This window comes from Lytechinus pictus, chromosome 4, assembly GCF_037042905.1.
Source record: "Lytechinus pictus isolate F3 Inbred chromosome 4, Lp3.0, whole genome shotgun sequence".
NCBI classification, from domain to species: Eukaryota; Metazoa; Echinodermata; class Echinoidea; order Temnopleuroida; family Toxopneustidae; genus Lytechinus; species Lytechinus pictus.
Window position 1 is genome coordinate 2,018,525 of NC_087248.1, and position 72,089 is coordinate 2,090,613.

Consider the following 72,089-nt stretch of genomic DNA (forward strand, 5'->3'; position numbering starts at 1 on the left):
GTTAAAACAGTAACTCCAAGTTTATGCTATGCTATAAATGGTTTTCGCAAAGGTAGGAAGGTAGGTATTGTAATACAGATTAATATTATTGTTATCATTTCATATGTATATTTTGATTTTTTGCACCCACAAAATTCAGTGGAAATACAGTCAGTTGAAGGTTTTTTTCAACAGGGGAATTTTAAAAGAAACATCGAGGAAATTAACATTGGCACATCGAATCAGTAGCTTTAAACAAATTCAGAAAACATATCGATAGTAACACAGAGTTTTAACGTAAACATGGTAAAGGTGATTTTGAATGATTGCATAAAATGTCAATGATTGCCGTCTGCAATTTTTTTGGGGGGAGGGGTGGGGCAAAACCATAACAATTTTTGAAGAAACTCAAGCTCGGTCGCAAAGCTTGTCATGGGATGCGTTTGCATTTTCTATAGTGAAATTGAAGGATTTCGTGCACACTTTTGATCAATTTTAGAAAAACCCTCAGTAAAAATGTAATCCCACCCCCCCTCCTCTGCATACGGCTTAGTCTTATACAAACAGTTGCATCTTTTTCTTTGCTTATTTTTTGTTTCTATATTTCCTCCTTTTTTCGTAATGTTCTTTCGAATTGTCATATGATATATTGTATATAATTATTTCGATATGTTCAATAAAACATAAAATGTTATAAAAAGTTTTTTGTTACAAGGACCTTGAAAATAGTATATAGGTCTTTCTCACCTTCCATTCTGGAGCAAAGAGCAAAGGTCCTTCTAGCACTTACAGTTCCCTTCAGTGCATGAACATCCGTTGGTACAACAGCTGTTGGACGAAGACTTGCACGCAGAATCTGCAATAAAATGATGTCATATGAGATTTGATTTAAATCTTTTCACATAATCACAAATCAGATAACGTGAACAAAATATATCAGGCAAGGTTACAATAGATATTTCAAAAAGGAGTAACATCAATTGCTGTGAAGTTACCATGCTTGGTTACTGTTATTCTTTTCATTCATATTTATTTCATATTCTGAACATGCAATAATAATTTAATTTGCCGAGTGGCCAAAATTGTAACGATAAATATGTAGTCATAAAATAAAATAATTATTATAGTAAATGGATGAATATTATCAAAGTTATGAAATTTAAAGCTTATAGATAATATTTAATTAATTTTGAATTGTACTTTTTAATGAATTTGGAAAATTGTTTGGGCAGGGTATTCTTGGTTGAAAATGAATTCCTATTGAACATGTTGAAAAGAGTTATGTTGATAACACAACTGTATTCCCCGTTGATAGTCAGACTTTGTCAGCATCTTCAAAAATCTTCATTCTTGAAGGAGGCAGATCAACCCCCGAAGAAGAGGAAGAATCATTTTACAAGAATTCATTCTTATTCATTATCGATTATTTTCAGTCATAGAATAAATCAAAGGATAATGCAATACATAAAGCATCAAACAAAATAGTTATAGACTTGGTAGGACTGGCCATTATAGTATTACCAAAATACATCGTAAGAAGCTAATATGATTTTAAACTCACTTGAGCACTGATTTACGCAGCATGATCCGCCATTACAACATTCTCCAGTGGAACAGCACTGGCCAATGCAATTACATGCATTTCCCTCTGGATTCAAAAAAATAAAACAGAAAAAGATTCGTAAACATTGATACACAGTAGATGAACATTCATGAAGACTAGACTATACAAGCCTCTATACCGAAAAGAAGTTCAATTCAATGCTTTTGATAAGACCGCCCCCCCCCCCCAAAAAAAAAAAAAAAAAAAAAAAAAAAATAATAATAATAATAATAATGATAATAATAATTAATCTAAAAAATACTAAAGTAAAATTTTGAATAATTTTTGTTTAAAGATAGGTAAAACATAAAATAACATTGAAATAAAACCTTCAGGTAAATCGAAATTATTAGGAGATAAATAATAGATATATTCTAAGCATCTATATTCATTAAAAATGCGTTTTAATTCAATTCTTAGAGCAAAATAAAACCCAAAACAAAAACTTTATAAACTCAAGAATGCGATAATAATACGGGGTGATAAGTGTGGCGAATGCATCGACCGCCTGCAGACCTTTCCTTGATTTGTGATCATGAATATTCATGAGATGTAGTCTTACATTAAAAGACTCTATTGAAACGTCCTTTTCATAAACTTTCGGGTCGCTGTATTATTATTATAAGGCAAAAATACAAGCGTCTGAGTTTAAAGCAGGACTAGGGCAAGTATATTTTCTCGATGTTTTGTATCATACCCCCCCCCCCCTCTATCTCGAAAGATTCAACACATCATATAGGCAGAAAATGCAGTTGTACTTGTACTAGAAACATTACTCACTTAAGTGTACGGAGTCACTTTACGAAAGAACGATGTTTATGGGGGGGGGGGCATCATTACAAACGATTTCCATAGGGAAAAACCTTCCTACAGTACCCTTAAAACAATTCTAAAGAAAATAGACCGCAATTAAACATAGGGAAGCGTTAGCCACCACCCTCTCAAAACAAATGAATAAAATAGATAAATAACAAGAAGATGGAGAAGAAATAGATAAAAAATGTGCTGAGAATTGTAAGGAATTGTTGACAAAACTCACCTTGGCAGCATACACACTTGCTAGGCATGATTGAGAGTTTATTTGAAGTCGACGTTCACAAGATTAAAAGTCAGTCGTTCGTTTTCGATGCTTTCTTCGTGCTTTTCTGTTTGAAACAGGGAATTCGGAGGTTTTTATGCCTTTCTCACAAATAGAACCGTGTGCAAAACAAAATTTCCATAATCTAAAAGTGTGCGTGCAAGGGAAGACTAGGCTTTGGTGGGCGTGATCTTTTGCACACGTCCTTCTCGACTGTTGAAATTGCAAACGTGAAGCCAGTTTGTAGCTCATGTTGCACACGATCATTGGAAGGTCGTGTGAACTCAATTGGCATGGTGATTTACATATTCAATGAGATAAGCACCTTAATTATTCATTTCGCAGTGTGTTTTTCATAAGATGAATCCAAGGAATGCAAAAATGCTCCAATTAGCGTCTGGTATTTAATAGTATGTTGACCTATACATTGCAATAGAAACATGCTCATGCACTCTAAGTAGAAATAACAATTACATATGCTAAATTCTAATCACCTAGTCTATTCAATTTCTGCATCCTGACCCTGTTAAGCATTCTTACATAATATCTTGCTTTGAAATCTGCCTAACCGAATGGAAGAAGGGGAATGTAAATTGTACAAACTTGCCCATGAGGTAACGAACTGGACTCGATTTTGTGGTAAAGTCTTTTTACCTCACAAGGGATGGGGACAAAATATATAAATATATATACATATATATATATATATATATATATAGATATATATATATATATATACATACATACCCTCAGTTGATTTCGGAAGAAGAACCTACATTTACTCTTCAAAATAGTGTGGAAATGCCTTTGGTTTATACAGAAAATGCCTCTTGGTAAAACAATTATAATCATAATTTATCAATCATCAATCATTGATATTATAATTATATAATTTTTTTCATTGAAATACGATGTATCATCACTTTTACAATCATTACTATGATTATAACCATTACTATGATTATTAAGACAGAAATTATTACCCTTGCTATTATGCTTTATCATATCCGTTTGAATAATCATTTTAGATGTCGTGGTAAAATCAAAGGCCTCATAATTATTTCCACATTATTTTACTATGAATCAGGCTACATCCATGGTCTAATGTTACGTTATTATCTATTAGTAGACTGGGCTTGGAGCGTTAACTCACAGTAGACATTTATTTCAAAGGGTCAAATTCTCTCTATTTATTTGGGAGCTCACGGCACTAGAAAGAGTGCCGCGTGCAAGAACTAATGAATATTCATATCTTGCACTCGCCAAGTACTCGGGTACACAGGTAAGGGTTAGGTGCCGATCGGTGAATATAATTATACAGACGCTGTAATAGACTTAGGTATAAATGCCCTTTACACGACGAAACTGATCAATGGTATAGGCCTATATGAAAAAAAGCCACTGAAATACTTGTATTGCCTGTTTACTATTTTAAGGATGTACATTTTCAAATATTAGAAGCCGGGCCTCGCATTATGTAAAGAGAAGGGACGTGCATGCCCCTGTCTGCTTAGATGTTATGCTTTTCACACGGCACCAATGTTGTGGTTTTGCACTCAGGTTCTCAAGCATTGTCTTGATCAAAGGCGCACTTATCTGAAATGCTGAAAATCGTAATAATTCGTAATTGTTATTTCGGGCTCTTTATCTGTCATTTTAATTCTTCAGATTTATATTCAATTAATCAACTACTCTTTTAAGTCTTAAATTTCATTCAGTTTATGTCAGTGTTTGTCCATTCTTGAGAATTTAACTTTGTCATGTAGCCTAGTGATGGAACACATAATATATAATACTAAAACAAACAATTAATACATCTCATGTACAATAAAATGCAGTTGCTCTGGCATTTACATTTCAATTAATTTCATTGAATGATAAAGAAAAAATAAATTCAAGCAGGTAAGATTTTGCCTCCCACCCTCTTCTGGGGGGCGACCCTCTCCAAAAGGGCTGCCAAAATTCGAAATTCGAGTGGGGAGCGCCCCCCCCCCAAAAAAAAAAATACACGATCATTCCAATAATGATCTTTGTATATTGCACATTTTGAAGAAAGAGAAAGAAAAGAATGGAAATGTGCAGTACAACTGATCTTCAAAATGCCACAAATATAGTTTGCATTGATCCAAATAATAACAACCCATTTTTTTAACTACAATCATTCAAATAATGATCTTCGTAATTTCGTATATTGCATAATTTAAAGAAAAGAGAAAGAGAATAAAGGAAAGCACAGTATAAAAGTGTCACAAATTTACTAGCAAAATAATTTGAAAACAATCAGTGATCTCAATACCATTGGGCAACATGCAGGATGAGAACCCCTTTGGATCAATGAACAGTAAAGTTGCCAATGTATCAGCTATTGTTCGATTTCCAGTTATGGTTGAGTGAGAACTGACTACACACTGATCGATGGTATGCCATTGAAAATAACGTAAATGGTTGGCTTTTATGGTCTGGAGGAGTTGTTTTGTTTGTCATCCGTGTTGAATATTCATATCCTACTTCTCTCATAGGATAGTCTCTAAACGCAGTCGCTAATTGCTGTGAATCGAAAGACCAGGGGCCCGGCGTAACACAAACAACTTAGCAATGATCGCAGAACATTTTTTCTCCGGTTGATTCCATTGATTAAAATGTATACAATTAATCGTAAAAATCAAGCGTACGATCAATCGCTAACCTTTGTGGAGGTGCCGTAGTCTAATGGGGTGTTGCAAGAAACTTGCGATCAATTGCAAGTCTATTTTTGGTCCCTAAATCAATCATATATCTTGCAGTTAATTGCAAATTAGTGATTGATTGCTAATCTGCTCCTTGAAACAAGAAGTTTAATCTGATTTGCTACAGCTAACTTTGATCTATCAGTTGTAAAATTGGAACAGAATATTTGCAATTGATCACAAATATTTTCTTGCAACACCCCCTAAGGCTCCTGGCTATCAACACCCCCTATAGTCCAGGATAGGCCCCATAGACAAGGGGTCGAACCTTGTTTTTTTAGATATACAATGTTTTTTTATGGTTTCTTGTCAATTCGAGGGTGCTGATTCCGAATCTGAATGATGCCACTCTTGTATCCTTGAGCATTTTCCGCAAATTGGCAAAATCCAAAATGGCCGCCAAAATATGCAAATTGCCCATGAAAATCATAAACTTGCCAACACATTAGCTATAAAATGCATGTAGTTGTTGTGCAGAAGTGAAATACCAAGTGGAAAAGCGATATTTGACAAAATATTTATTTTATTGATATTCAAAATGGCCGCCATAACCCCTGTATACTTTATTATGTAGAATATGAATGGGGGAAATATTTTTTTCAAACGAGAGCACTATTATTGCATGTGATTGTGACCTGCGAGTGGACTACTGTCTGAAAACATGACTATTAACAAAACTATGTCATTTTGTATACTATCTAATGTGATAAATACTGTATTATGATATTCAAAATGGCTGTCATAGACTCCTTATACTGTGTACAATATATAAAAGGGGACAAATAATTTTCACAACCTTTGAATTTGTTTGACTTTAAAATGGCAATAACTGCGAAATATTGGTGTAACACTGTCTGACAACAAGGATTTCTAACGAAACATATCATTTCCCTTGCAATTTCGGTAATTATGTTGCATGTTGACATTCAAAATGGCTGCCATAGGCCCTATCTGTATTATGAACAAAGCGAATGAAGAAACTAATTTTCACAAGAGTAAAAACAATAAAATGAATGTAATTGTAACCTACGAGTGAAATATTGTCTAAAAACATGTTTTCTGGCGAAACATATCATTTCCTTTTTCATGCATGAGATAAATGATGTATTGTAAAATTCAAAACGGCCCCTATGGGCCCTTACAGTATTATCTACAATGTAAATGGGGATAAATACTTTTGAAAGAATTAGGATTATCCTGACTATGAAATCCATATAATTCTGTTGTATAAGGAAAATGTTGTTTGAAAACGTGATTTTTAAAATTAAATATAACATTTCCTCTCCCATGTAGGTGATAAATACTGTATTTTGACTTTCAAAACGGCCGCACAAGCCCCTACAAATTCTGTAACATGCGTATAGGGAAACTAATAATCACCAGAATGAGAACCAAAAACGCACGTAACTATTTGATGTATAGGTAAAATTTGGTCTTGAACATGATTTCTGACTAAATACATCACATAATGGTTGAGAAGGTAATAAAGGATTACTTTTAAATTCAAAATTGCTGCCATAGCCCAAAGTAGTATGTACATTGTAACTGGGGACAGATAATTTTGACAAAATTTTTACTATGAAAATGGCTTAATTTTGATGTAAGTGTTAAGTATTGTCTAAACCCAATGATTTCTAACGAAATATATCATAGCTTGTGTCATAAAGGTGATGAATGCTGCCTTTTAAAAATGAAAAATGGCCGCCATAGTCCCTTATCTTAATATGTAAAATTTGAATGGGGAAAGATAATTTCCACAAAGAAACATATTGCAGCCATTTTGAAATTTAAATATAGCATTTATCACCTAAATAACATAAGAAATTATCTATTTGGTTAGAAATCATATTTTCAGACGATATTTCACTCATACATGCAACACCATTTAGTCAAGCAAAGCCAAATTCTGTTAAAATTATATGTTCCCATTCACAAAGTACATAATAGGCCTACCGTTAGGGCCTGTAGCGGCCATTTTGACTTTCAAAATACATTATTTATCACCTACCTGGCAGAATGAATGATATATCTTGTTATAAATTATGTTTTCAGACAATATTTTACTCTTAAATAACAATTATATGCATGTTATGGTGCTGACTCCTGTGAAAATTGGTTTCCCATATCGATTGTACATAATACAGTCAATGTCTTTTGGCGGCCATTTTGAAAGTCAAAATACAATATTTAACACAAATATGAAACCCGAATAATATATTTCGTTGCAAATTATATTTGGAGACAGTATTCCACTAATTTACCACAAAAAATACGTTATAGTGCTCACCTTGTGATTGTTTTTGTCCTCTCTCACATCGTAGATCATAATTTTAGGGCCTTTGGCGGCCATATTAAATATCAAAATACAGGGTTTATCACATACATGGCATGTTAAATAATAAATTTCGTTTACAATAATGTTTTTAGTCAGTATTCCACTCGTTTATCTTAACAAAATGCATTTTAGTGCTCACTCTTGTGATTTTTTGTGTCACCATTCACATTGTACATAATAGTGTTAGGGCTTATGGAGGCCATTTTGAATATCAAAATACAGGGTTTATCACATACATGACATGTTAAATAATAAATTTCGTTTACAATAATGTTTTTAGTCAGTATTCCACTCGTTTATCTTAACAAAATGCATTTTAGTGATCACTCTTGTGATTTTTTTGTGTCACCATTCACATTGTACATAATAGTGTTAGGGCTTTTGGAGGCCATTTTGAATATCAAAATACAGGGTTTATCACATAACTGACATAACAAATGATATATATCGTTAGCAATCATGTTTTCAGACATTGCTTCACTCATAGATCATAATTACTTGCATTTCAGTGCTCAATTTTGTAAAAATTAATTTTCCCCATTCATATTGTACAGGGGTCTATGATGGCGGCCATTTTGATATCAAGAAAATAAATATTTTGACAAAAATCATTTTTTAAGATATTATTTCACTCCGGCAGCACAATTGCATGTACTTTATAGCCAATGTGTGGACAATTTTATGATTTTCATGGGTAATTTGAATATTTTGGCGGCCATATTGGATTTTGCCAATTTGCAGAAAATGCTCAAGGTTACACGAGTGGCATCATTCAGATTCGGAATCAGCACCCTCGAATTGACAAGAAACCATAAAAAAACATTGTATATATAAAAAAACAAGGTTCGACCCCTTCTATCCTAGACTACTAAGGCTCCTGGCTATACATGGAAAATCCGGGATTCGATCCCCGGCCACGACACTTATGCTCCTTTATCCTGCATTCAAAGAAGTGCTTTACGCATTATTTGTAACTAGGTGTGCACTTGTTACAAAAAAGTTACGGGGACCCAGGAACTATTTTCGCATAAAAATTTATGAAGGAATATTAAGACAAAACGTTGTAAAATGCTAGTATTTGCAGTTTATTTTCTTTTTTTTATCAAGCAATTCTACCTTCGTATAAATAACTAACAATAAAATCATTTAAAATGATAGACTGTTATTATGATTTGCAAGTGATTTAACAATCTCAAATCAATATTTAAGTGATTCTGAAAATATAATTTCTTAATCTACATTTGTCTTTCATTCATTCTATGGGGAGATGACAACATCATCAGCTTACTCGTTGCATAATTTTATGAGACGCGCTTAGAACGATTTATTTCTTTATTGGTCTCATGCCAATTCGTCCAATTACCAACTCGTCTACTATCATTTTTGGTCTACCACCACTTCGTCCACTATCCAGTGGTCAAATACCCAATTCGTCCACTCACCATTTCGTCCAATAACCACTCGATCCAATAGTCACGTCCATATACCATTTGGTGTAATTGGACTAAGTTTTAAAGGACAAGTCCACCCCAACAAAAAGTTGATTTGAATGTGAAGAGAAATGTTCAACAAGCATAACACTGACAATTTCATCAAAATCGGATGTAAAGTAAGAAAGTTTCGACATTTTAAAGTTTTGCTTAATTTCACAAAACAGTTATATGCACATCCTGGTGGGTATGGAAATGAGGAGACTGATGACGTCATCCACTCACTATTTTTTTGCATTTTATTATACAAAATAGGGAATATTCTATTTTTTCCTCATTGTCAAGTGAAACAACGATTTATTCCTCACTGAACAGGTGGAATGAGCATTGTTTAATATGATCCAGTCAAGTTTGTCCTTATTGTCAAATCTAAAAAAAGGAATCATTTTATAATTTAAAAAAAAATAGTGAGTGAGGGACATCATCGACTGTCTCATTGGAGTTGTGCATATCCCTGCATGTTTTGTGAAAAATAAGCAAAACTTTAAAATGTCATAACTTTCTTATTTTACATCTGATTTTGATGAAATTTTCAGCATTTTGTTTTTTTTATTTTTCTCTATTTATTTAAATTAACAATTTTCTGGGGTGGACTTGTCCTTTAATTTGGCGAAATGAAAATAAAATGGGTAGTAGACCAACTTGTTGTGATACGAAATGGTCATGATTAAACGAAGTGATTATTGGACCAAATGGTGAATGGACTAAATGGTTGTTAGACGAAATGCTGATGGATGGAATGGCATTAGACAATGAAGGTAGACCATGTGGTGAGTGGGCGAGTTAGCAGTGGACGAATTGGCAGTTTACTCTTAGAACTGATTCACCAAAATAATACCAAAGTTTGAAATGAGCAGCTGAGAGAGATAGAGCTTTATAGAGAGGGGGAGGGGGAGAGAGAGCATGGGAGAGAGCGGGGAGAGGGAGAAAGAAGTGCACGATTTATAGGTTTCGGATGGTCGGGCTGTTAAAAGATTACGTAACCTCGCTAACCGCAACATCAAACCGCCGTCTGTCGGCTCGCGTGCAGACAAAATATTTATCACCTCGATCACTCCCCTGAGGACTGTTTGTTTATAAATTGGACAAGTTGAGAGATTAATGTCAAGTCGGCTCTGAAAGATCACTGACACTATCACTTACTGGTGTTGAACGATACCCCGTCAATTAAAATATCAGTCTCAGTTACTTTCCCCCTGATTTAGGACCGCTCGGATGACAAGTAGCTTGCTCATGTGTTATGAAACAGAAAAATATCGAAAATATTGTATGAAATTGGCTTTTAACTGATAATTGAAGAGTTGACAAAAAAGTCCCAGCCTGTCAGACAATCTATGGGAAAACTACAAATTGTTTCACCAGAATATTGAAAGTACATGTATTTTTTTTTCCGAATCGCTAGGAGCTCTACCTTGATCTCGATCGCAATTACTGTTCACGGTAGTCCATGACGTCATAGTAAGCAATGATCGTGCGGATGAATATGCATTGATTCATCACCATGCACGCAAATTGATCAATATTTATAAGCGGTTGCTAGTCTTATTGACAAAGACATGTTATACGTTCTACGAAGAAACTCGCGCTTTTAACGTAAACAAAAATTAGGAATACTTGTGCAAAAGAAAAGAAATTTAGTCAAATTCAATTTATGGATAGCAATATACCCAATGCATCATAAAAATCAGTCAAATTATTTAAAATATTTTATTCAGTGCTGCTCTGTATTGTGTATGTATAGGCGCTCGTATAGTGAGACTATATTCGAAGACTATAATAACTGCATATATTATATAGGCCACCTTCTGACTGCAACGTGCATAAAATGACGTTCTAATTTCCATACCCTTTTACATATTTTCCTACTCACCGAATTTATTTTGGAGAAAGGCGGGTTATAATCATTTCAGAATTATTCTCACAAAAATTTCCTTTCGGGTACGTTTCATCAGTTTTTTGATAATTTTACGCGTTTTGGCCCCACGTATGCTTAAATACCCTCAATTCAATCTTTTCAACTAATACTGAACACAATCACCAATTACATCAGGTTTGTAATGAATTCCTTCATCGGTATCGCTTCTCGGCCTTTTGGCTAAGATCATGTGTAGTATCTGTTCTTTTCAGCTTAATATCTGAAACGCGACTCACCGAGTCGCTTGTATATTAAACTGATTTTTGAACTTAGGCCATGGAATAGGGGCTTGCTCCGTCCTGGCCACGGGTTGGCCCGGTATTGCAGTACCTCCGGGATCGGCCCACCCCTCAAGGGGTAATAATAAACCAAAGAAAGAATCTTTTCTCCTTCCTTATCATGCTGGACGTTTCTACAATTTTGAAGAGTCACAATTTGTTTTAATATCCTATTCATATATATATTTTTTTTTTTTCATATATATATAAAAAAAAAAAATATATATATATATATATATAAAACACCCTCTTTTTCTACCACGTTCAATTGAATTTGGTACTTAACGCTCGATTCAGGGAAATGAAATCTTCGAGTATGAAGCCATACTATTTTTTAATCAATATTAGCAAGATTAACGATTACCCTTACTAAAATAAAAAGTATATATTCTCATGAAATACACTTACTAGTCTAAAATACATTGAAAACTTTGGCCTTCCCACTTTCATATATATGTATCATGTGCATTGCTCTCTGAGAGGAGGAATATAATTCGAAACGATTATGTTTATTGTATATATATATATACAAATATATATTCATATATATATATATATATATTTCATATATATATAAATAAATATGCCAAAGCAGACTATTTATATTTATTATTACATAAATAAATGTATATATATATGTGTGTGTGTGGGTGAGTGTGTGTGTGTGTGTGTGTGGGTGTGTGGGTGGGTGTGTGTGTGTAATAATGATAATAATAATATATTGTATTTATATAGCGCTTAATGGAATTTCTAAGCGCCTTACAAAACGATTACGTAACATACATTAATATAATTGAACTTTTAACACACACAAAATATACATATTATATGCAAAGAGCTAAGTCAATGCTTGAAGTTTTTTTTTTATATCCCACCCCTCTAATTCTTACACCACTGATATACACAATACTATGTGCTCTTTACATCGCTTGGTTGACCTCTATGAAAGCGACCCTTGATCCTTGTTTACCTTTGAATATACACGCATATCTCCGAGCCGAACGAAGCAAGCAAGGTTGAACATCGGATTAATGTGAGTAGACCTGCATAACATATTCATCCTGCTTATATTTTTTCTTTTGCATTCTATATATTTATTACAAAGTCTGTTAATTGATTTAGTCAGTTGCGATTATATATTTTGTTAGTATGAACATGTACATATCTCCCACATAAACCATCGGGAATGCATAGTGGTCCGTGCATAAACAACAGTGGGCATATACATTTTTTGCCGAGTCATGTTTGGCGTTATAGCCGTGAGGAAGCTTATGGCACTCTCTTCAAGGTGCACGACCAAAAACGGTGTTCTTTCGCACTACAGAATTGAAATACTAAATACAAGTCTGTCCGTGAAACATAGGCTGTTGCTGTTTATTATTTGATAGTGTCCGGTCCACTCTATAATACTGTTTAAGAATTTCAGTCTTTAAAATTATTATGCTTACAATATTGCATATATGTAATGTTTATATATGTAATGTTTTATATTATAGGGCCTACCGAGTTCAGACATTTCCACAAAAATCATGATCGTTTTGTGAAGTCCTAATCCACTTCACATAAAACAACGAACAAAGAGCACCATTCCAATGTTAAGGATTCATAATGGCCGATATGTTCATTACCAACATGACCAAGCCAGGGATAATTTTATCAAGAATAAAGACACGGTTGTTGGTGGGTGAGGGTGGGGGTTGGGGTACTATAATTCACAGTATTTATTATAATAATTATTATTATGAATCGTATGATCATGTTGATAAGTAGAGAGAGTAGAAGATGGTGATGATCGTGATGATAGTAGTGATCGCATGATGATCATCTTTTTTTTTGTCTCGCAATTTTTTAAGTTTATTGTTATTCAATAATACCATTCCTTTCGGAAACTGTCAGAAACAGATAGATGAGCAAAGAAAAATCCAGGATAAAATAAAATGTTCATGTTTATATACATAATATAATTTTTTCAAGATGTATACCCTATCCGCAACAGGCGCATGGGGTGTGACCAGTTATAACCACCATTTTGAAAATCATTTCATTTTTGTTTGCATTCAGGTTCGTGATGTAAAATAAACGGATAAGATACATAAGAAATGATAATTGAAATTTCAAAGATGTTATAAAAAGGAAAGAACTATACTTATATTCTTTAAACGTTCAGCCAATTTTTATTATGACACCTTCATCATATTTCGCGCTAGCTGTGATTGCGATTTATATACTTAAGATGAATGAAATTATGAAACAGTGACTATCACGATAATTAGTAATAATGATATGAGTAATGATGTTTATAAATATATTAATGGTAATGGTATTTAATAATAATAATAGTAACAATAATAATGATCATAATAATGACAATAATATAAACAACAACAACAATAATAATAGTAATAATGTATTGTAATACTGATGATATAACTTGTAGTAATGATAATGATACGAAGCAGATCAAAGAAGTAGATTGATAAAATATAATGAATATATATATGATAATAATTGTAAATCATACTTTCACAATTTTCTTCTCCCTCAGATTATTCACTCTGAAAGTAAAGAAATATATTAAGATGACGGCTTTGGCAGGTCTTCCATCTGATTTCGGCTATGTGATCCTCACAGCTGTGGCTAGTGCTATCATGGTCGGCTACTTGGCAGAGAGAGTCTCATTTGCTCGTAAGGCACATAAAGTAGAGGTGAGATAAGTTAGCACCCCTGCACCTGATTTACCCTCTATCCCACAACCCCATGCACCCCTCCCCTCAATCCCGAATCACTACGAAATTTGCCTTATTGTCATATTTCTTATTTATCTTGAAATGCTATGAAATCTATTAATGTTCTATTTAGAGTTTTCGGTAATCTGGCCAAATCAGTGATTCCAGTTGATCACTGGATCACTTTTTTTTTTTGCTGTTGCTTGTCTGATTATTTTTTTTGAAAATATAATTTACTACCCCTTTTTTACTTACCGTATTTGTCTGAAAATTCCAAAGATTTCTGCACCCCTTTATAAATTTAACATTGTGTCATTATTATCATAATCATTCCTATTTTCTGTGTTTTCCTCTTCTAGTATCCCACGTTTTACAGCCCAGATAATCAGCTGTTTAACTGTTTCCAACGAGCTCATGCGAACACGTTAGTATACATACTAATAACATTCAGAGAAGAAATGGCTTCTCGAGTGTTGCTTTGTCGAACTTATTCCATACTATGAAATAAAACCATTGCTCATTGAATTTGTCTTCTCTTAATTCCGATAGCTTTCTGTAGAAGTATTCTTGTCATTTAAAAAATTAACATTTATACGAAGAACTGATTTTTATTTTTCAATTACATAATATATTGCCCAAAGATAGTGCCTAAATTAGTATACCAAACAGTCGTAATAGTTTATCAGTCAGATTATTTGTCTACATTTATACATTTTCTTTCCATACTCCTCAAGTTGTTTACAACTCCAAGGTATATTCATATTACCACTGTGCCCTACATTCATTTCTTTACGTTGTAATTGTTGATCTCTTATTTCTTTGTACCCCAATATACCCCAATGGCTGCATTATTTCACTGACTCCATCCCACCGCTGCCACCGCTGTGAGTTGTTCAAATTTTGAGAGAACGTCAATCATATGCCGAAAATACGTTGAAAAAGTCAGCCCATATCAATACGAGTCATTGACATAGTTTTAAACAAAATAATTATTATATTCATTTTGCAAATCAAATTATGTTCATGTTTATTAGTTGAACATGATTATTTAACAGTTTATTGTTTTTTACTGCACCGTTTCATATATGCTTCAAATTACTTAAAACTGTGTTTTGTCTGCATGCAGATTGGAGAATTATCCTCAATTCCTCATGTTGCTGTTTCTAGCTGGTATTGGATTTCCGGTAAGTTTACGTTTCCCCATCATACTATAAAGAAAAATGAAACATACACTATTATCATGATTATGTTTCACAGTTCACAGAGTGATGTTCACTGGTAATTTGTATCCAAGATTCGAAAAGGTCTTCTCCGGGCAGAAAATAATCATATCTAGATAAATGAGAGTAAACTTCACCAAGCAAAGTGTTGAAATCAAACGCAAATTATTTTATATTGTTCTTGCAGAGAGCTTCATCGATCCTTGGAGTCATCTATATCGTGGGTCGCATCAGCTATGCCCATGGATACTACACGGGAGGTTAGTACATAACAGGGGCGGCGCTATATATAGAGACATCCCCAATAATTTTCAAGCATGGGCGGAAATCCCAGGGGGACAGGGGAACGCGTCCCCCTACCAAAAATAGTAGGGGGGGCACAAAATCAAATGTTCCCCTACTATTTTTAGCCTGTTTGGAGAAAAATACATCATTCACAATCGAAATAATACATGTATTTTTGACTAAATGATCTTTCATATTGGGTGAAAACCTTTTTTTTGTCTTGTCAATTTCGTTTAGGTTAAAATGACCTTACATTTTGGGTGATAACCTATTTTTTTGCTTGTCAAAGTTTCCAGCCCCTGGTCCCCCTACCTTTGGGGAGAGATTTCTGCCCATGTTAGTAAAGAAAAGGGGAAAAAGAAAAAAAGAAAGAAAGAAGAAAATGAAATTAACCCTAAGAAGACTGGGGGCTGATTCAAGTCTTGCGCAACTTTTGAGACAAAAATTGCGACACCCGGGTTCACGGTTCCGAAATTACGCAACATTTTGTAAGTGCATGCAGACCCAAAATTGCTCAAAAACGTGAATTTGTGTACAAATCCAATGCAAATAGTGTTTTCAGCAAAAATTCATAAATGTATCATTATTTTTCCTTTTACTGATTAAAATCAATTAATTCCATCTTGTTTATGGTCAAAATAAAGTCATCAACAATTTCCATTGAAAAAACAATGAAAAACAGTAAGTCGAAAAACAGAGAAATACATAAGAAATTAAGAAAACAATCAAATACATAAGAAAAAAAATGTGATTTTGAAACTTTTTTAATGTACATTTGATCAGATTCATATAAAGTGTTTGTGTACCAAAAATTAGCATTTTAGGGGCATTATTTAGATAAATAGAGCAAACTTTTGATTTTACGCATAAATTAGCATAATTTATTAGCAATGAGATTTTTCGCAGTTTTGTAGATTATGCCATGGGTAACGCGATTGCCAATTTTCGTCGCGATCGCGCGATCGACGGCTGAGATCATAAGGGGGGGGGGCTGAATCAGCCCCCCCCCCCCAGTCTTCTTAGGCATCGAAATAGCCCAGTCTATTTAGGGTTAAAGCATCAAAATGAGAGATATTGGTTGTGTAACTGTATATTACACTTCATAGTGGTCATGTGGTATTGGGTTTAAGTTACTCCTCTCAAGTATATGAATTCACTTTTATTATCAAGTAATGATTGTATTTATTGATTAAAGAATGACATGATCTTAAAAAGGACAACAATGTACAAATAAAAAAAAACAAATTGACTCGAATCATTATAGAATTCCGTTTTGCACTATCTTTTATATATAGCTATGTTCGTTGTTATAATTATTGTATTGAATCCATACGTTAATATTAGGAAAAGTACATGGCCATCGCCCATCCATTCGTAAAAGCTTTATGTTACAAGTTATGAGCCAACTTAAAGTGAATAACATGTTTATTTTGAAAAGATTTCATTTCATTTCAAAGAAATTGTTTTGTTTTTTCATCAATCGAGCACGATAAAAAGTATTTTATTATTGGTTCACAACCAGCAATATGAGTTGTGGCAGTGTGAATTTTAGTCACAGCAATATTAAAATGAAATGCATAAAACTTGATATCATCCCACTCTTCGTTGATTAATTACATCAAATTCATTAAAGTAAAAAAAAAAAACTATTTAACATGTTAAAATTGTCTTTATCCCATCAGATCCAAGCAAGAGAATGAGAGGAGTTTATGGGTACATCGGTCTTCTTGGTCTGCTCGGTCTATCTGTCACAAACGCACTTCGACTTCTTGAGTTTATTTAAATCAACATTCTAAGCAAAGACTTAAAGCCTTGGTCACAACTAATCGCATTTACATTTTGTCACTAAAAGAAATGGCAATCGCTCATCACCATCCCGCCCCTCTCATTTCGCCAAAATTTCAGGTTTTTCCCCTTTTTTTAATCAAGATTGCGACCAAAATCACCAAAAAATAGTTAAGTCTTGTAACCTTTTTTTTTTTATTTGATGTAACGTTAACGTAATACTATTGGTTATTCTTTTGATATAAATTGCATATTAAGTCGTGGAGGGAACTAATCTATCATTGTTATTTTTTAGTTGTATCGATTTTGTCCATAAAAAATTGGTTGTTTTGCATTTATAACAGAGTGTTGCATTTTCGTAATCTCCCCATGAATGAAATCGCGAAATCTTTCAACCGGTTTTGTTTGTTCTTTCTAATAGAATTGCATATGGAATATATATGGTCATATCTAAGCCATATATAACTGCTTTTCTTCTATCTCGAGTCTATGAAGACTATAACAGAGTGTTATACGCAATTTATTATCTTCTTTCTTTTGCTATGACTAACTAAAAATAGGACTCATTAATGAGGTACGTAAGCTGACCAACCACAAAACCCGGCGAACTGAAATAATTTCATTGAGTCTTGAAAAATTCCATTGCTTCAAACTTTCTTTCTTTTTCTTGAAATGTAAATGTATTATATACGTTTGCCAAAGTAATACATTTTATCTGGGCATAACGACTGTGTTATTTGATTCCAATCAAACTAATATATTGTGTGGATTATTTCAGGTGATTTTATAATAAAAGTATTAACAATCGAAGAATCCCTCTTGGGTAAGTTTCTTCTCTATGTGTAAGATCTCTGGTTGTTTTTAATTTCGTGCAAAACCAAGACTGGCATATAAAAAAACTATGTGAATGCTTTTCGCTCATAAAATTATACTAATCACCACCATCATCGTCATCACAATATTCAATTTATACGAGGTGTTACTAAAGGAACCAAAGTTCAACGGTCAGCTACATCAAGAATACATGATTTATTCTTGTTAAATTTTACTCTGAGTAACTCATCAACTTGTCATCTTACTTGTGTCACAGTTGTCACGGGTCACAGACTTACACGTACAACATATGGTTCTTTGAAGGCGAAGGCCGGTACAAAACTTACTTTCCATATTTTTGGTGACAACTGTGACGCAAGGTGTCGAATTTAAATTGATGAGTAAATCACAAGATTAAATCATATATTCTGGATAAAGCTGACCTTTGATATTTGGTTACCCTTTTTAGAAACACCCTGTATAACGAACATAATTACCTTCTAATTAGCATGATTATTGAGATTCAACAGCTTACTGGTGGATTTCTCTCTGAATAGCAAACTGTGGAAGTAGAAGGATACAAGAACCTATATTGCTAATCAGTTATGACAAGGAATGTTGTATTAGCTTGTGCACATGTCATTTAGAGACGTACTTTATTCGGTAGTATTGTTCAATTGGGATTAATCTCAAAATCATATGAGCTTTGAGGTTTGCATGGTGGTAAGACTGTATGGTGAGGTTTGCGGTAACACCATATTTCAGTCCTGAAAAGGACTGTTGGTTTGTCTTTCTGAAAAAAGCTCTTAAGAACTGTTATTCTCGGCGTTTCGAGCAAGCAACCAATAAGTATCCACTAATTAGCAATCAACCAATCAGTAATTACCTCAGATAGTATAACTACTCATCATTTTGGCTCAAGTCTTTACGAAGAGCAAAGCTTTTCTGTGCTCGAAACGTCGAGCACAATACTTCTTTTAAGAGCTTTTACAGAAAGATAAACCAACAGTCCTTTTCCGGACTTAATGGTGTTATCGCAAACATCACCATCCAATTTCAAAATTACTTTTGAAACAAGGACAACCTGAACACGAAAGGGTTCTTAATTGCTATGTTGAATCAGGTAAATGATGGTCAGTGACAGTGTGGCATGTACATTTTGTTCAAATGGTTTTCAAAATAACCAATATCAGAATTGTTGCTCCAAATTTTAAATTCATCATGAAACTTTGTGATACAGGACCTTGAATTGATGAGGTAATCAAAAGTTCTTTCTTTTGTTTGCAACTACACTTACAAAAAAAAAACAGATTTGATGAAAAGAGCAGGTGGATGCAACTCTTATTTCACTAATATTTGATACCGCTTTCAAATATGGAATGCCATTTTGCACATTTCATATGCACCCATGCACTTGACTATTAATCTACCATTTTAACTATCTTGTTTTTAAAATATATCTTGCAAATTTACAATTAATGGGGATGCTGATTTGGTTAGCTTGATTTCTAGGTTATGAAAAAGAGCACATTCATTGTTATGACACTTCACAAAATTGCCATAATTAATTTGATCCCTTGATTGTGTAATTTTGCATGACAATTATTCAAACCAATACTAAATTTTACAAATGGAATAAGAACAACAAAGAACAATTTCATGAGAGATATATCTATTTATTTTCTTTCAAATATAATCATGTCTACATCTGTATCAAATAGAATTCTGATCAACATATACACATACTATACGACCTGAAAGATCACACAAATAGTTCTATCACAACATTCAATCGAAAATAAAGACATGCTACGAGTGAAATCATAGTACTATTGGTCGTATTTTTTAGTAGTTAATGAGCATTTTTTGTGTAAGTTCAAATTAGATGGGATTTTCAATATCCCTGAAAATTTTGGCCACGCAAAAGTGAACCTCATCACCACAAACACAAGTAATAACTAGTAAGCATAATCATGATAATCGAAACATGGAAAGTTCGCTATGGCCATCATTGGTGATGTGGAAATTTGGCAGCACATTCAGCATTTATTCCAGAATATAGATTAGAAGTGGATATGACATGATTAATGATTATCTTGGCAATAAATTCAGTTTCTTAAACTGAGGTCACATAAGACGTGTGAAATGTTACTGAAAAAATACCATTATATGGTAAATTTGCTTTGTAGCTTCTTCAAAGAGTATTGGTTATGCTATGCACTGCATCAACTTATTTGGCATCGATTTCATCCAAAAAAACTATATTAAGAAATAAAACGTTTTTGCAGGTCACTAAGCTTCCTTACATTTACAGGTAAAAAATAGTGAGGGACAGTGTAGTACATACTACCCAGACAAGGGGTGGCACAAGATTACTTGGTTAAGGGGGAGGGGCAACACGACCTAAGGATGTAGTAATTTTTCTCAATTAGGGGTAATAGAGCAATTAGCCTTACACAATCCAGAGTTCTAGACCTCTATTTTTATTTTCTCTTTTCCCCCTTTCTCTCCTATATTTTCTTTTGTTTTTCACTACTTTAAATATCAACGGACAGTTGCCCCTCTGCCCCCTGTAGCACTGCCCCATTTAACCCAGAAGAACCTTGAGCAAACAAATACTGTATATCAAAACAAAAACTAATCATTGCATCAGTTTGCTAATGCCACTTGTTCAAAATATTATTTGATTAGCCCAGAATACTGAGGCAAATGGCCTATCTACATACATTTCATTATAAATAGTTCTCTTTACTCTTTGCACGCTAAATTAATTTTGGGGGAATAATAATGACAATTGTTTCCATGCTATTTTATTTGTATCAATATTTCCATTTTGAACCATTGATACTGATGATTATTATATATATGTTGTCCAAGAATGTTTGCCATTTATTAGCGTGTCTAATATGAAGTTAGGGGAGAAAACTAATTATCATGATTGTTGAATTCAATTGTACGAATGTTCAAAATTGCAACATCAGCGTGCAAAGGGTTAAAGTTCCACTGCAAAATCACAATGTAATCCAAAATTATACACAATCGGGGAATTCCTGAGCTTTTCAAACAACAATTATTGAGGTCTATCACACACATTCTTGAAATCATCTGCAAGAAGATTGTTGAGATAGATTTGATGACATTTTTGTTTAAAATGAAAAAGTAGGTTTGAGATCATGGTAAATCTCACAAGGAGACCAATCTAGGCCCTTTAATAGTTGTGAAGTACCATCATCAAACATATATGCCTATGTCCTCGAGATATATTATTATGCCATTATTTGGAGTAATTGTTGTGATGCTTTGTCAACTGATTTGACCTAAATCATTTAGGCAAACAGTCACAGTAAAAAAACTACAAAATTGAATCCAATTGGACTTACAGTACATGCTGATTAAAAGTTTAATAGGACAGTGTACACTCCACATAGGTGAAGACACTGGCGAATCCAGGGGGGGGGGGCATAGCCGGCCCGTGCCCCCCTTTTGAGAGGCTCAATTAAAATTTGTAATGTAAAAATGCTGTTAAAACAGAAGTGTGCCCCCCCCCCCCTTTCGAAAGTGAAAACCTTTTTTTTTAATTGCTTGTCAAATTTTTCCTTGGCCGGGAAAATGTGCCCCCCTTTCAAAAAATCCTTGATCCACCCCTGGGTGAAGATCTATGACTGTGATGGCATTCCATGGTTTAGATTGAATTGATTAATTGCAACATAACTCTTTGTAAGACAGGGTCCAGAATAATTCATTCATTCAAGTAGGTCAGCAAGAATTTATCAAAAGGCCTGAAGATCACCCAGCTCCCATAGTTGAGTTTAATTAGCTTGATTACAACTCTGTATTTGAAACTTTATAATGTATCTTAATGATGGTCTAAAATTTATCTTCCAGGACCTGAATACAGACTTAGCCTAAAAGAAAATGACATCCCTGATACGATGAGAGCTATTGCCATTATCAAGGTGATTCTTAAGTTTCAAAACACTGGAAATATAGGCCTACCATCACTGAAGTGACTTATATTCCTTCTAATTGTTATCATGTGTTCCTATAAGCAATACATTTATATTTCATGTCCGAGGAAAATACAATGCACAAAATAATCTAAAGATAATGAAACACTGTGCAGCATGCAGTTAAAAACTTTTTAGCAAAGAAAATCTTTCAAAACTATGGTTCATAATGAAGTAAATATGATGGTTGTTTAAAATAGTTCTTCATATCCTGATAAAGAAAGCTTAAAATCTGTAAAGGTAGCTTGAATTACTCGTGATTTAATAACTGTATAAATTCAGGTGGTACAGTGTTCAAATATATAATGAACCTCTCACACATGATTTCTTATGCTGAAAATCAGGCTGACAAAAATATCTAGCAGGCATATTTACATTTTTCAAGATGTTTTTAAATTCTGAATTCATGAACAATCATGGGGGAGGGTTCCATTGCTGCCCTGCCCTTGTACCAATCAGTATGTTGCAATGAGGTTCACTGTATAATGAAAGTAAAGTATCTAACAGATTACTTTCAGCATACGAAGGGCAGATCTGACGGTCAAGACTATCATTCCGATGGAACCGATGTAGCCATAAGAACCACGATACCTCTTCTTAGGATCTGAAAAGAGCAAATCAAGCAATAAGAAAATGGTAATTCTTGATAATAATCTTTTAAAGTTTGTTTGTGGATATGTAAGCCTCTGGTGGCATATTATCATATTTTGCAGATACTTTTAGGCTTGTGGAAATTAATTGGCAATAAGACAGCCATTATCATTATTTTCAAAATAGAAACTCAGTATTACAAAGTACAACTAATTCTGCATGATCTTCTCTACGGCAAATTATATCCTCAGTCAAATGTTTTCACAATCAATCCTGACCGCTTTGAAGAGGAAGTTCACTGATTTAAAGGCAAAAGGTCTAGTGGGGCCCCAAGACCTTTAACTTGGCCACACTCATCTCTTTTTTGAACCATCAAACTCACATTATAGCAACAATCTTGCTACCCCATTTTTGAGAGAAAGTAAAGAGCTGGGACTATGAATATTTCCTTGTTATATCAGAATTATTGAATATTTTTTAATAGTTTCATACAAGTTTCCACTGACATGACTGAATCCTTAATTCTTTCCCATGCATTTGATTTGATGTTTGGTTTCACATAGACCTACCTCCTGAGTAGTAGCCAAAGGCATAGCTAAACCTGCTCAAGACCCATAGACCACCGAGACCAGCAGCTGCTCTCTGTCAAAATGAAACATGTTTTAATTTCTTTATTGTACTGAAACAGCTTAAAAGTTCCTTATCGTATGACGTAGTTTAGGCCTACAGTCTAACATTGTCAATATGGAAGGTTCCTACATTTGCAATTCCAATTCAATTTCAATTTCAATTCAATCCAATCTTATTTGACCAACGCATTAAAAATACATACAAATTGATACACATTCATAAAAATACAGTATTTACATAGGTACAATGTTGCTTGACAGGAAACAGACGCTTATAAACCGCTGAGCTTACAATATATCGTTAAAAAATATTATTTAAGTATCTAAGTAATACAATACAAAACAAATGACAAACAAGGGGGAGGGGGGCAAGATTGAGATGAATGAAACAAATTAAAGAAAATAAACTCATTACATATGATGAAAATCCATATTTTATTGTCCGAAATAGACATGAAATGAAATACTCCGAAAATTTGCTTTGCCCAATTGATCGTGGGCCCGGCAGCTGCTGTGCTGCGCCAGATCTACGAGGCTTTATCCCTTTAATCGTTGAACGCCAAACAGGGTAGCAGCAACTCCCATCTTTTAACGTCTTTTGGTCTGAGGCGGCCAGGGTTTGAACCCCGACCTCTTGGTTGTGAGACGGACGCTTTACCAACTGAGCCAACACACCGGTTTTTTTTTTTTTTTTTTTAAATGATGAAAATCCATATTTTATCGTCCGAAATAGACATACATTAGCAAGAATAATTTCTCTTAATCTTTTCTTCAAAACATTAAGTGATTGAACCTCCTTTAGTGTAAATGGGAGGGAATTTAATGACTGAAATAAAAGGACTTGGTCTAACTTGGTCTAACTTGAATAATTAATTAATTCATATATCTGCAATTGTACTTATTCTATTATATTTGAAATAACGTATACGGCATTTTGTATGTGTATGCAATCCCACGGTATCGTAAGTCTATTCATTCTGTGTATGTGCATATGTATTTGTAATTTTGTAAGCCCGATGTGAAAGGAATGCACTTAAACTTAAATTTCAAGCACTCTGTGAAAATGATAAGATACTTTAAGATTAACAAGTTTACAAATCCATTGATCAAAATACTTCATGATAATGATAATAATATCAAAAATAATAAGAAGAATTTGGTCTTATATAGCACTTTACATGAAATTCATATCAAAGCGCTTTACAGTGTAGAACATATGAAATATACTTTTACATCTTTTACCATATAACAATATCTAATTAGTTATCACATGTGAACATGGTGAAGGTATGCCTAAAAATTACTGTAAAATTAGAACAAAATCTAAATGGCAAAACCCTCTTGGGTTCATTTCAAAACAAAACAAAATAATCAAAACTTACTGGATGTTCAAGCCCAGAGAAAAACAGCAGCATCAAGAATTGAGGATAATTTTCCAATCTACAAAAAATGACACAAAAATAGTTCTAGCAAGCATTTATTCATTAATACACTTATATAAAAAAGCAACCAAAAAATCATATTTAAGTAAAGATTTTGAAAGTAAGGTTAAAATACCAAAATATGAAAAATGGAAAAATCAAAAAGAGCTTACATTGGTAATACTAGAAAGTGGCATAATTATCAGCTTGTTGATTTTGGTTGCTCATCAGGAAGAGAATTTATAACATCACGCTTTTTTCAAAGTCTTGAATTGTAAAAAAAATGGTCAAAACATTATGTATTAAGTTTATTTCCACATGGTTTATCAATTTTCAGAATCTCTTACTTGGAGTATTTCAAAACCAGTGACGGATCCAAGTAGGGGCCCATCCGGCCCATGCCTCCCCCCACCACCTTGAGAGGCATAACTATTTTTTGAGGAATATGTTGTGCATACAGACCTGAGGGCCTTTTTTGCTTGTCAAATTTTTCTTGACATAAATCACAAAAAAATGCTCCCAGGGCTTTTGAGAATCCTGGATCTGCCCATTTAAAACATACCAATCTCAGAACTGATCTACTTACGTATTTTGATGAGCTCGCTGGACGCAGTTAAATTCAGGAACAGAATCACTGTACATAGTGGGATACTGCAAAAAAAAAATATAGGCTATATAGCATGTCACAGTCCAAATTATCAAGAAATGAGAAAAGTATAACATGAGAAATAATGTGATATCTAATGGCCTTCTCAATAGGATTTCAATACTAAAAATAATTTTAGATATTTGAAAATATAAATAAATTTTTTAATTTTTAAAAATTTAATTTTGTAAAAAGACACCATACGTCAAAACTCAAAACTAATCCCCTCAATATTTCTTTTTTTGTAAGCTTGGTTTTGTTTTGTTTTTCAATACTAAAAAGGGTCACAATTCAGTATCGCGTATAAATGCATGCTCTTATCAATGCCGATGTCAATTCATGAGGTTGCAGGAAACTGATTTAGCGTTTAAATAAAGATTTAAAAAAAAGTTACATCCCTTAACATGCTTAATCTTGCTAAGCTTGAATCAACAATATTCTCTATGGAAAGAGTTTCACCCCTAACAAAAAAAGTAATGATTTCTGCTACGAGTTAAGCCTTTCACAACCCTCATCATCAGTGCCCAAACTCACCTCAACACCATACTTCTTGCGAGCCCTTCCAACTTGGATAGCCAGAAATGAAATCATGAAGGTACTAGCGGTTCCTACTAGCACCACATAACCATAATCCTTTGAGAGGGTTGAAAGCAAAGTCATGATGACAAAGGCTCAGGTCTATAATAAACAGAAATAATGATAATGATAAAAATGATCATTATAATAATGATAATGATAATGATGATGGTGATGAAAACAGAAACATAACAGCAACAATAATAACAATGACATCGAACATAATAACACAACTTTATAAGAGTGCACTCAATGGGAGTTACAACTAGGCCTAAATCCTTATCGGTGGTTATTGATCAGTCCTATTCTGGATTGAATTCAAATCCCCAAAACAAAAAAAACAAATTATCATGAACTAAATCTGATTTACGACAGACAAGGATGTCTGGCTCTGAATTTGAATAAAAGATGAAAGTGATATGAAAGGCTGTTTGTCTTCAGACCTATATCATTTTTTAATTCATCCAACATCCAGTTTCAAGAAAGAACTAGATGAAACTGAGACACCTGTCTACTCCTGAAATACAAGCTATGCCCTGTTGCATAGTAGAAGTTATCATCCAATAGTAACTTGCATAGAATCCTCGATTTTGAGTGGCTGTTGATCACTGTTACCATGGTAGTTACCATTGGATGGGAAAGTTACCATAGTAACTTTTAGCTTTATGCAACAGGAGCTAGGACATGATCTACCCATCCTAATAGTAGGCAAGGGACATAATTTCTATCTATAACAGAGACTAAGCCTGAATTCAGAAGCATCCACAGTATAACAAATATTAAAGCCAAAATGCCTTTTCATGCAGTACACACAAATAAGTAGGCCCCTGTAGGCTACACCTAAGGGACTGTCAGTGCATGGACTCATGATGATCATGGAGCTAACCATATTTATCAGTGTCAATTTTGCTCCTGAACTTGTCCTCATGCAAGGAAAATTTGAGCGATACAAAGCAAAATTATGATTACATGTAGTACCGTATAGCTTACAAATTTCAGTTTACACCAGAAAATGCAATGAGTGTTTTGTACCGCATTTCTCTCTCGTATAAGCATGATTTTCAAATAAATTGTCATTGCACCTTCGGTGGCCGAGTGCAATGGGCGTGGCTACAGGACACCCCTCGCTCCTAAATTACACATCGGATAGGGGTAATAAAATCTGAACGACTGCTATTATCTTGAACCCATAAACTAGACTTTGCTTTGGTCTAATTAGCTGTCTATGATACATCAACGGATCGACAGAAAATGATTTACAACTAGGTTCATTCTTTAAACGAGGAAAACAACAAAAATATTATTTATAAAGTTTTAAAGACATACCTTTTCTCGATTGTGTCAGCTGAATGCACTGGCTGGTCTGTACAGATATTCGGCTTGCCCGGTTTCAATAGATTATATCCGGTCGATATTTCCATTGACAATGCGTGTAAAGTACGATGTAATGACTAATGTTGTTTTCCGACCGGAGAGCGAGTATCCGAAGAAGTAGGTGAGTACCGGTACCGGTACTATATCTAGAGCTAGCTCTAGCTATGGTAATAAATAACTTATGACGCAACTGAGTTCAAAATGGCTGAAGTTGTGGAGCTTGTTCGTGAAATGACTGCTGAAGAAATGGGGCAATTTCGAGTTGAAATGGAGGATATGTTGCACGATAACGAAGAGCAGGAAATGGACATTGAAACCAGTGGGTATGATCGAACATCGGTTATGATTGATGGTCACGATACAACTTCAAGAGACACTGAGGAAGGCGATGGAGAATGTGACGATCGCGACCGGGTTGGCGCCGGTGGAGATTTCGCCGGTGATGGGTACATTCAGCATACAATATCCGCGGATCAAATCCAAATGCAGATCATGCCTGGCTATGCATTCATGCCTCGCGCTGAAAATATCGAAGGTGCTACTCTAACGCTTGAAACCAAAAACCCCCAAACTAAAAAGAAGGAAATAAAAAAGTTCCATTGTCACTTTGACTGTTGCGAAAAAAAATATAGTTCGGCAGACAATCTTCTTTCGCATCAGAAGTCTCACCCAGGCGACTACAGTGAGGTTTGTCATGATGGAGATTGTGAGAAGGGAATGGCAGAAACCAGCCTCACTAAACAGAACAAGAAGGAAAAGAGATTTGTTTGCGAATATCCGCAGTGTACTCGTTCATACAGTACTGCTGGTAATCTCAAGACCCACATCAAAACTCATACAGGGGACTATCATTTTGTATGTGAAGAGAAAGGATGTGGGAAAGCATTCCTCACATCTTACAGCAAGAAAATCCATGTTCGAGTTCATACGAAAGAGAAGCCATATTCATGTGACAAGCAAGGTTGTGAAAAGTCTTTCAACACTTTGTACAGGTGAGCTGAGCCTGAGAAAGAAGTCAAAATCGGGTCTAGACTCTAGATCCTATCCACTCTAGGCGACACCCCAATACTTACCCGTGCTAATAAACTGGGACTCCACTCACGCGCATTTGGGCCGCCCTAGCTTAGAACTAAGCTTTGTTTTACTAAAAAATAAATCTTGTAATGATTCAATAAATGTTACTTAATAAATTAGTACTGTTAAATCGGTACTCACCGGTTCTTTTCTTGAATTTTCTGGCAATTTCCCACGCTTCTGGCTTCAATTCTGCGGCTGTTCCTGTCGCGGTAGACAGCTACATATGCAACTTTATTTATAAATAGAGCGCCCCTTACGATAGTTGTTAAGAACGCGGCCAAATTGTTAGGTTTTTTGCACTGTGTCCAAGGCGTTTTTATTTTGTTTGATTTTTATTTTTTTATAAATATTTTGTTAAATAGCGATTTTTACGTCAAATATTAAATTCATATCACAAAATATTTTTAATTGTAGAAATATATATAATATCATGCAATTATTTATTCTATATATATTTTATAATAAAATTTATAATTGTTGCGGTCTTTAAAAAAGGATAGTCGATCGATCAGGTGATGACTACTCGTATCACGTGATCTGAAAATCAGCTTCGTACCGCTTTGATCGCACTCGACGGGACCGGACTGACTGCCAAGAAAAGATCGAAAAAGGACTCAAATGTAAGTTTCCCTTTATTTTATAACATTTAAAATATGAGTAGGATTATAGTTAATGGGTAATTTTTTAATAAATGCTAAACAAATGAGGACAAAGCTTGCATTTTTCGAGTAATAATCACTAATATCATAAAAATACTTGGGTGCAGGACATCTAACCTGTTTTTAACGCATTGTCGCCTATGAGGTCCATACATGTTAATGTTTGGACCTCATTGGTACTAGGAGTGATCCTATCCTGCAGAAAAATTTACCTTTGCCGTTTCTTGAAATTTTAGTTTGTTGATTTATTGTTTTAACTTTGCATTTCTTTTGTCTGTTATTTCAACATAATTTTAATTAATAGAAAATTTATTAGAAGCCAATCAAAACCCGATCTGTACAGGGACTCAATGGCCATATGTTATAATTAAGTTAACTCGGATAAACCAGGGAAGTCGGAGTTGCGTGACACCCAAAGTAAGTCACTGTTTTTTCATTTTAAGTTTATTTTTCCCGTTTTGGTGCATTTCAGGCCAAAATGGAACAGTAATCTTTATTTTAATGAAATAAAGACAAAATCGATGAGCCCCCTCGGGGGGATTTTGCATTGTTAATCCCCTAATGGCGGCTGCACGATCGCGAGCCGTCTGTACGAGGAGAAATAAAAAACATATTAAAAATGTTTTAAAACTCCTCGAAACAGACGGCTGCCAGCTGTCTAGATCTACCTCTGCAATAATGAATTAAAGAACTTAAGGAGTAATTGAGAACAAAAGTAAAAATGTTTAATTTTATTATTGTATTCATATTTATATCCCCATAATTATTATTCTGCAGTGGGATAATTTTAGATTATATTTAGCATGTTCTTTATGGAACCCCCAAAAAAATATCCTTTACACCCCCCTTAGATTTTAAGTTATATTCATTTACATGTACAGTACATGTATACAGTGTATTGTGTGCTTCTCCTTTTCAGTATTAAAACAGGATCCATACTTTGGGGGTTATTTGATGAAACCTCTTAATGTACAGTACCTCTGCAGAAATGGAGGAAGTTACCGTACATGTAGAACTCTTCAGAAGAATGGCCAGACATGATTCTGTTTTTTAATACACACGTGTCATGCAGTTAAAGACTATGGCCTGTATTCTGAAGTCAGGTTTAACTTAGACCATGGTCTAACTCTGTGCTAAAATTATGGGTAGCCAAAAATTCAAAAAATCTGTTTCTATCAATATTTCTTATGTTAAATATTTTGCTTTCATAATGAAGAAAAATACATCAAAATGCTATCATTCCCAGACAATTATGAGCAATGTAGTTGTCATATGAGTTAATACATTTAATGTGTACTACAGTACGTCCCCCAAAAAAACTATACACTTTTGGAATGGCTGCCAAATAAAATACATAGCATTTTGGGGAAAAACACTTACATGTACATATATGGAAGCCAATAAGGTCAACTTTCAAATGACACCAAAAAGTTGGAAAACTATTCATGCTTGAGCGAGCACTGCCCACTGAAACAAAGGGTATGAAAATTAGCCTTCTTATTAATGTCAGTTTTTGAGGGGCAAATCCTTTGGAACTTGCAAAGTTAAGGGCATTGTGATAAATTAATGATCAACCGCGACCAGTTTTGGTTGTTTAAGCAAATTTCATAAATTATTAAATCGAACTTCAATGCATGAGTGAACACAAATTACACTTTCTGTGCAGCATTTCAACTTTATCATGTGGATCTCAGCAATGTGTTCATGGGAATCTGGAGAATAGGGGGTGAGATAGGACTTAAGTGGGAGAAGTAGGTTGATGGAATAAGGGTCAACAGAACATTTAGCCCCTCCCTCTCTCCCGCCCTCCCCTCCTGTTGAGAGACTGATTGCTATTGTCATGTACGCATGAAGTCCAGAGCAGAATGTTGATTTAATGATAAATTCTGAATTGGGGCATAAACTTTTTCCTATCAATCATTCAATCAACAATTTATAAGTAAATCAACTCATTCAATGCGCAATGTGATCAATCAAACATTCAGTTTTTTCAATAAATTATTTCATAAAGTAAATCATTAAATTTCTTCTGACCATCAGCCACCGGTCACTTGACATGCAGTTAAGTTTTTAATATGCTACAATCCAGGAAGTGAGAGAGAGAGAGAAAGGGGGCCTGGGAAATGGAGGTGGAGGGGGGAGGGTACATATTGACTTTTAATTTGTAAAAAGAAGAGGAATGCTCTTTTAACCAAGTCTTACCATATCTCGCCCTCTTGCTTGTAACAGGTACCATCACATTACTCTGACTTATTACGAACACACTGCTGAGGTCCACAAAATGAATATGCTACACTAAAATTACAATTCCTGTTCACTCATGCATTAAATTTCAATTTTAATAGTTACTCATGAAATAAGCCTATTAAAGAAACCCTTAGCTTTGCAAGTTACAAAGGACTAACTACTCAAAAAATTGTAAGGCAAATTCCTGCCCAGTCTAGCCAAGCTTAGGGTGCGTTTATGCGCCACTTTTTTACCCTAGAATCATGATTCAAATCATGATTCTGCAGAATCACGATTGCGTTTAGTCAAAAGTGAAAATAAACGTCTTTCAAATCACAAACATGAAACACAGGAAAAGGGGCGTTTGGAAAGATGTTTCTGTAGAATCACGAACGAACAAGGTCGTATAAACGCAATCGTGATTTGAATCATGATTCTATGATGTCACTGTGTCAGGCTACTAGCTTACGGTTTGACTCTTGCCAAGCTCAAGGCGCTCTATATGCTCAGTGTATATGTACAGAATTATGTGCTATACATGCGTTTCTTGTAATGTTCAAGTTCTGTGTTGGTCATCACATCGTCCACTACTTTTCATTTTTGGTCATGTCTTCAACTTCAAGTTCTATTACTGGACAAGGATCTCAGTTGTTAAGTTAACAGTGTCAATATAAAATTGGATCTACGCTGAAATTCACTTCCGAATACCATTTTTGATAAACCGAAAAGATGGATAGAAGCATGGACCTTAATGATAGAACTTTAGAAGTAAACAAAATGAGGTATAATAGGCTGAATTCTGGAAGTAAAAGATTTTTCGAGAGCCGAAACATGTGCGAAAACTTTCTCTATTAAACTGCGCACTAGTGATGCGCACTGGATTGGCCCGAATCTGAGGAGAAACGGCATTGGAATGAAGGTCGTCTAAACGCTGATTCTGTGATATTGTGAATGTGATTCATGTTTGTGTTTTGAATCATGATTCAAATCATGATTCTGGCTTGAGGTCGCATAAATGCAGCCTAGTCTCTCAGGAGGAGAGATGGAGGGGGGTGCTAAATGTTCTGTTGACCTTTATCCCATCAATGTACTTCACCTACTTAAGTCCTATCTTACCCCCCTATTCTCCTGACTCTCAACACATTCCTGAGCTCCACAAGATAAAGTCAAAATGCTGCACTAAAAATTGCAATTTATGATCACTCATGCATTAAATTTCAATTTAATAACGCATGAAATTTTCTCAAACAACAAACTGATCACAACTCATCATTAATTCATCACAAAACCCTCAACTTTGCAAGTACCAAACAAAAAAAAACTGAAAGAAATTGGAAGGCTAATTCTGGCCCAGCCTAATTTTCATACCCTTTGTTTTAGTGGGCAGTGCTCGCTCAAGCATGAGTAGTATTCCAACTTTTTAGTGTCATTTGAAAGTTGACTTTATTGGCTTTCCATAAGTCTTTCCTTCGGCCCCCAAAGTGTTATATTTTTTTATTTGGCAGCCATTTCAAAAGTGTATAGTTTTTTGGGGACGCACTGTATAGGGATTATTTGTGCCCCAATTGGCTCTCCATAGTTAAACCACAACTTTAAACCAGGGTTTGATTTAAACCCCCAAGTTCAGAATACGGGCCTTAAAGTTCAAGTTCACCCCAGAAAAATATTGCTTTTGAATAAATAGAGAAAACTCAAACTAGCATATTACTCCCAGTGAAAATTTCAACAAAATCGGATGTTCATTGTAAAATAAGAAAGTTATGACATTTGAAAGTTTCACTTATTTTTCACAAAAAAGTGATATGCACAACTCAGTAAAATGCAAATGAGACAGTCGATGATGTCCCTTACTCACTATTTCTTTTCTATTAATTGTTTGCATTACCGGTATACAATATTTATTTTTTTAGATTTTACAATAATGACCAATCTGACTGAACCATATAGTATTAATTATTACCAATTCCACATATTCACTTGACAATGTCATATGAGGAGAAAAATAAGAGTATTTCATATTTTATATATAATAAAATACAAAAGAAATAGTGAGTGAATTGTGTCATCAGTCTCCTTCTTTGCATACAGACAAGGATGTGCATACTAATTTACTATACTGTTTTGTGAAATAATGCAAAATTTCTAAATGTCATAACTTTCTTATTTTACATCTGATTTTGATGAAATTTTCAGTGCTATGCTTGTTGGATTTTTCTCTTTTTATAATCTAATTACCTTTTTTGTTGGGGTGGACTTGTCCTTCAATACATCCATTCTCCCTAGAATTTCTGGGTTAAGATCCTCCAGTCTGAGTCAGCTACATGTACATGTATATTTCTGCAAGTCACCATTAGCAAGCCATCTCAAGGTTGTATCTAGGTGCAGTGCATACATATTACATGTACAGCTGTACTAAGGGGGGGGGGGGGGGGTGACGGGGTCATTTTTATTATTTGGCTACTGTACCAGTCAATTTGACTATTTTTGCCATAATGTTCTGAATATTATTCAGTTTTGTTTTCTTTGAATAAAAAATACCCAAAACAAAAACAAAAACATTTAGATATACCCTGTGATACATGTAGTGTTCCCTACAGTTTTGCAGGGGTGTGAGAGTTCAGATTTTTATCTGATTTCAGATTTTTTTTGTTTTGATTTTCAGCTTAATTTCAGCTTATTTTTGGCCTTCCTCTGTACAAAAAGTATGGAAGCTCTTTCTATTTCAGACTTTTTCAACACTCTTCAGCTTTTTTCAGATCTTTTTATTTGTGACCACTCACACCCCTGGTTTTGGCAGTGCAAAGTGCATACATGTACATGTAGTGAATTGCTAATGATAAAACTTAAAGATACCAGGTACTGGATTGTTTACCATTACCATATATCTCATGTAGGCCTAATATACAATGTACATGAATGTTTGAAACCAATTTTAGTAAAAACGTAATGGTATTTCAATTCTTGGAAACTTGTCTGGGTTGCTGAGGTACATGTACATGTACAATGTAAGAATCCTGACTATTGATAATACCAGCAACAAGACCCTTATTTGTACATACATGTATCTGTGCATGTTTTATGCGACATAATTTGCATTGACGTCACAATGAGTAACCAATAAATGTACTGTACATGTATGTAATTGATCAGCTATGCATTACTAATGTCTTTGGCCCGTATTCTGAACTTGGGTTTAACTTAAACTCAGGTTTAAAGTTGTGGTTTAAGTATGGATAGCCAATTGTTACATAAATCACTAACGGTAGAGATCATATTTCAGCTTACGTGTATTTGGCTCTCAAATCATTTATAATATGTCTAGGAAGTATAAATATTATCTTCACCACCGTTGAATCAGGAAAGAGCAGAGTAAACATAAGAAACATGCAACTTAATAAAAAAATTTGACACTTTTGGCTTCCCATAATTTTAGCACAGAGTTAGACCCATAGAGATATATACTAATAACGCTAGAGGGCGTACTTCGTCAAATCGCTGTGATTACGCGGAGACCGGCCGCCATTACTCGATAGGTCTTCGCAGCCTGCCATGCGCGTACAGTACCTATGGGCCATGTACTGTGATAGCACAGAAACGGAACAAAATGGTGACATATGAGCGCGAAAGCAAATGGAAAAGTTAAATAGTATTAAATGTACAGAATTACAGTTTAAATTAACAAAAAATCTAACGAAACTGAGAACAAAAATGCCTATATAGGAATATCAATAGTGCATAATAGGCCTATACAGGCCAATGATAGACATCCCCAATTGTTTTTGTTTTGGTCATAACATTTCGATACACTAATGTGACTGTTATTTTCTAATGATTTGGAAGGGATGAGTATTAAAAATAACATGTAGGCCTGGGCATATTGTTCTAGGGAGTCCTGATTAACAAATTTAACATGGTGTTCAAGTTTCATGACCTCAGAAATTTAGTCAAGAAAGCCTAACTTGGCCTACAGGCCATATAACAGTGTCTAATGCATTTGAGACACTGGCGGATCGAAGGGGGAGGGGGCAGAGCCAGCTTGTACCCCCCCCCCCAATTTTGAGAGGCACAGTTAAAATTTGTAATGTTAAATGCCGTTAAAACACAAGTGTACCCCCCCCCTTGAATTATCCACCCCCGGCTCCCCCTTTTGGAAAATCCTTGATCTGCGCCTGATCTGAGACACAATATTGATATAAAACACAATTGCATTTTTTCAAGTAGTTTCATAATAACCATGATGCTGATAATTTATTTCTTCATTTTTTAGAATATTTGTTATAATTTATTTTCCATACATACATGTATATAGATCTACCCATAGAAATCATATGGGCATAACTCCTTTTCCCCATGGATTTATGTCGATGTAACCGTCATCACAATAACTCGTGAGTCATAAAATTACTTTTTATTGATAGTATTTGAAAATGATTTACGCATTGGTCCAGTTAATTGATGAATCTATAAGTTATATGATTTAGATTTCCAATGTTGGCAACCATCAGATCATTTTAATTACTTTCTTACGTGCAAATCAATGTAGAAAAGTTTGTTGACAGCAAAATTTGCATATCAAAAACGCGCATGCAGTTGTACAATTTTGTAATGTACAGGAGGCCTAATGGGGGAAATTATGTTTACAGTATTGCCTTGCAAATAACATGATAAACAAATTACAATGCGTGTTTAACGCAACATAAAAGAGTTTCTCTTTGATTTTCTGGAAATCTAGACTTGACCCCCCCCCCCCCGGCTGAAATAATATACTGATGGCTGAAATACTCTGTTACTCTGTTGACATATCGCTGGTGTTTAATCCTTTGATTTGACACTTATGTGAACAAATCAAGGATCGAATAATAATTAAGGTATGGAAGAAGGAGGAGAGGAGAAGAAACAGAGCGGGAGTGAGTTATAATTATAATTTGTACTATACTACAAAGAATATTATTACTACAACTGAGTGTATAAAACCAATTGATAACAAATATCTTGAGATACATCTATTGCAATCCTAATAAAACTTAAAATAAAAAAGTTTTGCAAAATTGTGAGTACAAAAACCAAACATATCAAGCAATAATAGGCCTATTGTAAAACTGACAAATACTTGGAATAAGATAATACAATTATTGTTGGCTGTTGAGTGATCCTAATTTTAACCTCAAGTGATACCTGTCAGGGAGGGGTCCAGTCGAGCCCCCTGTACTTGTATACTTTTATTTTGATTGTGAATTTTCTTCCGGGTGCGTATGTCCCTTTAATTACACCCCACCCCCTAAAAAGCGAATAAAATAAACCGATTCTAACTTAAATAGAAGGGTATTAAAAGCAAAAAATTTTGAACAATTTCATTTTCGGTGCGATATAGGCCTGCAGATTTAGGGAATTTATCATGTTCCTATGAGAAAAAAAAATTAACAAGTGCACTGAAAACCCAATATAGTTTTACCATTGATGGTGTAACGGGAGGCTCACCATGATGTAAAATTAATAAGATGCCCTTTAAATACTCTATACTTGCTAATAAAATAGTAATCAAAGATCAAAACGCTTATACAAATTATTGTACATTTAAAACAAACTAGTATATACTTCATACAAATTAATGCAAGTTTCATGCAGTTGGTCATTTGATGCTCAATTTACAGGCCAACTGGTTTTTTTACGAGATAAGAATATTCATCTGTAAAATTGTAGAGCCTATCCGATATATATTACTTTGTATTATGTTTGAATGAAAAAAAAATGAATTGAGGTGAAGTGAAACGAATGGAGTTGAAATAAATTAAATTTACAAAATTATATCCATCATAAAAAAATTGGTCATGAGAACACGGAATCATGTGGACGAAGGAATGTGCCAAAAAAGCCCAAAGGCTGATGTATCATTAAAGCCAAAGATAGGGAAGTCCGGAGAAGATGGGCTAATTCACTGTCTTTTGAAATGATTGTCAAAATTTACTTTTAATGTTGTATGTTTAATTTTTTTCTACTTAGATATGTCATATTATCAATACTTACTGTTATTATCTATAGGCCTAGCAGGCATCAGTGGCAGGTAATCGTAAATACACTGTATAGAGAATTTCATCCCGAGAATCCAGATAAAAAGACAAATTAATAGCAGAATTCCCATGTAATCACACTAATAGTTTATTGAGATACAATTTGTCTTTCATATTTTTAATTGTAATGAGGTTGGATTCCTTTCTTCAAGATAAAAGCCGGAGACAGCATCCCTTTTCTCAGCGTTACAACGTACGAGCTATGTGTACATCCGGGTACTTTTGCGAATCTAGACCTATCGAGCAATGGCCGACCATGCTCCGCGCAATCACAGACGTTAAGTACGCGCGCCTATGGCGACTCCGCACTCTAATGTAATTAGTATACATCTCTATGGTTAGACCATGGTTTAATACAGTTAAACCTGACTTCAGAATACGGGCCTTTATAGTCTGCATTTTGCAATGGGTTTTATCCAAGAACTTGCGTGTGTTACGTACATGTATGGGACATTTCAAAGGCTGTTATGACCTGAAAAATAGTGTTAAATGACTTTAGATTGAATACTCTTATGATGGTACATGTACATGTAGATATCTAGAAGAATACCGTAATCGTGCAAAAAATTGTGACATATGACCTTGACTTTAATTTTTTTTTTCAAGTTGAGAATTCTCTGAAAGCATTTGATTTGACAACTTGTATTAAACTTGTGTGATAACAAGTCATAACACTTAGGTATATCAAAGGCAAGTTTCATGTCTTAAAGGCAAAACCCTTATACAGACTCTAATTAAACAAAGAACTCAACGCATTATGTATGGGACATTTTGTCCCCATACACTTTTCCCCATAATTTAAAAAATTCAAATAATTTCAAATATGGAAATAAGTAAATAACTGAGAGGTTTTTTTTCTTTTAAAATGTTCTAGTGCATATTTGATATAACTGAAAAGGAAATTAGCCATTTCAATAAAAAAAAATCTAGATTTTCATGTTTTCATGAATTGCTAAGGTACGGGGTACATGTATTGTGTTGAGTTTTTTCAAATTTTTCAATTTTCACAATTTTTTTTTTTTTTGCTTTAATCATTTTCAGTATTCAATATTTATCACAAATCAGTCTTTAGAAACTAAAGAAAAGGTAAATAAATCACTTTTTGGAGTGCATCTTAAAATTTGTTTCTCCATTCACTTTGTACACCAATTTGATATGCATTTCCCCATTGACATCGTGTACAAATGTCCCATACGTAACATCTGATGCCATGAACGTAACATTTTTTTAATTACCTGGTAAATCTTTATTAAAAAGTAAGATAAATTTTTGAAACATTTTGTGGAATAACATTTTCATACCGGTACTCAATAAATTACTGGTAGAACTTCCTACAGATGCAACAATACAAGTATTGTATTCTGAGAAATAAAGCTTCCTCAAAATGTTACATGTATATATGGTACATTTCATCCTTTGACACTTGAGACCTCATTTGCATATTGCATTAGGTGACACAACTATTTTCCCCTCAAAACTTTTGAGGGGAAAAAAGTCAAAAGTAATAAGCTGTTCAGGGGTCCATGTCCGTAAAAAGGATGTCTTTTTCAAGATAGGGCATGTTACGTACGTAACGTAATAAGGGTGTAAGAAACACTAAAATAATGAAAAAAGGGTATCTATTTCGCAAGGAAAGCTATGTGTTTAGGGTCAAATTTGTGAGGGTAAAAAGACTAAAATATTATATAAAGGATGAACTTTTTGCCCAACAGTCAACGCTACGTGTTTATAGTCTGATTTGGGTGAGGTGTGGGAGGTACCAAGCCCAATGATGTAGGTAAAGGTAAAACCGACGTCTGTGACATTGAAATATCGCTGTACTTGTTTTATAGGGGTTCAATTCAGGGAATACTTGCCAAGGGTATCGTTTTGTTTCCAATACTTGTTAAGGGTAGGGTTTCACATGCCAATACTTGAATAAGGGGTGCATTTTCAGAATGTGGAAAATGGTCGCGCATGGTATCCACTCGTCAATGGAAGTGCCCCACCCCCCCCCCCCCAGGACCATGTCCCACTTATGATTAAATCTCACAAGTTATGCTTTGATTTTCTATGAGTTTTTATAATTGTCCCATACAATGTAGGTTAACACCCAATTTACCAATTACGCAAATTACCGGTAGGTGCCCCACATATTTTCATAGTTTTCTTAATGACATTTTTAAATTCAACATTTGGGCTTTCTTATTTCCACCAAACATAACTTCTTAAAAAAATAGAGATGAAATTTTGTCTCCTCGGGTGACCTTTTCTTGGAAAATGCCTTAGATTTAGACCAGCATACTGTACATATATACATGTATGTACAGTATGTACCATCAACAGACACAAGTAACATTTCAGCGGGCCTTTTGGCCCTACATGTATGATGTTAAGTGTATTAACTTCAATAAATGTAACTACAAGTACAGTCATATGTAGGCCTACATGCTCATAATACAGGACTTAAACTTGGTATTCCCAGATTACATGTACATTGTGGCTTTATACTGTGAATTATAAAAAGGAAACTAAAAATTGCTCTTTAGTCTTTATTCTTAATATTGGAATCAGTTTCATGTTTTACTTTCCTTTTTGGCACATGATCATTATCCTTGTTTATCTTGTATTTTCTCCTTTCTTTTTTTCTTTTTTAATGGTTACGGACTGTAAACCCGGGGGGGGGGGCAGTCAAATGTATTGCTGTACACACGCGTGACCAAATTTCAAAAAAAAAACCAAACAGGTTTTTCTCCGTGTGCAAAACAACCCCCTAAACAAGTTGTCGCCAGAATTATGACCCCTGGGGAAAAAACATACCCTAAACATGTTTGGCTAGTCTTTAAAATAAAGCTTTGGGAAAAAAAGATACCCTTTACGTTTGACCCCGCGATTGACCAGTCTTTCAAAACCACCCTTTTTCTTGAAAATCAGTGTTTTTTTATACCCTTAACGAGTGCACGCGCAGCCCACTTCCAAAACTGAAAAAACACCCCTTTAAACGCATTTTTTTGGTCATGCGTGTGTACAACAATATATTTGACTGCCCCCCCCCCCCCCCCCGGGAGTAAACCTTCCATTGTCTGCAGCATGTACAGTATGTGTACGTGTACAGTGTAGACTGGATACACATTATAAAATACACTGTACATGTTCATCTCAAAGATGAACGTTGCTTCCATGTGAAGGTTTTTTTTTTTAATCTAGATTGATTTTCTATAGTCCCTTCTGGAAAGTTTGAACAAGTAATTACCGGTAACTGAAAACCCTCAACTTACACTGTATGTTTAGTTTTGGTAAATTGGATCCCAAAGGGTTTGACCCTAATACTCCAGGGGGGGGGGGCATAATGGCCCCCCTGTCAAATTTTTGTCGGTACTCCCTAACGCCTCAATATATCGAAATGAAATTTCATGACACACACACACCCACATATACGCATTTGAAAATGCTTGACGAAAAACAAAGAAATACTATTATTGAAAAACAATAAAATACACAAGTAATAATTACCACAAACTATCTTTTTCTTTCAGGAATTGATGAGGGAGTCATGAAAGACGTATACACTATACCAAAAATTGCCATTCCAGAGGCTTTATTCAGTGAGAAATACCAAAATCTCTGATTTCTCACAGAAATTAGCATATATTAATTAGTATTATATTTTTAATAAAAGAACTTTCTTAAATTTAACTATACAACTTTGTAGATTACATAATTCTTGACCCTTCTGCAAAATTTTGAGGCAATCGAGCAACCCATGGCTGAGATCTCGGGGGGGGGGGGGCTATAATGGCTCCTCCCTGGTAATTACAAGCTTTGAAATATTCTTTGAGTATTAGGGTTAATAACCGACCAATGCTATGAGAATACAACCTTTAAATAATGCACTTTCCCGTTTTCTCTTCATATTGTTACAATTATTTGCAAACTTTAATTTGTATTTACTGATGTTTAAATGAAATTTTTGTCTCTTTGTCTGTATATGTAATATCATTTTGTTTTGTTTTTAATGAATTGGAACTTAATAATTCTTTGTTAATTTATTACAGGCTGAAAGCTCACCAGAGGATCCATACAGGAACCACATTTAACTGTGATGAGGAAGGATGTAGCAAGGTATTCACTACACTCAGTGATCTTAGAAAACATGTACGAACACACACGGGAGAACGCCCTTATAAGTGAGTATACATACATGTACAATTTACAATTCGTTAGCTTCCCGCAAGAAGGGACTTAGGGTAATTTTATAATATGATTTGTATTTCTTTGTTCAACTATTGAAAGATTTCATCGGAGGCTATCCAGTGATGCAAAAATTATTTTGACATTTCAAGTAAAACTCAAAATATCAGCAAATAATTAAAAGGGGCATGAAATAATCCCTTCTTGTGAGAAGCCAACGGATTATTTTATAGAACATACTGTTCATGTCATGTATACATACATGTGTATCAGTTTCAGAGATTTTTTATAGAGGGAACGTGTTTTCTTGGCATGATATTTTAATGTGATGAAAGCACGTGTACGGAGGAAAGAATTTAAAGACCTAAAATAAAGACCTAACATAGAGACGAGTAACATAGAGACGAGTAGTGCTCAGATGCATTAAGCTTTTCCATGCATTGCAAATTTTCAGGGTCATTTTAAGTAAGTTGAACTTTAATAGTACATGTATGTTTACAAACAAACAGAAGAATTGAAGAAACATTATTTTAAAGAGGAGGAAGGAAGTGTACACAACTCAGTACAAACTACAATTGCATGAATTGCATTAATGCACAGTGCATGCAGTGCATTTTGGGAGCAAGTGTACAGTGTAAACATTACTCCTAGCAGAATCCATGTAGTCCCATAAAGTATGATTATTATAGTCTGTACACTGTATATTGTCGGAAGCACTGTAAAAAAGTAAAACTCATCAATTTTTTTGTCACAAGGAAGTATAAAGCCCAAGGTTTTATGATTGATTCTTTTAAAGATTTAAGGAAATGATAAGAGAAATTGACAGTGTACTGACATTTGACTTGAATCAAATAAAACTGATTTAATTGTACATACTGTACAACTGTAATATCGCATGGAGTTGAGTTACAACTTTATGTAGCCTTTAATTGAAGTGAGCAGGTGATTTCTTTTTGTTGGAAGTCCATTAGATTGAAAGCCATCGCAGTGATCACAGTATCCCTGTTTTTTAATGAATGAAAAGACAGGTGGATTGTCTAAACCCTTGGACTGTTAGTAACCTACTTGCATTCCCCTTTACTCATCCTTGTAAAGTAAATTAATATGTTCATCATGTCGAACCAGATGTCCGGCTCAAGATGAGCAAGTTTTGTTATTAAATTATTACTGCATTGACGTCATTTTCACACGTACATCACATGCATGTTCATTGTTGGAACTGGGTTGGGTCTTATGAAAGAAGTGCGCAGTTGGTCTGAGTTTTCTAATTTCTTTTTATTTTGTTTGTTTAAGAACACATTGGAATATTGGAATGTCACAGGTACATTTTACAATATTGTACAAAAAAAGTGTTTTTGTTATAATGTGAATGAACTTTTTTTAATTCACAGGGATTCTTTCACAACATGTGATTGGTGAAAGTTTTCTCATCTTGAAGCTAAATGTTTATAATTGTTGGTTTTTTAAAGTCTGAAAATGATAATTTTCTCTGTTACAGGAGTACTTTTTTTTGCTTTCCTTCTCGTTCATGTGCATTGATTTTTTAATAATTTTTTTGGTATTTTTTTACTGGGTTTGTTTCAAATGGATGTACACTGCACAATTCAACCCCACTCTACATTTAATGTCATGAATGTATATTGTACCGTGTAGCAGATTTTCACTTCTTAAGCCAAAATTAGCATCACTGAAACTACATGTACCCTGAACAACAAAAGTTCTACATTATGAACTATTCAAGAAAAGTTGTACTACATGTAACTGTATTAAGTTGTACTTGCACTGATGTTATAGCTGGTCATTATAAGTACTTGGTGTGTACTGGAAACTTGTGTACTTTAATTTTATTTTCACATTCTCTCAATTCATCTCCGCACAGGTGTGACTTTGTAAGCTGTGGAAAGGCATTCGTTGCCAGTCATCATCTTAAGACACACATACGAACCCATACAGGTAACTTTGCCAGAGTAGCATGTTCATGTAGTCCTCTCTTCTCCTCTCTCTCTCTCTCTCTCTATTGCTCTCTCTTGCATTAAATTGATAACAATGTTTGTGTAATGAAGTGGAATGTTTCCCAGTCAAGGTCCAAATTGTAAGTTTGATGATGTCATCGATGTCCAGGTGTATTGAACAGAAAGCCATGCATTCAGGGCAAAGAAACATCATTTTGTGGTCCGGCCTAATTAATTTTTGATGCAGAGCAAAAATTGAAGTAAAATCATATGAGATAGATGCATGGAAAGATTTCTGGAAAATCTCAATAAAAATCTGCACAAACTATGCCCATTTTAATATCACCATTATCTTGTTTCACGTCCAAAATGCGAGGACGATAATCTCTTTTCAATTGCTTCCTGAATTGACACGGTCACTTTGAACTTGGGGGTAGACTTAACTCAAAACCCACTTGTTGATATAAATGTGCATGTACCAGTTAGTGTCTGTTTGTGTATACACTGTACAACTGTTGATCTGCAAGTTCTGAGGGTTTTTTGCCTGCATTAATGATAATAATAATTATCCTTCTAGCACTAATCACTTTATGGAAACTCTCTGCTCTACACCAGCTTAGGCAGTGCAGGTGTTGCACGCTTCTGTGTTTCCAGGAATAGATTCCTGCCGGGTCCCCATTAACCTCAATTGCCGCAACAATGATATTTCTTGCTGAATAATTCTCTTGTTTCTCCAGGTGAGAAACCATTCATCTGCCCACAGTTCGGCTGCAAGCGTGCCTTCACCACACAGTACAGTCTCAAGAGCCATCAGAAGGGACATGAGAAGCAGGATGCTGCTAGTGGCTCCACGATGGAGGCCGATGGAGATCATCAGGATGAAGGGGAGGAGGAGGAGGGGGAGGCATTGGGAGGAGGTGATAGCCCTGGGGGTGATGGTGGAGATGGTGATGATGGAGATGTAGCTGAGAGCGGTAACGATGAGCAGTCCTTGGAAGAGCAAGTCGTTCAGGTAAATTGGTGACTTGATTGTGCAGTGCTGAATTCGTGGATCCATATTTCTACATGTATTCATGTTGCAGAGCCAGGATGTGAGTCAAAATCTTGCTCACCATGTTTATTTGGCAGTGTTTAGTCCACTTCCAGTGTTGGATTGCAGGAAAATGTCGACGGAAGCAGCAATGTGACATCTGTGGCCTGTTGCATAAAACTTTTGCCAGAAAAACTTTGGCAAATAAACAGAAACTGAGACACAATCAAACTTATACCATTGACAATAACACAGTGAAAAACTCTGACAACAAAAAATTGGCCAGAGTTGTTCTTATATGCAAGAGTCTCCTGAGCATATAATTTTACATGTGCAATAAGGAGATGATAGGAATTCATTTGGAGAGTTATAAAAAATCCCATACCTCACAAATTTTGAACAGCAGTTATTACAGAATATAGATCTGTAGGAAATTGGACTGTGCTATGATAACAATATACTATATAATCCTTCATAGCTTTGAGTATGAGCCTTGGTGTTTTATTCAGGAGTTTATCATATCATTCTCATTAATTTTGACTACAGGCTAGCAATGAGGTGGCTGCTCAGATACTTAACACATTGAGTGGAGTTCTTGGTATGGGTATATCTTCCTCCACTGAAGTCATCCAAGCTTCCTCTAGCGAAACACCAAAGGTAGGTTGGCTTATATGAACAATTTGACCGTAAATGTTTGCTGCTTCCAACAAGAATAACAGTATATAATACTTTATTGAGCACATCATAACCAAAGTAGTATTTTACAATGCATAAAGAAGATGATGTGATGAAAGAACATATGACCGGTATAATGAAATTAGTCAAGTACATGGCTACATGTATGTGGGTGCATTATATTAATAAGAAGAACTCCCTTTCCTACCCCACCCTCTGGTTATGGTCCATAAACATGTGTTGCCATGGTAATAGCATTTGTTTCTCAGATCACACTGTCACAGTAGGGCGGGGAAATAAATTACCATTTGTGTGTCTCTCTCTTACCCCTCATATTCTGCCTGTCAGTGTTTCTCATTTCTTACAACTCCACCTGTCTTATCCTCATTCTGCTGTCCCCTTCTCCCCCCCCCCCCCCCACTAATCCTGACACATGTTCATGTACTTGTCTGGACACCATTACACACTCGCTCTCAAAATTACATGTTTATTTTCAATATTTTACTTATCACTCCACTTTAACTTTGATAATTTATAAACTTGAAATACTTGCAGATTCAAGACATCACTTTAGAGAATGGTCAGCCGATTGTTTTACAGGCTCCCCCTATGGCTGCGCTCCCACCTTCCATACAGATACCCCAAGCTGAAACTCAGATGCAGGTCAAGCAGGAGGTCTCTAAAGCAGGTAAACAATCATCTAGACTGTATAATGCTGAGGGTCAAATGTCAAAGGTCATGGGGATCAAAGACTTGGGGGGGGGGGCTGATTGTGCATTTTTTGCAAATACATAAATTTTGTAATGTTAAAAGCTCTCAGTGCAATGTTTCATAACTTTGTTTTGAGTCTCTTACAGGCCTGAATTTTAGCTAACCAATAGAATGTAACAAATATTGAATCCTTAATCTAAAAGGACTATTATGTTCCATGGAATGTAATCATCCATGGTGGTTATTATCCATAAAAATAGAAAACAATTGGTAATATTTGACCTGTATCATCCACAGCTTCCACTGCCCAGACTGTGACAGTCCAAAATGTTCCTACTGGGGATGGAAACCAGAACCTTGTCATCACCATCAACCAGGGCGGCTCATCTTCATCAGCTCCTACCCAGCTGGTTATCACACCCGATGTCCTGCAGACTCTGGTGCCTAAACCACAAACCACTCAACCAGCGGCAGTTCAACAACCTGTGCAGCAATCTATGCAGCTGACTGCTAAAGTAAGAGGGGTGTTTCTAAATTGGGCCAGGGTAACTGGGCACATTGGAAAGCTCTGTAAACTCAAATGCCGTCTGAAAGTTCAGGTTGATTTGTCCAGGCAGTAAGCCTGTATGAATTCTTTAAATATGTATTTTGTATTAAATCTAAGCCTAACCTTAATTCTAATCATAACTATATATCTGTATTCCAACCCTCATGATTAGACAACTGATCAATTGAATATGGCAGGGGTTGAACTGTCAAATGTGTTGATTGAGTTAGCTGGCGCCCTTCTAAAGGCATGTTGGCAATAGTCGCAGGTTTGTCTTTTGAATTATTTTCTTGTCTGATTTCATATCAGTCTTCCTGATATGGGCAATCTAGCTAATTAGAAGTCAAAGATGATGAATGTATAACAGGTCAAGGTTTTGTTTCTTTTTTAAAGTTAAACCAAGGTATCAAAGTTCTATGAGCCAGGTCCATAATACAGACCTGCCAACCAGTACCATTTAGCCGTATTTAGTACGTTTTTGCAACCAAAATACGGCAGTACGTTTTTTTTTTTTTTTTACAAAATCGTAATTTATTGAGAAAAATCATCTCTATATGTCTCTATTTCATAAAACGTACACAAATATGGTTATTAGATCAATGTAATTTCAGGTAACTTGTTTTTTTTTCAATCATTTTGTAAAAACCAGGGTGAGATATACACAAGTTTCAATGGTTTTTTTTTTCATCTGCAAGAGCAGTGCGCATTTTAGCTTGCATGCAGCTTGAGCGCCGTGATGGGCGAGTGCGCCAAGCATTTTATTATGAAATACACTTTTTTTTGGAAAAATACAAAATATTTATCTCACACGGTAAAAATACTGATTTTTTTGTCAAAATACTGATTTGGGGGGATAAGAATACTGAAAATGCAAAATACAACTTGGCAGCTCTGATAATACTAGATTTGGAACTGGGGATGATTGGCCACCCACAAAACAGAGTGGATAAAGAAACCTGAACTGCTGTCAGGTTCAACACAAATTTGAATTTGGAATGAAGAAGAGTAGGAGAAATTGGAAATGTTTTTGGTATATTTTTTTCTGTGATAACAATCATGTTTTGAAGCATGTAACTGATAGGTAATTACCGTTATGTTCTATTTTGGTTTTTTTTAAATATTTTTTTAAACAGTTACAACAACCTGCTTCCGCATCCAGTGCTACCACCAATCCACCTAGCTCAGTAATTCAACCTCAGATGCACCCTCAAGTTCACTTCATCACAGGAGGTATCGCCACCGACGAACGGACTTTGACAGTAGCGCCGCCTCAGCCTCAAGCCCCACCCCAGGTCATTCCTGCACGTCAGCATCCAGCCCAGCCCACTGCTTTACCAGTCTCAATCACTCCCCAGGGTGGCATTCAGATCTTAGGTGGATTACCCCCTGCAGGTGGTACCTTGGTGCAGACACCTGGTGCCACAGGGCTTTCCAACACCTATCTCATCCCTCAGTACTTTACAACCGGCAATCTAGTCGGTGCACAGATGGTACCACTAGAAATGGCTCAGGGTATGGGCATACCCCTTCAAAGTGTTATAATGCAACCACCCCAGCCCCAGCTAGGTACCTTACAAACACAGCTAAATGGTACAGCCATGTCTACGGTTCCAGCAGGACAGCATATTGTATACCAAGCACCAACAGTGGCCAATGCTGCGCCGACCTCAACTGTTAATACAGTCAAGTCGATTCCTGCAACGCTTGCTGAGACCCCTAACTTGATACATGGTCCACCAAGCACAAGCAGCCAGCTTTCAGACGATGTCTTCTCTGCTCCATCTGCCGACGCTGTTTCAAGTCGGGAGAAAAACCATGATGTACCAGTTGTGCGGGCTCCAGAAAGAAGCAACAGTTGTTCAACAGAAGCCTTCATCAATGAACTCTTGAGCAGCGATGTTTCCCAACCGCTTGATTACTCCCAGCCTCTCCTATCTGAGTCAGGAGACACTTCCAAGATTTGTAACAAATGTAGTTGTATGTGTGAGTGCGACTGCAAGCATGAAGTCAGGTCCCAGATCAGAAACATTGAAAGTATACTATCTGGCATGGTAGAGGATCAGAGTTAGCACTTCTCAGCTTCCCATATCTTCAGTATTTGCAATTGTTAGATCCTGTCTTCAAGTTATGTCCATAAAAGCTATACCACCTGTAATTCTGAGGTGTTTGAGTGCAGACTTGCACTATCCCAGCAAGAAACTTGACAAAATATCACTTTATTTCAAGTTGCTGAGATATATTGATATCTCAAGCCAGTCTGTTGGTGTGTGACTGCATCCACTGTGAACTAATTCTAGGGTATTTTCCCCGAGAGCCAAAAAAGAAAAGTGAAAAAGAATGGCAAATATATATCAAATTTCACTGTGATATATTTTGAAAAATTTATTTTCACTTTCCTGGCGTTTGTACTTTATTTGTTTTTTTTTGTCCTCTGGAATTTTTGTAAAATATATTTTCTGGCATTATTATATTTTGCAAATGATTATAAACAAATGCAAAATATAAACTTCAACAAAAATATGGTTAGTCCTATACTACATTGTACAAAGCAAGGTGTTTGTTTATATTTACAATCCTATCTATGCATAGACCATGAGAACAAAATAAATAGGTCTCTCTATCCGCCATTGTCAATATTTCAGATGTCTTACAAATCATTTCCATTCTCTTAGCTCTTTCTTGCCATCACTTTTTCTAAAGACTATTATTTTCTTTGATATTGAAATTTCTGGTGCATGCAAAGATGATTTTTAAAAATGAAATCAGCAAGAATTGATAATGTTCTATATTTAGAATCATATCTTGTGTATGCCAGAATTTCTGTGATCCAAAGCCTTTTGATGAGTTTAGAAAGTGAAAATTTTTACTCAATAGTTGACTTAATGCTTATCACTTTGTCTCCTGATATGTTCTGTTTAAAATTGATTCTTTTGTTATAAGTAATTCAAGATTAGTGTATGCATTCCTCATACTTTATTTTGTTGTCCTTGAAATCATGTTTAAATGGGAATATGATGATGATGATGATGATGACGGTGAAACTTCATCATATTGCAACATACATGCTATCTATTAAGGTACCATGATATTTTCTTGTGTGATATTTGCTCCAGAATCCTTCAGTTTTAATCTTTACAGTATTAAACCAAAATCCAATCATAAGTTCCCTATTACATGTATTCAGATAAGTCAATTTAGGGCCCCGTCTTACAAAGAGCTACGATTGATCTGACTAATCTCAAGTATACGGAAATCCATCGATGTCATAATTTTTTCTTCAGGAAATTTGCACAATGTCCTTTGCAAACAAAAATAAGTTTACTGAAATGTCAAGAAAACTATGAATCGACATCGTATATAGAAAATACGTTAAACAAACATGCACTTTATATGTTGAAACTGCTGGCTTTCCATAGTTGTGGTTGATTGGATCAATCGCAATTCTTTGTAAAATGGGGCCCTGGAGCAATCATCACTTTAGCAAATATCAAGGGAGCATATCATGAAAAGACTAGTCAGATGTTAACCCAACATAGCCGGACACTAGTGCTTCTCGACCAACATCTGGGCCCCGTCTTACTATGAGTTACAATTGATTCGATCAACTTCAACTATGGGAAGCCAACAATGTCAACATCTAAAATGCATGTTTTTTCAAAATGTTTTCTACAATGTAGATATGATGTATATTCATGCATTCATCATTTTCTTAAAAAAATTATTGTGCTCTTTGTTTACAAAGGACATTGTGCAAATTTCCTGAAGAAAAAAATTATGACTTGGATGGATTTCTACATACTTGAGGTTGATCAGATCAAACGTAACTGTTTGTAAGATGGGGTCCTGATCTGACAAATGTTGATGAATTGCTCTCCTGGTTGCCATCTTCTTCAGGTCTAGACCAATTGAAGAATTACTCTATGAATGTCTGGCCGAAAATGAGAGAGTTTGGATTTGCCGCAGATTGTCCAGTTTCTCAGAGAGATGATTGATATGAGATCCACAAGCTTCCAGGAAGCAAAGAGAAAAATAAAAGGATCCCATAGGATAACAGTCGTATTCTGGTAAAATTTGCCATCCAAAAGTAATTTCATCGAAATCATTGATTTTGATTGACTTTTGAATGCGTGGTAACCATTGAATGGTAAAGCCATTATAATATTATGTTTGCTTATTTTGTATGCAACTGGGCCAATATTGCTATTCCCATCGAGATGTGGCTGGACCCATGGTACTTGCACTGCAGAAGATTTATTATAACTTACCATATGTTATCTACCACTGAATCCTCAACTTCCATTGGTTGCTTAGCCCTGTTACCTTGGTAGTTGCAACTGGATGGCAAAATTACCATGAAGGCAACTTTAAGCTAGGAGAGAAAAGACCATGAGATTATTAAAATAAAGGCCATGACAAATAATAAATTTTAAATCTTTGGATCTAACTTTACCCTATGATACAGGTCGTCATTATTGAAGAAATCTAGCAGGGCTTCACAGATATCGGATCAATTGTCCAAACTATGTACAACTATTTTTGAGTTAAATTATAAATTTGCTATTGAGGAGGATAGGTTTACCCATTGAATATGATTTGATTTCATTCTTTGACATATTGCTGATAAACCCATGCCTAGACATGGGACTCATTAGATTAACCTGGGAATGTGCCCTTGTAGTCGGTATTAATTAATCTTGAATTTATTTATTTAAATGAAATATCTCATTTCTTTGTGCAATCTAAAAATATAAAGATTTATCTTAGTTTCATTATTTAAGAAATTGTCTTTCTTTTATTATTATGATTTAGTTAACTATGTTGTCTCTTTGCATTGTGGGAGTGGAACACTTTCCGCATGCATGGGTAATGAGTTTTAATGATTTTTTAGCTGCTTCTTCGTATTGTCTCAAAGTGTTGACCATTGTGATCAGCACGGTAGGGGGGGGGGGGGGCTTCTGTAGGTTATAGCAGACCTGCCAACCAGTACGTTTTAGCCGTAGTTAGTACGTTTTTGCAACCAAAATACGGCAGTACGTTTTTTCTTTGAAAAATACTTTTTTTTTTACTAAATCGTAATTTATTGAGAAAAATAATCTCTATATGTCTCTATTTCATAAAACGTACACAAATATGGTTATTAGATCAATGTAATTTCAGGTAACTTATTTTTTTTTCAATCATTTTGTTAAAACCAGGTTGAAGATATACACATGTTTTAATGTTTTTTTTTTATTAATCTGCAAGTGCAGTGCGCATTTTAGCTTGCATGCAGCTTGAGCGCCGCGATGAGCGAGTGCGCCAAGCATTTTATTATGAAATACACTTTTTTGGGGAAAAATACGTTTATTTTTATCACAGAATACAGCATTTCATTCCCAGAGGTTGGCAGGTCTACAATATTTATCTCACACGGTCAAAATACTGATTTTTTTGTCAAAATACTGATTTTGGGGGATAAGAATACTGAAAATGCAAAATACAACTTGCCAGCTCTGTTATAGGTCACTTCATGATAAAAGTTAAGCCTAAGGGGGCGATCAAAGAAGACATTAGAGAATTTTAGGAGGGTTGGGTTGAGGGAGGAGGATAAACTAATACAGTAAAAATGGAGAGATGGGGTGGGGTGATCTCTGAGTACGAGGTGAATCCAGCCACTCAGTCAGTAAAGGACAAGTCCACCCCAACAAAAAGTTGATTTGAATAAAAAGCGAAAAATCAAACAAGCATAATACAAATTTCATCAAAATCGGATGTAAATAAGAAAGTTATGACATTTTTAAGTTTTGCATAACTTCACAAAATAGTTAGATGCACATCCTGGTCGGTATGCAAATGAAGGAACTGATGACATTACTCACTCATTTCTTTTGTGTTTTATTATATAAAATATGAAATATTCTAATTTTCTCATTGTCCTGTGAAACAAACTTTTATTTCTCCTTGAACATATGGAATTACCATTGTTTAACATTTCATGGTTCAGTCAAGTTGGTCCTTATTGTCAAATCTGTAAAAATTGAAATATTGTATCATATAAACAATAAAAAACTAAAATAGTGAGTTAGGGACTTCATAGATTCTCTCTTTTGCATGTGACTAAATTGTGCATATAACTATTTTGTGAAAAATAAGCGAAACTATAAAATGTCATAACTTTTTTATTTACATCCGATTTTGATGAAATTTTCAGCAATATGCTTGTCTGATTTTTCTATATTGATTCGAATCAACATTTTTCTGAGGTGGACTTGACCTTTAAAACCTGGATGACTGATTTACTTTATGAAGATTTACAATTCTGTTTGTGACTACCTTACTGTGAAAATTCTACCATCCTTCACAATTATTTGTGGCGAGCTTCTACTTTTTACCTACCCTTCATTGCTTAAGGAAATATCCTTTTGTTTTTCTCTGTATGTTTGAGTTCCTTTTTATCCCTCATCGGTTACATATTTTGTTCACAGTTAGGGTTTATTTCCAGAAAGCCAATAAGTAAAGTTAGCAAATATCTCCAAGGAAAATCAAAGATGTTTTTTAACCTAGAAGCTCATGTCATGTGTTTATGCAGTTTTATAGATAAGTTTCTCACACAAGTTTTCAAGCTAGATATTGTTATTTATTATTCTATAACTCAGTGTTTTGTTGTGCATGATAATTATATACTTAACAATATTTAGTGTTTCCTTTGCAGCTATGAAAATTTGTTCTGGCATTTCATTTTATTATGCAGTGTTTTTGGTTTTTTCTGTTTGGATTATGCATGTATCTGCTTTATTGCATATTTGGTATCATGTATGTGAATATTTTTGCATCATATTCTACATTCACAAATTAACAAAACTTATCAAAATTGTAGGTTAAGTTTATAAGGGACAAAGAAAAGGAAGCTAGCATGACAATAGATGCAGTCAGGCTTGGATCAGGAACAATTGTAGAGGGGTGGACTATTGCACATAGAAATAAAATAGAAATGAAAATATGCCCCTTTCAATGATAATAATAATAATAATCAAACTTTTTTATATAGTGTTTAACACTTATCAGAAATATCCAAGTGCTGTAGAGTAAGGCAGGATAATTACCCTGGCTTTAGCAGAGCAGCTGTTACGTGCAGCGTTTCAAGGAATAAATTCCTACCAGGTGCCCATTGGAATACCTCACCTGGGTTGAGTGCAGCACAATGTTGTTAAATATCTTGCTGAAGGAAAACATGCCATGGCTTGGAATCGAACCCACATCCCTCTGGATTGAAAGTGGTCATGACCACTAGACCACGATACCCCCATATGATATTGTATACAGCCCGACTTGAGAAATTAACGGTCCGTTTCCTCAGTGGGATAATGAGACTTTACTATTTAGTAATTTAAATATTCCATTGTAAACGCTGTTGTGGTAATTTATAGTTGTGTTTGTGATTCAGACCTGGAGTGAAAAACCCTATCACCCAGGCAGATGTATGCAGAGGCTTCTGCTTTTGTCTTTGCCTCTATACGAGTCTGATGCTGTTACGCAAATCATCAGCAATACGTCTGATATGGAAGACTATGAACTGTGGCTGTGAATCTGTCATCGCCTATACACTCCAGTCTTGTATTAGTTGTTTCTTTTTATCGACGAATGTCCGGTTGCAGTTTATCGTAAGAAAACCTGTACCGAATCCTGGTCGATTAAAAGGAAACAACTAACGCAAGACTGGCGTGTATTAGGCAGTGACTGATTCGCAGCCATGTTCATGGTCTTCTGCATCAGACTTGTTCCTAATGTTTCATGTCGCGGCATCAGTCTTGTAAAGGGAAATACAAAAGTTTTTTTGTTTTGTGATTCAGATCTATATATGGAAAGATAAAAAATTATACTGTGTATACTTTGCTTATGTATTCAGTCCACAAAAGTTGATTATGCTTGAAAGTTCCTTGTTTATATTCTGCGACCAAATTACTTTATGAGTTCAACTGGACGAGATTCAATTTGCCAAAATGATATGAGGGTTTTCAGATCAAGTTTAGAACTATCCCCCAATTGTGTTATCTTATACAACAATGTATAGTGGAGTTCTAGTCATGTAATATCAGTATGAATGGGAGTGTTCCAAATCAACTGTTGGAATAAATTTGGTTGTACCTTAACCATAGGTGTCCATTGTTTAGATAATCAAGTTGATAAGAAATACACTAATTTTATCCAAATGTTTCTCACTCTGCACACAGACATGAGTTAGTGGGACCACATGCAAATATGGCATATATCACTTGTTTTTCAGAACTCCACCTTGTAAAAATGTGTTATGGTTATTACTAATTTAAATTAAAATGTCTGTAACCCTTTTGCTCTGTATGTGATTGAGAAACATTTGAACATGATTTAAAAGCTTTTCTGTTCATATTACATTGGATACTATTTATGCTGGGAGTACTTGGAAAACACTCATGACTGCAGAAATGAATGATGTTTGCTGCTTCCAGTGAAAATGTTACTACCATGAGCACTACATTGCTTTGTGGCTTATTACAGGGATCAGCATACTGTTTTATTTTGAAGAGGTCTTGTATATTACAAGGTTTAACCTTATTGATACTATGAGCCATATTGGCTTTCATGTCTGCTGTATCTCTTTTTTTTTTTGCTGGGAAAGAATTTAAAGGTTTGACCAGTGATGTTCATAAATATCAAATGCCTAGTTTATATTATCATAAATTAGACACGATATTTAGTTCATTAAATCAATTTGATGTTTTGTGATTGTTTGTTCCAGAGATGGTTATCACCTTGTGATTAAACATAAAGAATATATTTGTATGTATGTTAGTGTCAATAGAGAAAACAAGATTGATGTGCTACTTCAGGCTTGCAAAGGAATGTGATGTATACATTAAGAGAAATGTCACTAGTTTAAATAAATAAAAAAGTATTGAAAATAATACTCTCCCCCTTTATACTTGTAGAATGGATTATGAAGGAAAGCTGTTTGATATTTATTTTCTTATTACCCTCCTTGAGCTATGATCTAGCAGCTGCCGTGATATAAAATCTGCTGCCATTCAAACAACTGAGTACAGCAGAAGAGTTGCATGTTACCTTCATTTGGAACTTTGTGATATATGATGAGGTACAGGTGTGTGATTTGCCCTCTACACCCGTATCACACTTAGCATCATCAACAAATTGGTGATTTATCTGTGCATGCATCAAAATTACGTGCTATAAAACAAAAAAACAGGATCTGATGGTGTGTTTGATCTTTGTTAGAAACAAACTTTACTGTGCGGTTCTGTGCAAGAATATATTTTTTGTTTTGCTCTCTTTTTTTTGCAGACTTTTAGTACAAAAAATGGTGGTATCTGTGTATGCACCAAAGAGGGTAAAAATAAAGCAAATGATACACAGGTGAATCTGTCTAATTCATATCCTGTATGGGACCACAGAAATCTGTTCGGAAAAAAACGATACAACTTTGATGAGTATTTGACTAGTAGAATGTCAACTAATGCATGGTGACTTGTATCTCCATCAAAGGTGGAATTATATATGTGTATTTGAATTTACCAAAAATGTGTTGCAGTAAGTTTTAAATTAAATGAATGTACGTGTAGATTTCTAAGCAGTTGCTATTATTGAAAAGCTTTGTATGTTTAAAAGAATTATGCTTGTGCATAGATTAGATGTATATTTAAACCAAGTGGAATAATATATTAGAGAGTGTAAATATATACGTTTGTGCTATAGTGTTAATATGATTTAGCTTATTGTTTTGCATTGGAATAAAGCATAGTTAATCAGCTTGATATCATCCCTGTGACTTAATTTAAATTCAGCTTTGTATCAGTCTTCAATGTACATTAATATTTGATTAATCTAGATTCTATGTTGCAATGAGTGATAAGTTGTGAATGAGTTCCTCATGGTCATTCCGGAGAAAATGTGAAATTATATTTCAATGATAATTCCAACTCAAATATACAGACAGCACTCCTCATATGTTTTGTATTGGAACTTGGTGGATCTAGGTAGAGGCTTCTGCTTTTGTCTTTGCCTCTATACGAGTCTGATGCTGTTACGCAAAACATCAGCAATACGTCTGATACGGAAGACTATGAACTGTGGCTGTGAAGCTGTCATCGCCTATACACTCCAGTCTTGTATTAGTTGTTTCTTTTTATCGACGAATGTCCGGTTGCAGTTTTTTATAAGAAAACCTGTACCGAATCCTGGTTGATAAAAAGGAAACGACTAACGCAAGACTGGCGCGTATTAGGCAGTGACTGATTCGCAGCCATGTTCATGGTCTTCTGCATCAGACTTGTTCCTAATGTTTCATGTCGCGGCATCAGTCTTGTAAAGGGAAATACAAAAGTTTTAGAGTGGCAATTCAAGTCATAGTTGTGTGTGGTGGTCTGCATTGGTTAAATGATGCTCAGAAGATACTGTGTAGTCATCACTCATCAATGGGATTATGCATTAGATACCATGTGAGCGATGTCATTTAAGCACAATTCTAAAAAGTCACTCTAATGTTTTTTCTAAGGATATTGGTGCCAAGTCAAGATTCAACCTAAAACCATTAACACACTGCTCTTTATATGAGTTCATTAAATATAAAAGATAAACCAGATTTGCTATAAAGCTTTCTCTGATGCTGTTCCTGTGGACATGAATGGGTTTCACAATGACCATCATTATTTAATTAGTAACAAAGTTGTGAATATCATAATACTGTTATATAAGTGCCATATCGAAGGGGTATTTGTACATTGTCAGTGCATCAATAACTGTTGTTCACATTCATTGCAATAAATGAGTCGTGCATCAAACTTAATGTGTTCCTCTCATTTTGTTGGGGGTAGAATATTATGAAAAAGCAAATGATATGTAAATCTTGTTTTACATTGAGAAGGTAAAAGGATTAGGCAGTACATCAGGGTCTACTTTTGATCTCAGTTTCAAAAGCAGATTGAGGAACGAACAGAGTACAATTAGGAAAGATCAAATTCCATCTAGATACTAGAAATATCAATTGCTCTTACAAAATTTTAATAATTCTATGTTTGCTTTGTCAGTTCTAAGTCATTTTTATCAATGGGGGATGTTTTATAAAATAAAAACAAACAAGGTTTGTTAGACGAACAGAAGACCAACGAAACATTTTCTTCTTTAGATAATGATAGGAAGGAGGGTAAGAACTTGATGTGAATATAACTTGATAATCTCACACCAGATTGATAATAGTGTGAAAATTTTATCCAATTCCATTAATTTGATGTAAATATTATTACAATTAATTCACTATTTACGTCTCGCTGTTCATTTGAAAGTGTCCATGTTCACAATTCTTGCTATGGCAAACGGTCTGAAATCACCCATATTTTCGAAACACCATCTAGATTGATTGTCATCTCAATGCTAAATAGATTACCTACAGTTTGATGTATAATACTTTATGACTGGTATAATGTTACATCTACTTTGAGATCGAGCAGGCTGAACATGGCATATTTCTGTGTACAACGTCACGTGACTAACGTATGATAGTTCTCGTTCCTAGACCCTTTTCATTTGAAACAATTAATACAGTCCAAACAAATTTAACGCATTTAATGTTGAAAGTAACAATGTTTTCGTACTATAAAGCTTTGCCTACTGATATTTATAATATAGCTACAGTTTGACGAAGTAAATATTGACTCCGGAATTGATTTTGATTTGCAATAGGGTGTGCGTAAGTATATATACTAGCAGGCTAGCATATCGTCTGCTACGTAAACCAAATGAGCAAACATGACCGAAACTAACCATTATGGGTTACCAAATAAACACAGCTTAAATCTCATTTTAGAATTAAATTTAAATTAACAGAATAATGCACATGTGCTCTTGAAAAAAGAATTCATGATTTGGAGATGGAGAGATAAATCCATCGATCCAGGATTTATTGGGGGGAGGGGGGCACTTTAAAAAAAAAGTTTAAAAAATTGCCACTAATAAATAGCCTTTTCCTTTCGAAAAAAAAGGGGAAAGAAAAATGGTTGAGGGGCATTAAAAACTAGATAATATGTTTCATATTTTCCTCTTTGTCTTAAAACTAAATCCCGGAGGGGCCACTTCCATTGACGAGTGGATTCCATGCGCGACCATGGGGTCTTGAAAAGCACCCTAAATACGTATTTTCCATATTCTGAAAATGCACCCCTTATCAAGTATTGGCGTGTGAAACCCTACCCTTAACAAGTATTGTAAACAAATACTATTGGCAAGTATTCCCAGAATTGAGCCCCTAAACAAGTACAGCGATGTATTTTCCATATTCTGAAAATGCACCCCTTAACAAGTATTGGAAACAAAACGATACTCTTGGCAAGTATTCCCTGAAATGAACCCCTAAACAAGTACATCGATATTTTATTGTTATGTCACGGGTCCGTCGGTTTTACCTTTACACACCATTTGGTTTAGTATGGCCCCACCTTCCACACCTCGCGCAAATCGGACTCTTACACGTAGTGTTGGGGCAAAAAGAACATCCTTTATAAAACATTTTTATTTTGTTTTATCATCCCCGCAAATTTGACCCTAAACACGTATATTTTTCCGAGCGAAATAGATACCCCTTTTTCAATATTTTTGTGTTTTTGACACCCTTAACACGTTACGTACGTAAACGTGCCCTATCTTGAAAAAGACACCCTTTTTACGTGTTTTTTTGGTCGCGCATGGTATCCACTCGTCAATGTAAGTGGCCCCCCCCCCCCCCCCCCCCCGGGAACTAAATACACTGTAAGAAAAGTATGTATCTATAGGTGTTAATGACAATCTTTTCATCATCAATACAATAATAAATTTACATTTTATCCAAATATCAAGCAACCTTTTATATGTACTAATATTCTCAATGTGCCTTTATGTACATTGTATACCTGTACAGTTATGCTGGAATCGTATAAGAGCAGTAAACATTATGGGAGACAATACAAGGTTTAGAGATCACAAAGAGCATATTGGAGCTAGCATTGGAGAAAAAAGGAGCAATAATATGACAAGGGAGAAAGTGAAAAAGAGAGAGGGGAAGGGACGGGATGGGGATTTCTGATATCTATAAAAATCGGGTAACATATAACTGACTAGTATAGAGATGTGTCATTATTTTTCCCAAAATGATAGACTTCCAGTGAGTCACCATTGGGACAAATCTTGACGTCCAGCTTCAAAGCCCTCTACGTCTAAAACAGAACAGCTTGCGGGCCATTTAAATTTTATCAACAAAAACAGGCGTGAGCAAAAGAAGAGATGTTCGTCGAAAGAAGATGAATTGTGAGTTATTTTCCTTATAATGTTTTAGAATGTCATATTGCTATTGATGCTATTTTATTTCAGCATGTCAATTGGATAGTATCGATTTATTATAGTTACCATCAACGTAGCTTTTGTTTCTGTTTATTAAACTTAAACGCTGCAGCTGTGCTACGCGCTACGGGCATGACGGGAACGCCGAGACGGAGGCCGGTGCGGTAGCGGCAGCGGGGAAAGGGGTATCGAGACTCTGGGGGCGAGATCACTCAGTTCACACAACATGCGACGTTAGTAAATATACTAACCTCGCACAACACATGTGATTTCATAGTGCATTTTGACGTTTTCATTCATCACACGAACGTGAGGGACTAAACTACGCCCATGACGCCAAGCCTTTCAATATTTATCCACTATGACTATGTCTATGTTAATCTTGATCGTTTGTTTTAAGTATATTTGAAAAAGGAATTATAAATTATTTATTAAGGTGTTTTTATCGCTTACCTCCAAATCTCAACCAGGATACTTCGTTCGATCCGTCCTTGGTCATCCTCATACTGCGGTGGAAATTACGCAAACAACAATCGAAATGCGAAATTTTCCTATCGAACATTCTCGATTCAAGTCGTAGGGGAGGGAGAAAGGAAAGAAAAGAAGGGAAAGGAAAAAGCGAGAAAGGGAATGGAGGGGGCGGGAAAGGAAAGGAGAGACAATGAAAGACAGATCAGGGGAGGGGGAAAGGTAAAGGAGAGAGAGGGAAAAGGAGACCATAAAATAGAAAGAAAACAAAAGAAAGGAAGAGGGGAAGGGAGAGGGAAAGAAAAATGGAAAGAGCGAGAAAAGAGTAGGGGAGGGAGAAAGGAAAGAAAAGAAGAGAAAGGAAAAAGCGAGAAAGGGAATGGAGGGGGCGGGAAAGGGAAGGAGAGACAAGAAAAGACAGATCAGGGGAGGGGGAAAGGTAAAGGAGAGAGAGGGAAAAGGAGACCATAAAATAGAAAGAAAACAAAAGAAAGGAAGAGGGGAAGGGAGAGGGAAAGAAAAATGGAAAGAGCGAGAAAAGAGTAGGGGAGGGAGAAAGGAAATAAAAGAAGGGAAAGGAAAAGCAAAAAAGGGAAGGGAAAGGGAGAGAAGAAAAGAAGGGAGAACGAAAATGGGGAAAGGGAGAAGGAGAGGGGATGATGAAGGGGATAGGAAAATGTCAAGTTTGAAGATCTGAATATTAACACTAAAACAAAATTAGACTCCCATGTTTTATTTATAAAAATACCATCTTTTTCATGATTATAAACTGGTTCAACGTCCCTGTTCTACGTCTAAACTTCAACATAAATCTACTGGCGCTTCGCGCTTGAATTCTGCATGGAGGTCATTCCTCTTTTAAAAGTATAGGTAATCTGTCGGACTTTTCAAATCCCAAATTTAAATCTTATGCGCAAATGCCCTCGCATTATTTTTCATTTAGATACAGTCCTGTCATCAATATCAAAAACTCTAAGCGCGAGCTTCGCGCTGGCATCATTTTTGTAAGTGACATTTATGATGTTGTTCATATTTTAAAAATGTCCATTTGTTGAGGTTTAAATGTCCAAAAGTTCAGCGCTCGCATAATTTGTAAGGTAAATAGGCCTACCCTTATATGCAAAGGCGCTTATACAACGTCCAGAATGCAGTTCGGAATATTGAAAATAACTATTGGTCCCGCTATTTCTGCCCGTGCGACAAGCATTTATCATTTTGAATCATGAGATTCACCTTTAAAATATGATGAAAAAGTATCGTTAAGACTGAATTAAGAAAAAAAGAAGCTCACGTTTCACGCTCGCATTTTGATCCGTTAGCTTGTGATAATAATGGTGACTTCGTTAATATATCTTAGCGGACATGTCCACCTTTTGGTGCTTCAAGAAAAATAAACACAACACACAAATAATAATAGAAAACGAACAAGAATAGAATAGATAGTTACCTATCCCACTCATGAATTCTTATTTAACAGTCCCCAAAACGTCTTTTTTTAGTGTTAGCTTATTTCATATACATATATATATATATAGTGTGAAAGAAATGGATGAAGAGAACAATGGTAGGCGTAGCTTAAATCAAGGTTCCCCAGAGCTATCTACCCTTTATTTAAATAAAAGAGTTGCCAAAGCTGTAGTACATGTATAACTTCACACATTCATATATATATATATATATATATATATATATATAAATATATATATATATATATATATATATATATATATATATATATATATATATATAGGTCTCCTCATCATGGTTATAAAAAGTGCTCAGAATGTTTTATTTTCAAGTCCTTGTATCAGAATTTTCAGCTCGGGCAGCTCTATCGCATTTTGATTACTATCCTGTTGATTTATTTACTTGAACAAAATATTTAAAATGTCCAGCTTTTAGAACAGATATCAAAAAAAGGTATTCACCTTTGATCATAGATGAGGAAGAAGAAAAAAGTGCAAAAAAATAGGAAACAAACTAACGAATTAATGTGACATAATTTTTCTTCATTTCATGGCGACTCTTTACATTTCATCATCGCTGATGGCGCTACAATAGAAAATACCGCTTGACAGCAAAAAAAAAAACAGAAAGAGGAAAATAATGCTGAGCGTCTAAAATGCAGCTAGCAGTACAAGCTGCAGAACCGTAAACAAACATCTTGTGAATAATATCGCGCGCCCTCTTTAAGCAAAAGTTTACAACCACGATGACCCTGCGGTATCTACGTGAAGATCACGAGAAAATGCATTTTTTTTCTTAAAAACACACCAAAGAGAAGACAAGAAACGATCCATATGGGTCGGTAAGTGTCATAGCATAATTAGAAACATTATTTTAAAAGGAATGGCATAGTTATTTTAGTAAAAAGGGTGTGAAAAATTCGCGTGCACCATGTGCATATGAATCCTTCGCACGCGAGATGCATTGATCCCATGAGTGGGGGCGAGATATACTGCCACGGCCACGCGCCACTGGACTAGGTACTAATGCAGTTTCACACCGGCCGACTTCGAGCAAATTTTAACACCAGTAATTGTTTGCAAATGTCATAGCAAGTCTCTCAATCACAGTTCAAGGTCAATATATGCCCACCGCTTTTCCAAATATCGCGATCGGAAATGACCGAAACTGAACTGAAACTTTATTCTGTCGACCCCTTTCGGAGTATAGTTATATACATAGTTACATACATCAAACATTCATACATAGTATGCATACGTACATAAATACATACATAACAAAACATGAATAAATATAAAAAGCTATAAGCCTATAACAAGATGGCAAAAATAGGTGATGAAAGCCTTGAATGCAAAATATAATACTGTTTCAAGAACACATGAATAACAAAAAGAGATAGAAAAAGGATATAATAACATATATACAGGTATATACATTTCGTACTTATCTACGAAACTGTCATAATAATGTTAACAAACTTGGCAAGTTTTGACAGTGTTTTGGGAATTTTAGTAATAAATAGACTATGCATTTTTAAAGTGTTTGGACGTTTGGCAAACTGAGAGGGAATATATTTGCTTCTGTCTAATTTGAAGTAAGAACACTCAAATAAATAATGAAATTCATCACTAATCTTACCCAGGTTACAAAGATTACATAATCTATTCTGTCTAGGAATACCTTCATAACGACCCTTGATGCAAGGCAAATAATGACTGCCACATCTAAATTTACAAAGATATGTTCGATCTTTTTCATTAAGTTGTATGAGATAAGGCTCTAAGTTATGAGAGTCTTTGAAAACCCTGTAAATTACACATTGGTTATTTTCAAAAATGTCGTTGTGCCAGTCTTGAAAAGCCATATCATTTTGGCGTAACTCTAGAGCAGGGATTTGCCATCTGTACATGTAGCACGTAGCTGGATCTAGTAATAATGATAATAGATCTATATTATAATTTGTATTTCTGCTTTTAAAGACTTGGCCTAACTTAGCTCAGGCTTAGTCTTTAAAAAGTCGAAATACTAGGCTACATGGCCTAGGCCTACATGTAGTTTGATCTTGACTAATGACTGTCATCGTTCGATTCAAATTCTCATTCTCAGACTCGGTCAATCATTGCTTCGCTTAGATTCGCCATAATTTTTATATGGACTGAATTTAGCGAACCAAGTCCAAGGAGACTACTAGGATGTAAATAGGCCCAAAACGCGTGCAACAACAACAATACTAAATAGGTTCATTATTGCGGACTGAAATAATCGCTAGAGGGTATTCATAGACTACGTTATCAGATAATTTTCGTCACTTGATAAAGAGTTGCAGCGGCACTCGAAAGCTCGTGAACTTGTAAGCTAGTGAACACTTTTTGCGAGAGTGATCACGAATTTCCTAGAAAGCTAGTGAACACTTTTTGCGAGAGTGATCACGAATTTCCTTGTTGACCATAGTAGATTGCGAGACAAATGAATACCCTCTAGCGATTAACAACAACAATGTTTAACAAACAAATATACAAATATGGATTTCCATAGAAAATACAGTGTAGGCATATTATCAAGATCATTGTTGCATGCGCATATTCTTGCTCAGAGCTCTGAGTCTGACATGAGGAACCAATCCCAGAATTGTTCTTTCAAACTAACAATTAGATCTGGGGTGGCATTCTGAGGTCATTTTATCTTTTAATTTTATTTTATCTCTTAAAATGAAATTGGTATTCTGAGATGACATTTTATCTCTCAGATAAAATTTAAAATTTTATCTTGCATAGACTTGCCTAGCCTAGACTTGCCAATCACATATTTTAACGAATTAACACGGATGATGTGCTTGCGCCGCCCACGCTGCTTTGAATACAAAAATAAAACAAACTTCAAAGAGGGTAGGGGTTATTTTATCTCTGTGACGATGATTTCATCAATATTTCTAGGTGAATTAACTCCAAATGTTGGCATGAAAATGAAGAAAAATTATATATTTATTGAGAATAACACCTTAACATTATTCCTGTACAATCAGGAATTATTTCATAAGACTTTTCTTGACTAATATTGTCTTTGAAATGATGCTTGAAAAGATGTGATATAGACTTCGAAAAAAGGATAGGAGTATTGTCATTTTTTTAAAAGAAATTTCTGTAAAGACGTGTAAGCGTATTTTTAAGCGTATGACATGATGACATCACATTATCACCTCCTCACTATTTCCTTTTTGTTTATTGCAAGAAAGTTGATTGAAATATTTTAATTTTATCATGATGATACAAAAATACATTATTCCCCAGAATATGTGTAATCGCCATGATTCAATGAATAGTTATATCAGCTAATATAGTATAATTCAAACAATAGAGCTCATCGCTCAAGAGATGAAAAGAGAGAGAAAGAAAACTCTTGGTGGCATTTTTTTGTGTTCTTCCATCAGAGCTATCAATCAAATTTTTCGTCAAATTAATCTACTGATAATTATAATGAAAGTTTGCACTTCAGCCTACATCATTCTTTACTCCATCCTTAAAACTTGACCCATCAAACCTCTCTCTCTCTTGTGATCTTCCTCCGCTAAGATCAGAGACCAACAGCACCATTGGAAGGGCCCCAATTCATTGAAGGCTCTTAGTCAAATCATGATTCCAATTTCTTCAATAAGAAATGGAGATTACTTAAAAAGGCCTGATACCTATTTTTTTTCATTTAAAAGAACTTGGAATCATGATAATTGACAGTAGATAGCTTGCAAGCCCTCAAAAAGTAGCTTCTTTTGTCCAAGTGATATTCATGACGAGAGGGTTTTTGCATTGTTAATGATCTTGGTGCAGACCAAAACACCTCTTTTTATTTGGCCATTGCTGCTCTAAATATTAACCAAATTTCATGTTTTTGGTATCTTTGTAAAGAAGAAGAATCAGTTTTTCAGTTCATGTGTTTGGATTTTTAAAAAGATTTTGTAATGTACATGTAGCCTTTATAGGGGAAACTTTTGATCTAAAACATGAAACAAAATAATTATTTTCATGCAACAAAAGTTGTTGTTTTTACACTTATTTTTGTTTGAGCCAAAATGATTTTTAAATTATGATAAAGCTGAAGATCTAAGCTTTAATATGATGTGATTTTTATAAGAAAGGGTATTTTAGATGGGACAGCAGCCAGCTTTTCATAGGCCAAGTACATTTAGCAGCTCAAAAACAAGAATACTGCGCTCTGATTGGTCATAGAGACCACACACCCACGCAGATTCCAATGTTCCCCACACTGGGCCTCTTCAAGGTCACACTCACCATGTGGTAATCTCTTCAAATTACATGCGCCTGTTGTTTTGAAAACATTATTCAGCCAATCAGAACTCTAGATTTTATGCTACTCAGAAATTTCAGAAATGTCGTCTTGCATCTTGATGAAAAAAGCTGGCTGCTGACCTATCTGAAGGTGCCACATATCAAGAGTGACATTGTAAGAAAGTATAGAGTTTGAGCGTTCTGATGATATAAATAATGTTTGTACCCAAAACACAAAATTTTTGCACAATTCGCAAGAGAAAATAGAGGAAGAAAATTCTATTTGAGGCATCTTTTCAGGCCTGAAGTTCACTTACATGTATTTATAAAATATTTTATTCAAAAGAAATAACCAATGTAAAAGAGTAACGTTTACTCTTTCTTATAGTACAAAAATAATCAGTTTTACTCAAGGAGAAAATGGTTTTGAGAAAGAATGTCTCACAATTCACGAGATTTTGTAGGATATGAATTCAGCCACGAGAGGACTTGGATAAATCTTGCTTATTTGATCATTAACATAGGGACTTGCAGACTGACTGTAGAGGTAAATTGAGTGTTCCAGCATGAGCAAAATACACTGTGTGCATGCACTATGCGTGTTGTGCACAAGTAATGTAGGATATTTCAGTTATGCATTAGATGTGATCCGGTCACAAATTTTCGTTCAATGACTAAGCCTACATGTAATTTAGAATATTAGATATGGATTAGATCTACAGTATAGCTTCAATCTTGATGAGTATCATGTAACATTGTTCTCTTTCATTAGATGTTTGATCAGCTCCACACCTTGCTTCTCCATCTATTGACTAAGGGTGTGTGGAATGCAGAAGCTGACCCAGACATGGAAGCAACAGAAGGTGTCCAGACTCCGGGATGGATCCTTCACCTCTACCAAGACCCAGTCCATTTCATCCAATCATGGCTGCAAGATATCCCAAGGTAGCACTGGCTCCAATGGCACCACATCCTCAGGAACCACTTTCTCTGCCAGTGGGGGAAACCGGAAGCGCTTAGGGCAGCATATTACAAGACAAGCTGTACCTGTGGTGCCTGTGAAGCCAGTCTGTGGTGGAGCAGAGAAGGAGAATGAAGAAGATTTGACAAAGAAGAGGAAGATTGGAGATCAAAGCAAGAGATGTTCACCTCGTTTACAGAAAGGAAGGGAAAGTACCCGCCCTCCTCAGGTTAGTTTTTCGTCCCTTAAAATTTTGTTTGATTGCAAAATTATTCACACAGTACATTTAATGTCAGCATTGAATATCTAGGTGAATGAAATTTCATTGGATTTTCTTGTAGAAAATGTTCCAAAAAAGAGAGAGGGAAAGTGAGATTTCCAGCATGGATAAAGCATTTATATAAAATACATTTTTAAAGTTGTAGTTTTCATAAATCAGGCATATTCGTTTAAGTAACCTATTGGAACAGAAATCACATTGTAATCATGAAGAAAGTAAGATGTTGCATATATTTCAATTATGTTTCTTCTTGTTCCATTCAAACAGTCTGTAGAGATCAACCATACATTCCAATCATCATTTGGTGGTGATTTCGACTTTGACGATGACGTCCTGCTTGCAGTTGAAAAGGCAGAGGCAGACTTCAACAAGATTCAAGATGATGTTGTCCCCTTACGAGAAACCAGTCCCTGCAAACAGAATCAGGAGCACATAGCCCCAAGACCTACACTGGGTATTCAAGAGAGATTTCCTGCAAAAAACTACTCCCATAGCAATGTGAAAAGCTTAGGCACTTCTTCCAGACCTGTAGTTCAGTCTGAAGGATTTGAGGAGGCCAAACCAGCGACAGCAGACAGTTTTAGAGTTAAAAGAACTAGTGGCATTCCAAGTAAGCAAGAAAGGACTACAGCAAGCAGATTAGAAACTATAGATGATAGGAACCTCTTGTCGGATCATGCAGTGGAGACAAGAGAAGGCCATGGAAGGAATGAAGAGACCGGCCTTCCCCCAAAAGTGCAATACACAGAAATAATATCAAAAGAATCAAGAAATTCTACTCCTCTCATTCCACAGAGAAGCAAGAACTGTACTGCAAGTCTATCACATGTGTCCACCAATGTAGGAAAGCAAGCTCCTTCAAAATTGCCATCTCAAGGGCCCACTGCAACAACATCTAAACCTGCTTGTAAAATCTCTTCTGCTCATTTACCAGTAAGGGTCGATGGTTACAGTTCCAGACAAAGAGTTTCCAACGAAGCAGGAGAGGGTCCATCTGACAGGGGAAGCTCTAGCACATTCTTAGATTCAATACTCATTTCAGATCCAGAGAGACAAGGTGAACAGAAGGAAGCTGTTGTATTCTGTGAGGACTCACAAGATCAGGATGATGGTCCAGTGAATGGTGCTATGTCAGGGAAGCCCCAGGATAGGCTCACCAACCTGCAGAGAGTGAAATCCCATCAGCCGCTGCAGAGAAGATTTACACCTGGTAAAAGCATCAGAACTGGACATACGGCAGGCAAAATAAAATCACAAGGTATGAAACAAAGTTAACTAAAAATGTAGAAAATGTAGTAATTTCACAAGTTAAACTTGGCAGTTGGTACAATGTACAGAAACCATGGGAACTGGCATGATGAAGTGAAGGGATAATGTAATAATTTATTAAAACCACTACTGAAACTTAAGTTCTAATAATTTTAGTGCATCCTTTCTGTAACACTCCAAATCTATGGAATACCTGTATGATTAGATTAATATGTTTAAAGTTTAAAGTGCAGTTAGACCTTGCATACAAGACTACATGCTTACTGACTTGACACAAATAAACATGCTTTTATTGAGTGGGCGTTAACAGTGATCTGTTGGTTCATGTGTTCACAACCAGTTAGCTCACTTTTCATCTACCATAACTACATGTAGTAGTCTTGTCTATAAACTTTGTGATTTCACACTACGATTATTAATTTTTGTCTTCAACTTCCTAGATTGATATCATTTGCATTAGTATAAATACATTAGAATTAGAATTACATGTATTATGAAAAAATGAGACAAATTATATTCCAATCTAGTTCTTTTCTTCTGTTGGCTATGATTTCAGGTTACACCAGCAGACGTTCGTCTATCAGCCCTACTTCTCATACGACAGCCACCCCCAAACCACTCAATCGATCTATCAGTCACAAGAGATCCCCACCTGTTACCCCTATCTCCCCTCCTCCCTCTACCTCCCCAGCCCATGACAAGCTTCTCCTGTCGTCATGGGGACTACCGGATGTTGTCCTCCAGCAGTACCATAGGTCTGGTATCACTAGTATGTTCCCTTGGCAGGTGGAGTGTCTGGGGACAGGGCGGGTCTTGGAAGGAGGGAACCTGGTCTATGCCGCCCCTACCAGTGCAGGTAAGAGCTGGGGTGAAGTCAGTCACTATAATAAGAATTTATCCCCTTTTTATAGCACTGCATATATCTGAGTGACATGTAGATGTTATATACCCATATAGGGTCTACTTAATATGTAAAGTAGAGTTATGGCAATTTATTTCATTTTCATTGTGTTACATAATTGCCTCTGGAGTGTGTAGCATATACAGATACTGTATTGAGAATAATGGATTTTTTTTCCTATTGTAATCAATTAAATTAAAGCAAAATAATTTCAAGCAAAAAGCATAAAACAAGTTACTACTAGGCATTTAACCCTAATAAGACTGGGGGGGCTGAATCAGCATTTTTTTTGTAATAAATCCGCCGCGCAAAATCTTTTGACCGCGTTGCTTGCTGACTTTTTACTTTTAAGTCTTGTGCAACGTTTAGGACCAAAATTGCGACCCCGAATGCGCAGTCACAAAATTACGTAACATTTTGTGCATGCAGACCCCAAATTGCTCAAAAACGTGAATTGGAGTACAAATCCAATGCAAATAGCGTTTTGAGCCAAAATTCATAAATGTATAATTTTTTCCTTTTACTGATTAATCCTAATACTCTGGGGGGGGGGGGGGGGGGCTATAATGGCCCCCTCCCCCCTGTCAAATTTTTGTCAGTACTTCCGAACGCCTCACTAATTCAAAACGAAATTTCATGACTTTTTTCTTTGATCTTTCTTGCACAATTTGATACCAAATTTACGGCAATCGGACCTTCTGTGCAGGTGTCAGATTACGCTTATCGAACACATGTCACTGAAATTTCACTATTTTTCTGTATGACTGTGTATAACCTTATGGACAAAATCAGAAGCTTTTCCAATTTATGTAAAATATACTTTTCTAGTAAGTATCATCATTGTTTTAAATATTGTAAATAATTACTCTACACATGCACACTTTTTTTTTTTTTTTTTTTCCTTGCTTTTTTAGCCTTTATTCAGATACTATTACATTTTTCATGTACAAGGGTAATAAATCAAATACATGTATGCAAATTAAAGTGAAGTACACTTATACAGCAATTTAACAAATGAAATAATATACATCTTGATATAAATTTTTCGAACAAATATTATCATAACCCATAATACCAATAACAAAAACCTCGTAATTTCACATGTATTTACTGTATAATAATACCGTATTGTATGATGAAAAATCAAAAGTACAGACTTTTTTAAGTGAAGAGGTTATCCCATAATAAAAAAAAGTACTTATACATGTATATTCATTCCTCCAACTTTTGTAAGACAATACAGAAAAAAAAGTCTATATGTTTATTCTTAGAAAGTATACAATAATCTGAATAAAGATTTTATATATAAAGCACACACGAAAACAAAACAAAACACAACATCAACAAAATAAAACAACCAAAACCTTTTCCACACCCCAAACAAAATATTTTTTCTTTTTGGATCTACTCAAACATATATTTTGCTAACCATGGAGATAGGAAGACCCCCCCCCCCCATCCCTGGCAGCAAGCACTCACATTCACACGCGGACATATACCATTGCACACTCGCATTCACACGCGGACATACCATTACATACTCACAGCACCAGCAGACGCTTCACACCTGTTTGCATTCACTGCCTCATTCACCTTCAGTTCTTCCCATTTCTTTACATGCAAACTCAATTTGCCCAATTTTATAGCTAAGCATTTTTCTTCCTCCCTACGTTCCGCAATATATTTTTGTATTTTATGGCAGGAAGGAACCTGACCATTAGTTCTGGATTGGAAAATGGCATATTTGATGAAAAAGATTATACAGTTTACACAATTATTTCTATTCGTACTTCCAGATAATCCCAAATGTATATCTCTCCATTCTAAATCTCTTAATTCAGACATACAGAAATATTTAATAAAAAATTCCCATAAAGGTTTTACCTTGGAACAATTTAGAAAAATATGAATGTATGATTCGGTTTCTCTGCCACAAAAAGAGCATAAACTGTCTTTAACATACCCAAATCTCAATAACTGTTCTTTGGTATAAATCGCCCCGTGTAAAAGTACGAACTGGAATTCTCTTTGTTTCCTAATCAAAGTTATGCTCCTGGTTTGGGCAAGCCTATTACACATTTCAACATCTGTAAAATTCAAATTAATGTTTTTATCTTTCAATGTTAAATTATAAGTTTCCCGTAAATTTTCAACAAAACAACTATAAATCGTTTTTTATTTAATCACCTCAAAAGTAGTTTCCAGCTTACTGATATTCAAATTAACATTGAAGTTCTCATCGTCAATCTTTATAAATTTAATAGAGCTATAGGCATTTTTCCAAGTAATTGGAATAGCATGTACTATATCAATAATGTGGAGCAGTTCATCTGCGGTTACCCCAAGATTTTGAAAATAAGCCACAGGTCTCACAACCCCATTATCAAAAATATGATCTACAGTGTATATTCCCTTATTATAAAGATCAATATCAAAAATCATTTTACCTCTTACACATACATTCTTATTATTAAATATAATCGGGTTTACTTCCTCTTTTGTATATCTATATTTTCTCATATCTTGCCAAGCC

The 72,089-nt window shown here is 35.1% G+C and overlaps 4 protein-coding genes and 1 non-coding gene across 6 annotated transcripts in view; 4 read left to right on the plus strand and 1 right to left on the minus strand.

The window, feature by feature from the left end:
• The first annotated feature begins 11,286 nt into the window (after positions 1-11,286).
• LOC129259761 (U2 spliceosomal RNA) lies at positions 11,287-11,478 on the plus strand. The gene has a single exon (XR_008584372.1). It is a non-coding gene; the product is annotated as a U2 spliceosomal RNA (small nuclear RNA).
• Positions 11,479-12,167: 689 nt separating this feature from the next.
• On the plus strand, positions 12,168-18,233 carry LOC129259188 (glutathione S-transferase 3, mitochondrial-like). The gene is made up of 6 exons (XM_054897490.2): positions 12,168-12,437; positions 13,950-14,109; positions 14,490-14,554; positions 15,257-15,314; positions 15,538-15,610; positions 17,318-18,233. Exons 2-6 carry the CDS (start codon positions 13,984-13,986, stop codon positions 17,416-17,418), a joined length of 423 nt encoding a protein of 140 aa, XP_054753465.1. The 5' UTR covers positions 12,168-12,437; positions 13,950-13,983; the 3' UTR covers positions 17,419-18,233.
• A 2,591-nt stretch (positions 18,234-20,824) lies between these two features.
• LOC129258575 (glutathione S-transferase 3, mitochondrial-like) lies at positions 20,825-27,852 on the minus strand. 2 transcript variants are annotated; one of them, XM_054896824.2, is made up of 6 exons: positions 27,430-27,852; positions 26,062-26,205; positions 25,468-25,532; positions 24,843-24,900; positions 23,401-23,473; positions 20,825-22,844 (listed from the first exon to the last, which is right to left on the minus strand). In XM_054896824.2, the coding sequence occupies exons 2-6, from the start codon at positions 26,185-26,187 to the stop codon at positions 22,741-22,743; spliced, it is 426 nt and encodes a 141-aa protein (XP_054752799.2). In that variant the 5' UTR covers positions 26,188-26,205; positions 27,430-27,852; the 3' UTR covers positions 20,825-22,740. The 2 variants fall into 2 exon arrangements, with proteins under 2 accessions (XP_054752799.2, XP_063954133.1); XM_064098063.1 differs by lacking the exon at positions 27,430-27,852 and adding an exon at positions 27,094-27,234.
• On the plus strand, positions 27,679-49,535 carry LOC129259187 (metal regulatory transcription factor 1-like). The gene is made up of 8 exons (XM_054897489.2): positions 27,679-28,469; positions 41,542-41,673; positions 43,557-43,630; positions 44,367-44,641; positions 45,206-45,316; positions 45,890-46,022; positions 46,343-46,560; positions 47,726-49,535. The coding sequence occupies exons 1-8, from the start codon at positions 27,679-27,681 to the stop codon at positions 48,659-48,661; spliced, it is 2,670 nt and encodes an 889-aa protein (XP_054753464.2). The 3' UTR covers positions 48,662-49,535.
• Positions 49,536-59,808: 10,273 nt separating this feature from the next.
• LOC129259184 (DNA polymerase theta-like) overlaps positions 59,809-72,089 on the plus strand; it is a 43,429-nt gene continuing 31,148 nt past the window's right edge. The window contains exons 1-4 of the mRNA XM_054897486.2: positions 59,809-59,897; positions 66,918-67,335; positions 67,654-68,644; positions 69,212-69,511. Of these exons, the coding sequence (XP_054753461.2) occupies positions 66,973-67,335; positions 67,654-68,644; positions 69,212-69,511 (1,654 nt within the window). The 5' untranslated portion in view covers positions 59,809-59,897; positions 66,918-66,972. The remainder of the gene's footprint in view (positions 59,898-66,917; positions 67,336-67,653; positions 68,645-69,211; positions 69,512-72,089) is intronic.

What these genes read in the sequence shown, in the direction of transcription:
- LOC129259188 (XM_054897490.2), top strand. Translation starts at nt 13,984, where the DNA reads ATGACGGCTTTGGCAGGTCTTCCATCTGATTTCGGCTATGTGATCCTC. An exon ending in CAACGAGCTCATGCGAACAC is followed by an intron (nt 14,555 to 15,256) that starts GTTAGTATACAT and finishes GTCTGCATGCAG; the next exon opens with ATTGGAGAATTATCCTCAAT. An exon ending in CCATGGATACTACACGGGAG is followed by an intron (nt 15,611 to 17,317) that starts GTTAGTACATAA and finishes TTATCCCATCAG; the next exon opens with ATCCAAGCAAGAGAATGAGA.
- LOC129258575 (XM_054896824.2), bottom strand. Translation starts at nt 26,187, where the DNA reads ATGACTTTGCTTTCAACCCTCTCAAAGGATTATGGTTATGTGGTGCTA. An exon ending in CAGCGAGCTCATCAAAATAC is followed by an intron (nt 24,901 to 25,467) that starts GTAAGTAGATCA and finishes CATTTTTTGTAG; the next exon opens with ATTGGAAAATTATCCTCAAT. An exon ending in CTTTGGCTACTACTCAGGAG is followed by an intron (nt 22,845 to 23,400) that starts GTAGGTCTATGT and finishes TGCTCTTTTCAG; the next exon opens with ATCCTAAGAAGAGGTATCGT.
- LOC129259187 (XM_054897489.2), top strand. Translation starts at nt 27,679, where the DNA reads ATGGCTGAAGTTGTGGAGCTTGTTCGTGAAATGACTGCTGAAGAAATG. An exon ending in GCAGGAGGTCTCTAAAGCAG is followed by an intron (nt 46,023 to 46,342) that starts GTAAACAATCAT and finishes TATCATCCACAG; the next exon opens with CTTCCACTGCCCAGACTGTG. An exon ending in CTATGCAGCTGACTGCTAAA is followed by an intron (nt 46,561 to 47,725) that starts GTAAGAGGGGTG and finishes TTTTTTAAACAG; the next exon opens with TTACAACAACCTGCTTCCGC.